This window comes from Crinia signifera, chromosome 4, assembly GCF_055691185.1.
Source record: "Crinia signifera chromosome 4, ASM5569118v1, whole genome shotgun sequence".
NCBI lineage: Eukaryota > Metazoa > Chordata > Amphibia > Anura > Myobatrachidae > Crinia > Crinia signifera.
This window is the reverse complement of record NC_139220.1, coordinates 328,439,196-328,511,284: the sequence shown is the minus strand read 5'-3', so window position 1 is coordinate 328,511,284 and position 72,089 is coordinate 328,439,196. Positions and strand designations below refer to the sequence as shown.

The following is a 72,089-nucleotide window of genomic DNA, read 5'->3' as shown; positions in this document are numbered from 1 at the left end:
CTTGGGATGTGATCCAATCTGGGAGGATAACTTCAGCAAAATCTGTAATAGATGACGGGGAGAGAAACTGCCTATACCCACAGATGACACAAAACAGACTATAAAATCCACTAATGAGCACACATGCTACACCTGTGCAGCCTAACAGAACACTCAAGCTATAGATCCATAGGAGTAGCTGTGCCCACAAATACAAGAACAAGTGAATAAGGCAAAACCCCAAAATTTATCTGGAGAGAACATACAAACTAAACACAAAAAAAAGAAAATTTCTAACGAAATACCCAAAACAGGAATGAGCCACTCTGTGGCTTGTACCAATGTTTCAGTAAAGTATCATTGTTCATATTAGGCTATGAAAGATAACATAGTCACATATGGACAACAATAGGAACCGTGTTTATTTTAGCACTGCATTTTTAACGTAAAACTAAATTTCCAAATAATTTCATAGTAAAGAAGTATAACGTTCCCTTCAAATACTAAGTTCTTATTAAATGCACACATATGTGTTTGAGTATGTGTGTATATATCCACATATTTTCTTTCTTTAAGGAAAAATTCAAGTAGTAATACCCAATGAAAATTAAGAAATATCTGATATGCAAAAAATACACTTAATTGTACTGAAAAGTTTGCTATGATTCTATAAAAAGAGAACAGAAAATAGCAGTCAGCTCGTATCTTTAACTAAGGAGACAAAAAAACAAATGTTACTGTCACATAATTGTTTTTAAAAAACAAAAATTAAACATACAACTTAAATACTGATCAGATTTCTAAAAGAAAAAAGAAAAAAACAATTTTAAAATCAGCGCTTCAAATCCTAAAAAAATGATTCTTTTAGCTAGCTTATTGCAATAGCAGCTGTTGTGACGTCACATGCATTGAACATAAAGAGACATTCACTGTTACACACACTGTGTTAAGCATAGAGCAGCTACGTGATCTTTCATGACCTTTAGCTGTCATGCAGTCAGTTAAAATCCTTAACATGCTCAAATGTTAAATACTGAATGTTTAAATACACTTTAGTATTAAAATTCACCAAATGCAAAGATCATAATTGCATACATATGAATTAGACATGCACATTAAACAATTTCAAATGATTACACACATGTAATGACACAAATGTGATGATTTTAGTTCATCACTTTGAACACAAAACTGTACATTTGATTCTGCTCATTGGTAATATAGGGAAAATTATGATATTTATTTACAGTATTTTCCTGGCCAGGATACATTTTCCAAAATCACCAATTTTGCAGACTTTTCAAACATAAAGCTTTTTTATTTTCTCAGATCAGTTGTTTGATCTGGGCACATATTTATTTATTCCTATGATTTTTAAATAAAAACAAAACTTTAATTTCTTTTTTATAGTTACTTTGGATGTCATTATTTTTATCTGGATTTTTATACTGTCTGTCTTTGTTTAAGATACTTATTTTTATTCTTAATTGCTTGCGTGTCCTAGCCTCAGATAACCCATCTTTGGGTGGACTTTCAAATGACAACTCCTCCTGTTTCTGTTTCTTTTTATCTTCTAATTCCTGTAACACTGTAAGCCATATATTAACTGTAACTATATAACCTTTTTTCTGTAGCCAATGTGCGTTCGTCACTTGGAATTAATTCCATGCGACAGGATCTAAAATTCTATGCTTATGAAAATTAGCCCTTCTTAAAATCGAAACAATCGATTTGATACCTTCCCTTTCTGCTACAACCTCTAGGGGGGGGAGCGCTCCATTAACCTTCCACTGTTCACTCCCATTGGATTAATTACTTCCTGTGGGTGTGGCCATTATCCACGTGCGTAAAGCAGTGTGTAACGTTGTGCAAAAAGGTAAAACAACTGTGCTTCTATTGGCTAAAGTTTAATATAGATGTGGCTTTCAGTTCCTTGTTTTCAATCTAAGTCAAAATATCATAACCACTTATCAGGACAATAATATGATACCACTTTTTATAACCTAGGCAGGCACCCTGTTCTGAGCACTTAAAAAATGTATTACTGCAAGCAATTCTGTTATATGCACCTTAAGCTTGTTGCTGTTTAAATGAAAATTAGACAGACAATCCGCCACTCACACCCCAACATATACGTAAACACTTCTAGTTTTATAAGGGCTGTATCCTAATTGGTTCAAAATGGCTTCCAGGGGCCTTCTTTGTAATAAGGCAGGTCCAGCCTATCACAGCATATTCCAAATGAAAGTCTTTTAAGCTTTTTGAACTTTATTCACACCTTATAACTTATTTGTGTTTACAAGACAAACATCAAAAACGCTTTAGAGCACTTTGTCCGGCGTTAACCAGAAGTAATACCGGACTCAGATCGCTCCACTTACAAGCCTCGTTAAGATGGCCAATTCATACAACATGAAACATGTGCATACAAAATTCTGACAAAACAAACAAAAACTCCAAAAAAAAAAAATAAAAAATAAATAAATAAAAATAAAAAATAAATAATAACTAAATAAATAAATAAAAAATAATAATAAATAAATAAAAACAACACAACTTATGCAGTCATATCCAAAATTGTGCGATATCCAAATGCTCTATATATGGGTTTTTTATATGAAGTTTGCAAGAGAAACGCAAGTGTACATTTATGCTCTGCCTTCCAAAACAGGGATTCTGAGAGAGTAAAATATATACATATATTTATATATATATATTTTTAAAAGAGATTCCACTCACCTCAGATCCCTCTGTAAATAGCAGACACAAATGTACGCATTCCTTCTTGCTTCTTGTCATCCCGGACGAGCCCCCACTGATAACTTGGAATGCGACCTTCCTTTCCAGAGCACGCAGATATCTCAGAGCTTTAGAAATGACTGCAGACGGTCTCTTTCAAACAGGTTTATTCACCGTACCGTACTTTCCATAGCTCGTTGGTCATACTTATACCATGAAACACAAATGATTCCTCCCCCTTATGGGAGGGGATATTACCAAATACATACATGTTCACATGCTACACTCCCCTAGTGTGGTGTTACAAAGTCTATAACTGGTTTGAAGTAACTTTACTATGCCATCTCCGATGACATGGAAGAGTGTATTTCCTCATATGGGTATCATTAGTAACCTTAAGTTATCTACAGAAGCTAAACTCAGAAGGAATATATCTCTTAACCCATTCAGCTTCCTGTACACAAGATAATTATATATAATGCTAGTACATATGGGTCTTTATAATACTTTGTACTCACAAGAATAATGCTATGGTATAAGTAATATAATGTTGAGTAAGATAAACTCTATCACAAGTAAAGCATTTTTCTATATTTTACAAGTTGGCATTGACTGAATTATTTCAGCGTTTGCCATTATATTTAAGGGTCATAAAGTAAGAGAGTATAGGACTGTTTTTTCAGTGGGTAGCTGTTTTTGACCGTGATGTCATTTAAACCTCTGTAGTCGATACACGGTCTGCGACCGCCGTCCTTTTTCTTTATAAAAAAGAAACCTGCGCAAGTAGGAGAGAATGAGGGGTGAATTAATCCCTTCTGGAGATTTTCCTGAATATACAGTAGGAGCCCATCTCATCTATCTTCTTTAGGCCATGGCTCAGCATGGCTAGCCATGGCTATCTTAATGTTCTCAGCTGCAATACAATACATAGAACAATACAGTAGGGGATTAGCAGAGTAATCCAATTACTCACTTAATCCTATTATAGCAATAGATGACAGTGGCTCCATCTGTAGGTCGACATGGCCAGAGTTTCAGGAACAGATAACGGTTAAGCACGACCTTTGGGAGGAGCTTTTCCTGGAAGCAGATCAATGGGACAATCCCACTCACGGTGTGGTGGCAGGGTATCTGCAGCTTGTTCACTAAATAAATCTTCATATTCCCTGTAGGTATCAGGTAGACCAGGCAGCATCTTAGCTGTGGAAGAACGGACTGGAAGAACAGGAGTGATACAATGGTGGTGACAGTACAATGGTGGTGACAGTACGGACTCCACCGCTCCCACTGTAAGGTGGACCAATTCATGCTGGGATTATGTCGGAGCCAGCGTAGTCCTATAACTATGACATAGGATGCCTGAGAATCACTAGGAACTCCATCACCTCTTGGTGCAACATACCGACTTTGAAGGGAATAGGCTTTTTTTTTTTAATATTTTTATTGAGATATTTAGCTTGGTATGCATATAAATATACATTCAAAATATATAATGTACACAAAACATTTACATAACACTTAAATATTGGCAAATAACACTGACTGTAAGTCAAAGTTTTAGAGATTACATACAGCATACCAAAACATATAGTAAAACAAGGGCAAAGATGAATAGATGGTACTTGTTTCCTAGCGCGGCGCCCGTCGTGGTAGATTGCATACCTTAAGTTAAGGTAACTTAAGGTATGCGATGGACACGATTTTCTGTCAATTAAGTGGCTTTATTGCCGGCAATGAGAAAATCGCGTTGATCGCGTCCATCGCATGCCATTATAATGGCATGCGATTCGATCTACGCGATCAACGCGATTTTACATAGGGAACAATGGGAAATGGGCCAAATTTTGGATTGTATATGCACCGTCATGGGTTTTAATTATGTGAAATGTCCCCCCATTGTTAACGCCACTCCACTATTGACGCCAACCCGAAGAGCGGCAAGCGCAGCAAGCCCACGAGGGGCGGCGGTACGCGTCCGCCGACCTTTTCATACCCCCACTATCCACATCGGCGTGGAGTTGATTTTATAAAGTGTGGCGAGCGTAGCGTGCCACCGAGCCCGAAGCATGGCGAGCGCATCGAGCCCCGCGAGGGGATGCGTATACATGTGAGGTTATGCGCTTCTGCTCGCCACGCTTCGGGCACGGTGGCTCGCTGCGCTCGCCACACTTTATAATATCAACTCCACGGCGACGTGGATAGTGGGGGTATGAAAAGGTCGGAGGACGCGTACCGCCATCGCTCGCCACGCTTCGGGTTGGCGTTCATCGTGGGGTGGCGTTAACAATGGGGGGCATTTCACCCATGAGGGGGGTATGCAATTAAAATTGGGGTTTCGGGGGCTTTTTACATTGGGCCCAATGTAAAATTGGGCCCAATATATTTCCATATTGCTGTTTGATTGGCGTCCTCACTTTTCATCCGAGCATCATCGGCTGTGTGATTTACCCTTAGCCATCGTTGCACTGTCAGAGTAGGATTCCGTTCCTTTAGCGGTAGGCCGATTAGACTGATAATCGTTATGTTTGATATATTACAAACAGTAAGGCGACTTCTCTTCTCAGAACATATAACGTTCATCTTTAAAAAAAACCTTTCCACTTCTGCTGAACTTACAGCAATTGTTCTGACAATATTTTTAGCTCTTTGAACACTTTCAGGAATTGAATAGTTCTGGGAATTTTTTAAAACATTTTCCACAAAATCTCGATACTCATTAATATCAATTTTGTAATTGAAAAATGTATTAAACACATGTAATTGTTCTTCAGCTGCTTTCCATGGAACTATTACTTCTTCAATATTCCAGTAATCTGGCTCCAAAAAAGTGAGAAATTGTAAATGTATTACTATCCTCAAAATGGCTACAACTTGCTTTTAAATGTCTACAATCCATTAATCTTTTTTTTTTAATTAGTGACGATGCCTTGTAAAAGTGTTTTCCGAGGAAGGCCAACAAATCGATGATTTTCTCCAAATTCTATATTTTTGTAGCTTTCTGAAGTAATTAGGTCATTTTTTTTTCGTATGGACCCTTTTCTTTTTCAAGCATTTCAAATGCTAAGTTTAATAGATCACAAGTTTTTCAGCCTTTATGATGTCTGTATTTCTTGCTTGCAGTGCATTTGGAAGCAGAGGAATTTTGTTTAAAATATCAATCATCAATGCCAAATCAGTTAAAAAATATATATTTTTCAGCCATACACAAGTACTTTGGATTTGAAGAAAAATAGTGATGTAGCGCTGGATAAGCGCGCCACACAGCTAGGGCTGACCTTAAACTACAGGCAGCCCCTCTTGGTCCCAAAACTCTATCAATGTTTATAATTTCAATTCCAAGTTGTTCGGATATTTTGGTAAATTCAATCTGGTTCTTATTGGATTGATGGAAAATAGAATATATCTTATCAATTAATATTTTGAAATGATTTACTTGCTTTATTTCCTTTACTGAGTCATCTAAAACAAGTTGGAGGTGATGGTATAAACAGTGCCATATTATGATGTTTGGAAAGTCTTTTGCTATCCCAGTGCTCACTCCAGATTTTCTCCCGAGCATAACACTGGCACCATCAGAGCAAAATCCTATTACATTTTTTTGTAGGTAGTTCTTAGTAATAATATCAAAAACTGTGTACACAGAAATTCTTAAAACATAAAAACATAGGTAAAAAAATCTAAATATTTAGGCTGTAGCATACATGGTTAGATATATTGGCTAATGACACCCAGTTGGGCTTTTTGGTATTAACCAGGGGCGTGTTATTCCTTGGTGAAGCTGTGAGTAATATACTCAATGCTGCTATTATAACAGTCCCTATAGTTGGGGACATAACTCCCAAAGTCACCCAAATATGCAGAGTTAGTGCTATTTCAGCTGGCAAGCAAGTTAGTCAGTCACACATTTAACTTGGTTAGATGGAACCAGGTAGCTTGATACTATTAGTAGAGCTGCAACTGCCCAATCATTCAACCAATGTTGTATAAACCAGCTTGCACAATACTTATGCTTCCGTTTGGGTGCAGGCAGATGGATGTATTTTTGTAATCCACTTTGGGTGTATTGGGTATATATTACTCACAGCTTCACCAAGGAATAACAAGCCTCTGGTTAATACCAAAAAGCCCAACTGGGTGTTTACAATAGGCTCATTAGCCAATATGTCTAACCATGCATGCTACAGCCTAAATCTTTAGATTTTTATACGTATGTTTTTATGAGATTTAAGAATTTCTGTGTACACAGTTTTTGATATTGTCCTACTGGCCGGTGGTATTGCGAATTGAATTAATTCTGGTTAAATAAAATATATATATTTTTTGATACTTGTGTTATAGTCCATGAGCGCCGTTTACTTATCTGTCTAAGTGTTTGTTCATTCTAAGGGTTGAGTATCCCTTATAAACAGCAGCTGGGACTATAATTAGTGCCCTGCGCTTGGTTATAGAAAATTTAATTTAGTTCTTAGTAATGCCAACTTTATTTAAACTTTCCATAACTGAAGAACATATTGTCTGTGCATCTTATTTTTCCAATTCAACCAGCTCAACAAAAATAGTTGGAGATGAAACGGAGTCCTCAACTTTTAAGAAAAGTATAATAACCGGTTTGCAAGATATCGTTGAAGCTTCGACAATAATCAAACATATTTTCTGATTATTTTCAGTAATTTTAGTAAATATTTTTTCCTTTGCAATACAATCAACTATTTTCACAGCAGTTTTACGTGAATGCAATCCTTTTCCCATATCTAAGCCATTTTTAATTTGCAGTTCAATCTCACCTTCCATGTCTGAAAATGGTTTACATCTTTTTGACAGGCTGTACACTGTATTAAATACTCTACAAGTAGTACTTAAATATTTTTTATTCATTGTATCTACTACGTTTGTTATAGAATCCTGCTCACATATTTTGAAGTTGTCTTTACAAATGTTATGAGCAATTTGATGAAAAATGGGTACTTATGTAGTATCTGGGCTGCCGATTTCTAAATCGGGTCGGATCGGGAGATCGCATCGCATCGCATGCGACCATGCGATTCGATGCGATGCGATGCGATGCGATGACCCGATTTTTCCATAGGAATCAATGTTAAAATGGACTGAGTCCATTTTAACATGGAATTCAATGGGAAAAATGGGTCCTTTTCATACCCCTACTATCCAAGTGGGCATGGAGTTGGATATAAACCTGTGGCGAGCGTAGCGAGCCACCGAGCCCGAAGCGTGGCGAGCGAAGCGAGCCCCGCGAGGGGACGAATACCGTCCCCTCGCGGGGCTCGCTTCGCTCGCCACGCTTCGGGCTCGGTGGCTCGCTACGCTCGCCACAGGTTTATATCCAACTCCATGCCCACTTGGATAGTAGGGGTATGAAAAGGACCCATTTTTCCATAGGAATCATTTTAACATTGATTCCTATGGAAAAATCGGGTCATCGCATCCGATATCGGATGCGATGCGATGCGATGCGATGCGATATCGCATCGCATCGCATCTGATTGTATGCCTTAACTTAAGGCATACAATCAAAAAATCGGCAGCCCAGATACTACATAAGTACCGAAAAATGTTCTTTCATTTTTTTCCTTAGAGAAGCTTGTTGTACCACTTTTCCCTGATGCCTCAATCTGAAAACCTTTCCACTCTTGACGCATGAACACTTTTCTCTTTTATGAAATCATATTTTGCACAATACTCACAACCTAACTTTTTGTTAGAAATTCCCAGCCCTTCATATTTTGCTTAAAATTTTTTATATTGTTGCCCTGACCAGCATTCAGGAAGACTATTTTCAATATTGGAATTGTTGTGATTTTCTATTTCAATTGTCGTGCTGCCATAGGTGCTGATTTATGTTTTTGGTGGTGGGTGCTCAAGCCAAAAATATAGAGAAGTGGCTTCATGGGGAAGGGGTGTGGCCACAAAATAATACCAATTTATATTACGACAACAGAGTTCCACATCCATAAATGCCCCCACAGTGCAGGTACATAAATGCCCCCACAGTGCAGGTACATAAATGCCCCCACAGTGCAGGTACATAAATGCCCCAACAGTGCAGGTACATAAATGCCCCCACAGTGCAGGTACATGAATGCCCCCACAGTGCAGGTACATGAATGCCCCCACAGTGCAGGTACATGAATGCCCCCACAGTGCAGGTACATGAATGCCCCCACAGTGCAGGTACATGAATGCCCCCACAGTGCAGGTACATGAATGCCCCCACAGTGCAGGTACATGAATGCCCCCACAGTGCAGGTACATGAATGCCCCCACAGTGCAGGTACATGAATGCCCCCACAGTGCAGGTACATAAATGCCCCCACAGTGCAGGTACATGAATGCCCCCACAGTGCAGGTACATAAATGCCCCCACAGTGCAGGTACATAAATGCCCCAACAGTGCAGGTACATAAATGCCCCCACAGTGCAGGTACATAAATGCCCCCACAGTGCAGGTACATGAATGCCCCCACAGTGCAGGTACATGAATGCCCCCACAGTGCAGGTACATGAATGCCCCCACAGTGCAGGTACATGAATGCCCCCACAGTGCAGGTACATAAATGCCCCCACAGTGCAGGTACATAAATGCCCCCACAGTGCAGGTACATAAATGCCCCCACAGTGCAGGTACATGAATGCCCCCACAGTGCAGGTACATGAATGCCCCCACAGTGCAGGTACATGAATGCCCCCACAGTGCAGGTACATGAATGCCCCCACAGTGCAGGTACATGAATGCCCCCACAGTGCAGGTACATAAATGCCCCCACAGTGCAGGTACATAAATGCCCCCACAGTGCAGGTACATAAATGCCCCCACAGTGCAGGTACATAAATGCCCCCACAGTGCAGGTACATGAATGCCCCCACAGTGCAGGTACATGAATGCCCCCACAGTGCAGGTACATAAATGCCCCCACAGTGCAGGTACATAAATGCCCCCACAGTGCAGGTACATAAATGCCCCCACAGTGCAGGTACTCCGCGGACAGAATACTCTTCCCGGCATACTGTTTCCCAGGTGGCGGGTCCGGCAATGTGGATGCTGCAGCAGCAAATTAGCAAGTTAATATGGTGGCCAAGCAGCGGGACTCGGGCCCGTGGGTGCTCATCAATTTCCGTGGGTGCTCAGGCCCTTGAGCACCCACAGTATCGGCACCTATGCATGCTGCTTTCTTCAGGCTGGATTGGTTGTGCTTGTGACTGTGTTGAACCTTCCAAGACCAATTCTGATAAAACAGTATCTGATTTTGTTTTCTTATTGAAAAAATCTGTCAAACTGTGTTGTCTTTTCATCCTTATGCAGCCCACACACGCACCGATTTCAGCGTGCGTTGTGGGCTGAACTAGCACACACAGCATCGCATCGTATGCCTTGTGCATACGATGTGCATGCGATGCGATGCTGTGCTAGAAAAAGCAGGTACAAAAAGTATGTGCAGCACATACTTTTTCTACTGTACGATGAGGTGCCGCGGGAGCGCGCACCCCATCGTACAGCATCGCACCGCCGGCATCGGCGCGTGTGTGGGCTGCACAAGTTTCAAGGGCTACCAAAAAAAAAAAAAACTCTTTTAAAGTACGGATTCTTACCGTTAATACGCTTTCCTCTACTCCACCATGGCAGCTGTACTATGGGTTTTCCCCCTCATTAGGTAGATCTGGAAAGGAAAAAAAAAGACACAACACTGCCCCTATATAAGGACCGCCCCTACTGAGGCTCAGTGTCTTGATTATCAGCAATTATACGCTTTTAACATAACATAACATAATAACTTATATTGCTTCATATATCCCAAGGGAGGGAATAATGCTGCCATGGTGGAGTAGAGGAAAGCGTATTAACGGTAAGAATCCATACTTTCCTCTACCTCCCCATCGCAGCTGTACTATGGGTAATACCATAGCAGTATAAATAATATTCTTTGGGTGGGGCCAATATAGAAAGTAAATAATACCTCTTAGGATGCAGGTTGTCATCACCTACATGTAAGGCTGCTTAAAGAAATTAACGTTCTTCCCTTTTTAAAGGGGGATTTAGTGTAATCCTTAGATTACTGCACTTAGTATCTTCCTGCCCAGTTTTGCATCACTGGAGGACTCGACGTCTAAGCTATAATGTCTGGAGAAGGTGTGTGCTGAGGCCCAACAGGCTGCTTTGCATAATTCTTCAAGGGATGCTGCCCCTTTCCTGGCCCAGGAAGACCCTACTGCTCTAGTGGAGTGAGCCTTTAAGCTTTGCGGAACTTCCTTATTGTTCCTCCTATACGCCTCAGCTATGCATGTCTTGATCCATCTAGTGATGGTTGTTTTTGAGGCTCCGAGACCCTTGTTCTTGCCTTCAGTCACCACGAAGAGCCTTTTTGTCCTCCTCCAGTCCCTTACTCTTTGTAGGTAGATAGTTAGCGCTCTTTTCACATCGAGTTTATGGAGCCTTTGCTCTTTCTCGTTCACTGGTTTTGCGCAAAACGACGGTAGCACTATCTCCTGGTTGATGTGGAAAGAAGTCACCACTTTGGGCAGGAAGTTAGGATTTGTCCTTAGGACGACCTTATTTTCGTAAAAGTTCAGGAATGGCTCTTCTGCCCATAGGGCTTGCAGCTCTGACACTCTCCTTGTGGATGTTACGGCCACCAGGAATGCCACCTTAGTTGTCAGCCACTTGACTGGTACTTCCTCAAGCGGTTCGAAAGGGCTCTCTGTTAGGGCGTTCAGTACCAGATTAAGGTCCCATGGTGTAGTTGGGCTGCGAAACTCTGGTCTTATCCTCTTGGATGCTTGTATGAACCTTTGTACATATTTATCCTCTGCTATTTTCCTGTCTAGTATAGCCCCAAGAGCAGATACTTGGACTTTTAATGTACTGACTGATAGTTTTTTGTCTAAGCCTGATTGCAGGAAGTCCAGCACCGTGGGTATAGCTTTATGACTTTTCCCCTGAGTTTTGCAGAATTGTATATATGTTCTCCAAATTCTGTAATATGTACCTGAGGTTGAACTTTTTCTAGCCTTCAGAAGTGTTCTCACTACTTTCGAAGAGAAACCTTTATTCACCAAAGTTCTGGTTTCAGCAACCATGCCGCTAGGTTCCAGTTCCTGGGCTGTTGTTGCGCATATTTCCCCTGCCCCAGCAGGTCTTCCCGGTCTGGCAGCCTCCAGGGCCCTGCTACTGCCATCCTGACCAGTTTCTGGAACCAGGCTCTTCTTGGCCATGTGGGTACGACGACTAATACCATTGCCTTCTCCCTCTGTATTTTGTTCAGCAATCTGGAGATGACCGGGAATGGCGGAAAGGCATACATTAGACCTTGTTCCCATTGGCACGTTAGCGCGTCTGTCCCCCAGGACTCCTTTTCCCAGTGTCTGGAAATGAACTTCTCCACTTTCCTGTTGTCTCTGGTTGCCATAAGGTCTGTCCTTGGTTTGCCCCACCTCTGGGCTATCTCTTCGAACACTTCTTGGGATAATTCCCACTCCCCTGGTTTTATCGGCCTCCTGCTTAGGGCGTCTGCACACTGTTTTTTTTTGTCCCGCAATGAATACTGCTGAGAGACTTTCTGTCCAGGCTTCTGCCCAGTTCAGTACTTGTGCAGCTGCTGCCATCATAGATCTGCTTTTTGTACCTCCCTGCTTGTTGAGGTATGCCACTACCACCAGGTTGTCTGTTCTGATCACTATGTCTCTCTGGTACAGGTGGGATTGAAAATGCAGACACGCTTCCTTCACTGCGTTCATTTCCCTGATATTTGAGTGAAGCAATCCTTCTTGTCTTGTCCATTCTCCTTGGGCTGCTGCTCCCTGGCATACTGCCCCCCAGCCTGACATGCTGGCATCGGTCGTCACCAGCACTTGTTCCCCTGTGGTGAAGGACTTTCCTTGTCCTAACCTTCCTTTTGTCACCCACCAGAGCAGGTCTTGTTTGGCTCTTTTTGACAAGATAATCCTTTGTGTTGTTTTCTTGCTGTCCCCGTCCCATTGAGACAGAAAACAATTCTGTATGCTTCTTGTATGAAGCCTTGCCCACTTTATGGTGTCCGATGCTGCTGACATAAGGCCCAGTAATCTTAGGCAATCTGCTGACCTGACTGCTCTTCTTGATAAGAAGTAGTTTATTTCCTGCCTTATCTTCGTTATTCTCTCCCGTGTCAGCACCGCTTTCATTGTCCTTGAGTCTATGATGACTCCCAGGTACTTTACTGCTGTTGTGGGTTGAAGCTGACTTTTCTTCAGATTTATAATCCAGCCGTGTTCTTGGAGAAACTCCATCACCCTGTGCGTGTGTCTTAGGGCTTGCTCCTTTGACTGTGCCATTACAAGCAAGTTGTCCAGGTAGGGCCAGACTGTAATGCCTTCCTCCCTGAGTTTTGCCACAAGAACTATCAGGACTTTTGTGAACGTCCTTGGCGATGTTGACAGGCCGAACGGCAGTGCCGTGAATTGATAGGTTATGCCTGAGATTCGAAATCTTAAGAATTTTTGGTGCTCCGAATAGATTGGTATGTGTAGGTAGGCATCTTTGAGGTCTATTGTGGTCAAAAAAGCGTTTCTTTTTATGTCTGGGAGTATCGTCCTGAGGGACTCCATCCTGAATTTTCTGGCTGTTACATATACGTTCAGCCTCCTCAGGTCCAGTATGTTTCTGAACCCTCCTGATTGTTTCTGGACTACGAAGAACCTTGATTGCCATCCTGTCATCTCTTGTCCTTTGGGGACCGTCACCACAACTCCTTGCGTTATCATGTCCTGTAGACTTTGTCTTAAAGCCAGTCTTTCTTCTTTGGTATAGGTGAATCTTCCAGCCATACCCCAGGATCCCTTATGAATTCTATCTGTATGTATGTTGTTAGAGGCAGAAGGGAGCCCATATTAGGAGGAGATGTGGGTCCTGATATGCCACATGGAGTAGTCCGGGGTTGCTCCAAGGTAGGTAGCTCTTAGTTTGGATATATCAAGTAAGGAGCCATTATCATGTGGCTCCTTGCTGGTTAATCGTAGACCCAATTTAGGGTAACGGTGGTGTGGGGTGCGGTGCTCCTGGACTGGATGGGCTGGGTGGCTTTAGTGCGGCATGCCCTTACATTCTATTAACACTTTTCCCTCACTAACACTATTTCTATCCTATTTTAATTACATTCATTTATCTCTCTCTTTTTATATAGTTTCGGCTTCCTATCACTAATTATTAACACTTAGTATATCACTGGCATGCCGCGCTGGGCTTCCCAGCTTATGATGGTTTTTTGGGGTGCCGCACCCTGCACCTAGATATAGCGCTAGGGACCCCCAATATACAGAGAAGCCTTGACGCAGCTTGGGGGCATAGCATACACCTGCGCAGGTATATGTAACCAATATCTCTGAATTCTATTATCATGTAGTGTTCTAGATTGGTTACTAGCATTGCTCAGTGTGTTGAGGGAAAAAATGTCTTGTTTTACTTACCCAGTATTTAACCGCTCCCTCATGCACCTGGGAAATGCTACTGAACTAATTGAGCATCTACCACTATCTGTATGTATGTTGTTAGAGGCAGAAGGGAGCCCATATTAGGAGGAGATGTGGGTCCTGATATGCCACATGGAGTAGTCCGGGGTTGCTCCAAGGTAGGTAGCTCTTAGTTTGGATATATCAAGTAAGGAGCCATTATCATGTGGCTCCTTGCTGGTTAATCGTAGACCCAATTTAGGGTAACGGTGGTGTGGGGTGCGGTGCTCCTGGACTGGATGGGCTGGGTGGCTTTAGTGCGGCATGCCCTTACATTCTATTAACACTTTTCCCTCACTAACACTATTTCTATCCTATTTTAATTACATTCATTTATCTCTCTCTTTTTATATAGCTTCGGCTTCCTATCACTAATTATTAACACTTAGTATATCACTGGCATGCCGCGCTGGGCTTCCCAGCTTATGATGGTTTTTTGGGGTGCCGCACCCTGCACCTAGATATAGCGCTAGGGACCCCCAATATACAGAGAAGCCTTGACGTGGCTTGGGGGCATAGCATACACCTGCGCAGGTATATGTAACCAATATCTCTGAATTCTATTATCATGTAGTGTTCTAGATTGGTTACTAGCATTGCTCAGTGTGTTGAGGGAAAAAATGTCTTGTTTTACTTACCCAGTATTTAACCCCTCCCTCATGCACCTGGGAAATGCTACTGAACTAATTGAGCATCTACCACTATCTGTATGTATGTTGTTAGAGGCAGAAGGGAGCCCATATTAGGAGGAGATGTGGGTCCTGATATGCCACATGGAGTAGTCCGGGGTTGCTCCAAGGTAGGTAGCTCTTAGTTTGGATATATCAAGTAAGGAGCCATTATCATGTGGCTCCTTGCTGGTTAATCGTAGACCCAATTTAGGGTAACGGTGGTGTGGGGTGCGGTGCTCCTGGACTGGATGGGCTGGGTGGCTTTAGTGCGGCATGCCCTTACATTCTATTAACACTTTTCCCTCACTAACACTATTTCTATCCTATTTTAATTACATTCATTTATCTCTCTCTTTTTATATAGCTTCGGCTTCCTATCACTAATTATTAACACTTAGTATATCACTGGCATGCCGCGCTGGGCTTCCCAGCTTATGATGGTTTTTTGGGGTGCCGCACCCTGCACCTAGATATAGCGCTAGGGACCCCCAATATACAGAGAAGCCTTGACGCGGCTTGGGGGCATAGCATACACCTGCGCAGGTATATGTAACCAATATCTCTGAATTCTATTATCATGTAGTTTTCTAGATTGGTTACTAGCATTGCTCAGTGTGTTGAGGGAAAAAATGTATTGTTTTACTTACCCAGTATTTAACCCCTCCCTCATGCACCTGGGAAATGCTACTGAACTAATTGAGCATCTACCACTATCTGTATGAATTCTATTTTGTATCCTGACGATATGACCTCCGTCACCCATCTGTCCTTTGTAGATCGGCCCCAGACTGAATGGAACTTCTTCAGCCTGCCCCCGACCTTCTCCTTGGCGTCATTGTGCTTGTCTATTGTATCCGAACCTTCCGTCTCTGCCTCTTTGGCCACGAAAGGAACTTCTTCCCCCAGACCAGGGCCTCCTGTACCCTCTGCCCGGTCTATATGTCCTTGCCTCCTTGAAATCTTGGGACTGAAATTTTTGAGATCTATTAGGCATTTTCTTAAAGCCTCTGTCCTGGGGGAGCCTGTTCTGGATATGATCTCATCCAGAACAGGTAATCACCCTGGAACGGGAGTGATACCAGCTTATTTTTAGATTGTGCGTCCGCCGACCATGGCTTCAGCCACAATGCTCTCCTGGTAACCGCGGTGCTCGCATTTGTTCTGGCCGCCAGTCTAACCGCATCCAGTGATGCATTGCAGATGAACTCAACGGCAACTTGCACGTTCTGAATTATCTTGAGGAGTTCTGACCTTTTTACCCCGTCCAGTAAGTCGGACTCTAGGTCCTGGCACCAGGACCTCAGTACTCTCGAAGTCACCGCTATTGCAGAGGAAGCTTTTATAGAGGCACCGGACGTGATGTGCTGCTTACGCAGGCTCATCTCCATTTTTCTTTCCATTGCGTCCTTAAACACATTGGCATCTTCTAAGGGCAAAGTAGTTTTTCTTGACAGTCTGGCAATGGCTGAGTCGACTTTAGGAGCCACCTCCCACTTCTTCACCTGTTCTGTGTCGAATGGGTACATCTTGTTGACTCTGAGTGGTACGGCTATTTTTTTATCTGGGTTAGCCCACTCTTCCTCTACTATGTCCTGAAGTGGCTTTGATAGAGGGAATGATTTTGTTTTTTTCTTTTTATCCTTAAAAAGAAGGTCCTGTAACTTTCCTTCTTCCTGTGGATCCTCAAGGCTGAGTGATTTATTTATAAGGATGAGAAGGTTGTTAAGGAGATCTGGCTTAAAGTCCAGCTCCATTTTCTCCTGGGTTACTTCCCCATCTTCCACTTCCTCCAGTAAGTCAGTGGCAGGACCTTCCCCTGGGTCAGAGTCATCAGATGGTGGGTCCCTAGGCCTCTTTGACCCTTTCTTCATATCCTCCTTTGTAACAAAGGTATCAGCTAAGGAAGTTTTAAGCATGGCGACCATGTCCGCCATTGGTCTGGCCTCATTATGGGGGCTTTTTTACAATTCTCACACACAGCACTTTTCCATTTTTCTGGCAGAGGTGCATCACACGCAGAGCATTTAGCCACATGCAGCTTTTTGTGTTTCTGCTTAAATTCCAGCTTTTCTTTACTTGATTCTGACCTGCAAGGAATAATAACCCTGCTCAGAAACTAGAAATACACTATGAACTTTACTAATAATTTCCTCCTGGCTTACCCTGATTTTGCTTGCTGCTTCCTATCATCCTCCATTGCTGCGGAGTCACTGTCAGCACAAATATGCTAGTTAGACATGTACTGGGTAAAATAGTAAATGAATGCACTCCAGCAGCAACGCTGCCCAGTGGAGTCTTACCCGATATCCGTCTGGCTCAGAGATCTCAGCAGCATTTCTGTTCAGCTGCGGCGCCATTTTAAGTCCTGGCGTCCTCCTCTGCTTGTCAGAGGCGGCGCGCCCCGCCTAGCGCCTTCTGATGACGTCAGACGCCATATTCCCGCGCGCCAGTCTGAGACCAGCGCGATGACGTCAGACGCCGCGTCTGACGTCGCCCCCGGCCGCTTGAGGCTGTATCAGCAATTCCTGACCCCGGAGCCCCGCAGGAGGGGGAGAGGTCCGATTAGGATGGGGTGCGACGCCCGGGGGCTAAATGCCAGACACCCATTGCACAGCCGCATTCCGGTATGGCAAGGTACGACTGGGGAGGTTTTTTTTTTTTTAAATCCATAGCCCCACAACTGCACTAGGCAGAGGGGTATCGCCAGACAGGTGTCCCTACTACACTAGGTAGCGGGTAACCTCTAATTGCCTAAACCCCTAGCTGCACTAGGCAGTGGGGAAGGCTGCAGCAGTCTCAGGGTAAGCCTCCTCTACCTGGAAAGGAAAAAAAGACACTGAGCCTCAGTAGGGGCGGTCCTTATATAGGGGCAGTGTTGTGTCTTTTTTTCCTTTCCAGATCTACCTAATGAGGGGGAAAACCCATAGTACAGCTGCCATGGGGAGGTAGAGGAAAATATAATAACAACAATTATTTATGGACCTGCAGAAGCTGATTGATTGGTACAAGCAGCCACTCTTCACCACTCTTAGGAATAATACATCTCAGTCTCACCCTAAGTACAGAAATCATGGATCCATGGCAGCATGGTACAGTACATCCATACAAGGATTAACAGTTGGGGATGGCTGGAGCCGGGGGTTAAGAAGAAATTGTATCAAAGCAGCCTTTGTTAGCAGAGGCGGAACTACCATTGGTGCAGCAGGTGCAGTGCACCAGGGCGCCTAAGGAGGACTGAACTGTCACCCTGTCATGGTCTATAGATTGTAAGCTTGCGAGCAGGACCCTCCTACCTTTGACTGTCTGTAAATACCCAGTTTGTTGTATAACTGTCTCCTTTGTAAAGCGCAGTGGAATATGCTGCTCTATATAATATATATAAGATAAATAAATAAAATAATGGTCATCCACTGGTTTTCCCCTTTCACACTCTGCCTCCCCCTGCTAAGTACAAAAAACACTCATATCTGTGAAGTGGAATTTCAACTCCCCTCTGCTTCTTCTGGGACCTTTCTCTCTTTCCAATCCAAGCCACTCCAGAGATGGTTATTAGACAGGTCTGATAGACTGGTCTGGTCTCGATTTCAGTTCAAAAGTAAAGATGGAAATATAAATACTTATTTCTATGCAAAATAAAAGTGTATCAGCATTCCCATTTACCCTCCTAAACCATAGCAGGTTGCACACTGGAGAGAGCAGGAAGGGGGTCTTGAAAAAGGTCCTGCACTGGACCGAAACGTCGACCTGTACCCACTGTAAAGCACTAATGTACTGGTGAGAATAAAATAAGCTTCAAGCAAGTCTGGTGAGTGTCTCCATTTTGCTCTACATATACATGGAAGTACCTGAACTTTTGGGACTTTCTGGATGATGGCACCCCGGCAGATGTTGATACATTTGGAGAGTGCTATCCCCAATATATGGATATATATATATATATATATATATATATATAACTTGATAAGTAAAAAATATTAGAAATGTGTGCGTTTTCTTATGCAGATTTACCGGCCTTAGCAGCAGCTGCAGTGAGGCAGCCATTTTGATTCAAAACTCATTGCTGGGCTGCCCAGCTCCTCAGTCCCCCCTCGCTGCCCTAGCATCCAGGGGCCCCTACACACTCTGGCAGCTGAGCTCCCATTACCAAAATGCAGCCTCTCTGACCACTGACTCCCCCCGCCCCCCATCTCCACTCAGCACCACAGTCAGGGCAGGCCAGGCAAGCCTCCTCTCCTTCTTCATACTGCGCCATTTTGATGCCCCCTACCTCCCCCACCACTGCAGGCTAATAATGGCTCCTCCAGTCCTCTGGCCAGCCCAGCAAGTGTCCAGCGCCATACAGGCTCCTCATTTTCTCCCCAACAGTTACCGGCTCAGCACTGGCAGGCAGTTAACAGTTAAGCAAACCAGCTGCTACTCATCCAGCGCCATTCTGATGCGGCCGGCGGGCCAGGCCCAGGCACCTCCATTGGCAAATTAAATTCAGCATTCAGTCACAATGTCAGTCCAGCAGAGTGACTGTCAGCCATGGCCTTGCCCTTGCTGCATTGCAATGCTGGATTGAGATAGGGGGTGGGTTGGCACAGGCTTTGGAAGAATTATTTGGTGTAATCTAAGTGGTAATAATTGTTGTAAACCAACATGCGATAAGGCCGTTCAGGTAAAAACCCTGATTGGCAATTACTGGTTGGTGGTGCTCCCAAATAAAGTTCAGTGTATATACTAAGAGGGGGGTAGTCTAAAAGAGAGACTTAAGAAGAACCAAAAGGTTTTTGGGGCACGCTTTGTATACTATTTAATGAAGTTTAATCAATGTAAAGATGGCATAGAATAAAACGTAACTTTTAATATTAAGCTTTCTATTCAAATAAGTTGTTATGTATACTTTAGTCGACACACCTTGTGCACATCTTTTGGAGTTCAACATAGATGAGGAACTCCCACCAATATTGAGGTAAATTCCTAGCGAAAGTTACAACAAGAGCGAAAATGTTTTTTAATTATCGTTTGCCAAGCAATTTTTATATAATATATTTCGGGCAGGCGAAATAAGACACTGGTCACTGCCCACCACCAATACGTTATCCCCTACAGTGTCGACTTGGGTGGGTATAACGTGCTGAACGCAGAGAGGAAAAGATAAGGGAGGGGTCAAAGAGATTGTGGCTACACCCCAACGGTACCGACAGGCGTACTGTTCCAGTAGTTAAATACAGCACTGGATATTCCCTGTAGGTCTCCCATACAGGTACTAATCCAGCCTATCACTGCTTAGCTACTGTGTTCGGATGGGTTACAGGCGGTCCAGTGAAGTATGGCTGTATAGCCCTAACTGGTTAATTCCGATGTCAATAAGGTGGATGAGCCAAAGTAAGCTTCTGCTGTTCAGACAGTTCAGAGCAAAGCGTCCCTGTTACCATTGATGCATTGCAGGGGGTGCTTGCACAGACTGGGTGAATGAGAGAGCCACGAAATAAAATAGTTTAATAGTTAACGGGGGTGCTAACAAACACCATCCTCATCTCTGCTGTCAACCATCATGCTAGCATCGGGTGGCTTGATGAGAGTCAGAGGGTTGTGCGATAGCTACCTCTAAGATGAAAAAGACATGCAGGTGTGGGGATATATATATCAAAAAATATATATGGAGAGAGATTTCTTTGAGAAAATGATAGATGTACCCACGGTCCCTAGATGGGGAGAATGCTGCCTCTCCCCTCTGCTCCATCTCCCCACACAGCACAGCAGCAACATATAATTAACCCCTTCCTGACAGAGCCAGTTTTTGCGTTCCTGACAGAGCCCTTTTTTTCAAATCTGACATGTCTCACTTAAGTGGGGATAACTTTTTTTTGCTTTTACTTATCCCAGTGATTTTGAGATTGTTTTTTCGTGACACATTGTACTTCAAATTAGTGGTAAATTTGGGTCGATACAGTCTGTGTTTTTTTGTGAAAAATACCAAAATGTCGGAAAAAAATGGAAAATTTAGCGATTTGCAAAATGTTAAATTTTCTGCTTGTGAGACAAATAATCTTACCACTCAAAATAGTGAATAACTAACATAGACCATATGTCTACTTTATGTTGACATCATTATTTCAACTTCCTTTTAATTTTTTGGGACACTAGGAGGCTTACAATATGAATAGCAAATTCTCAAATTTTCAAGAAAATTTCAAACACTGATTTTTTTAGGGACCAGTTCAGTTCTGATGTGACTTTGAGGGACTTGTATGTGAGACACCCCCATAAATGATGCCATTTCAAAAACTGCACCCCTCACAGTATTCAAAACAGCATTTTGGAAGTTTGTTAACCCTTTAGGTGTTTCACAGGAATTAAAACAAAGTGTAGGTGAAATTTCAAAATTTCTTTTTTTTTGCAGATTTGCAATTTTAATACATTTTTCTAAGGAACACAGTACATTTTACTAGAGAAATGTGACTAAAAATTGATTCCCCCAATTCTTTTGTTTTCATAAATATCCTATATGTGGCCCTAGTGTGCACGGTGACCAAACCACAGGCTTCATAATAGAAGGAGCACCTACTTGATTTTGGAGCCTCCTTTTTATGAGATTATTTTTTAGGCACCATGTAGGTTTCTAGGCACCATAAGATGCTAAAAGTTAGGAACCCCCCCACAAGTGACCCCATTTTGCAAACTACACCCCTCAGGGAATTCATCTAGGGGTATAGTGTACATTTCAAACCCCCAGGGGTTTCACCAATTGTGGTACAACTGGGCAGTGAAAATGAAAAATTATTTTTTTTACACAAAAATGCAGTTCTGGCTCCAAATTTGTCATTTTCAGAAGGTATGAAGGAGACAAAGCACCCCAAAATCTGTGCCCCAATTTCTCCCGAGTACGGCAATGCCTCACATGTGACCAAAAAATACCAGTTGGGTGCATGGCAGGACTCAGAAGGGAAGGAGTGATTTTTGGATTTTGCAGCTCAGATTCTGGTGGAATTTTGGTGGGTGCTATGTCGCATTAGCAAGATCCCCAAAGCACCAATACAGTGGAAACCCCCACAAGTCACCCCATTTTGCAAACTACACCCCTCAGGGAATTCATCTAGGGGTATAGTGTACATTTCAAACCCCCAGGGGTTTCACCAATTTTGATACAAGTGGGCAGTGAAAATGAAAAATTACATTTTTTTACACAAAAATGCAGTTCTGGCTCAAAATTTTTCATTTTCAGAAGGTATGAAGGAGAAAAAGCACCCCAAAATCTGTGCCCCAATTTCTCCCGAGTACGGCAATGCCTCACATGTGACCAAAAAATACCAGTTGGGTGCATGGCAGGACTCAGAAGGGAAGGAGTGATTTTTGGATTTTGCAGCACAGATTCTGGTGGAATGAATGGTGGGTGCTATGTTGCACCAATACAGTGGAACCCCCCCACAAGTCACCCCATTTTGCAAAGTACACCCCTCAGGGAATTCATCTAGGGGTATAGTGTACATTTCAAACCCCCAGGGGTTTCACCAATTTTGATACAAGTGGGCAGTGAAAATGAAAAATTACATTTTTTTACACAAAAATGCAGTTCTGGCTCAAAATTTTTCATTTTCAGAAGGTATGAAGGAGAAAAAGCACCCCAAAATATGTGCCCCAATTTCTCCCGAGTACGGCAATGCCTCACATGTGACCAAAAAATACCAGTTGGGTGCATGGCAGGACTCAGAACGGAAGGAGTGATTTTTGGATTTTGCGGCTCAGATTCTGGTGGAATTTTGGTGGGTGCTATGTCGCATTAGCAAGACCCCCCAAGCACCAATACAGTGGAACCCCCCCACAAGTCACCCCATTTTGAAAACTACACCCCTCAGGGAATTCATCTAGGGGTATAGTGTACATTTCAAACCCCCAGGGGTTTCACCAATTTTGATACAAGTGGGCAGTGAAAATGAAAAATTAAATTTTTTACACAAAAATGCAGTTCTGGCTCGAAATTTTTCATTTTCAGAAGGTATGAAGGAGAAAAAGCACCCCAAAATCTGTGCCCCAATTTCTCCCGAGTACGGCAATGCCTCACATGTGACCAAAAAATACCAGTTGGGTGCATGGCAGGACTCAGAACGGAAGGAGTGATTTTTGGATTTTGCAGCACAGATTTTGGTGGAATGAATGGTGGGTGCTATGTTGCACCAATACAGTGGAACCCCCCCACAAGTCACCCCATTTTGCAAAGTACACCCCTCAGGGAATTCATCTAGGGGTATAGTGTACATTTCAAACCCCCAGGGGTTTCACCAATTTTGATACAAGTGGGCAGTGAAAATGAAAAATTACATTTTTTTACACAAAAATGCAGTTCTGGCTCAAAATTTGTCATTTTCAGAAGGTATGAAGGAGACAAAGCACCCCAAAATCTGTGCCCCAATTTCTCCCGAGTACGGCAATGCCTCACATGTGACCAAAAAATACCATTTGGGTGCATGGCAGGACTCAGAAGGGAAGGAGTGATTTTTGGATTTTGCAGCTCAGATTCTGGTGGAATTTTGGTGGGTGCTATGTTGCATTAGCAAGACCCAACAAGCACCAATACAGTGGAACCCCCCCACAAGTCACCCCATTTTGCAAACTACACCCCTCAGGGAATTAATCTAGGGGTATAGTGTACATTTAAAACCCCCAGGGGTTTCACCAATTTTGATACAAGTGGGCAGTGAAAATGAAAAATTACATTTTTTACACAAAAATGCAGTTCTGGCTCAAAATTTTTCATTTTCAGAAGGTATGAAGGAGAAAAAGCACCCCAAAATCTGTGCCCCAATTTCTCCCGAGTACGGCAATGCCTCACATGTGACCAAAAAATACCATTTGGGTGCATGGCAGGACTCAGAAGGGAAGGAGTGATTTTTGGATTTTGCAGCTCAGATTCTGGTGGAATTTTGGTGGGTGCTATGTCGCATTAGCAAGACCCCCCAAGCACCAATACAGTGGAACCCCCCCACAAGTGACCCCATTTTGCAAACTACACCCCTCAGGGAATTCATCTAGGGGTATAGTGTACATTTAAAACCCCCAGGGGTTTCACCAATTTTGATACAAGTGGGCAGTGAAAATTAAAAATTACATTTTTTACACAAAAATGCAGTTCTGGCTCAAAATTTTTCATTTTCAGAAGGTATGAAGGAGAAAAAGCACCCCAAAATCTGTGCCCCAATTTCTCCCGAGTACGGCAATGCCTCACATGTGACCAAAAAATACCAGTTGGGTGCATGGCAGGACTCAGAAGGGAAGGAGTGATTTTTGGATTTTGCAGCACAGATTCTGGTGGAATGAATGGTGGGTGCTATGTTGCACCAATACAGTGGAACCCCCCCACAAGTCACCCCATTTTGCAAACTACACCCCTCAGGGAATTCATCTAGGGGTATAGTGTACATTTCAAACCCCCAGGGGTTTCACCAATTTTGATACAAGTGGGCAGTGAAAATGAAAAATTACATTTTTTTACACAAAAATGCAGTTCTGGCTCAAAATTTTTCATTTTTAGAAGGAATGAAGGAGACAAAGCACCCCAAAATCTGTGCCCCAATTTCTCCCGAGTACGGCAATGCCTCATGTGTGACCAAAAAGTGGCAGGACTCAGAAGGGAAGGAGTGATATTTGGAGTTTGCAGCACAAATTCTGGTGGAATGATGGTGGGTGCTATGTCGCATTAGCAAGACCCCCAAAGCACCAATACAGTGGAACCCCCCCCACAAGTGACCCCATTTTGCAAACTACACCCCTCAGGGAATTCATCTAGGGGTATAGTGTACATTTCAAACCCCCAGGGGTTTCACCAATTTTGATAAAACTGGGCAGTGAACATGAAAAATTACATTTTTTTACACAAAAATGCAGTTCTGGCTCAAAATTTTTCATTTTCAAAAGGAATGAAGGAGAAAAAGCACCCCAAAATCTGTGCCCCAATATCTCCCAAGTACGGCAATGCCTCACATGTGACCAAAAAATACCAGTTGGGTGCATGGCAGGACTCAGAAGGGAAGGAGTGATTTTTGGATTTTGCGGCTCAGATTCTGGTGGAATGAATGGTGGGTGCTATGTGGCATTAGCAAGACCCCCGAAGCACGGTGAAATTATGAACCTAATATTCCATAGATGTGTGGTATATTTTAAAACACTCCTTTATACATAGGCCGGGTTTGTCGGGGCAAGTGTCACACTGGAAAATAGTTTGCTTTCTTATTCCCTTTTTATAGCAAACTTTGCACCTTTTTTGTGTCCTGCCCTTTTTTCCAGTGGAGGGGATTTCATCAGGAAAATGCTGCCCTGGTACAATACGGGGGCCAGTACTAGAAGTACTGGGGCCCTCTGCCTGCTGGTTCCCAAATATTAGGCCCTTTATGACTTCCTCTTGAAAGTGCATAAATGTCCCCCTCTGGCCGGTAGAACGGAATAGCACGTAAGCGTTATACAGTGCCATCTGGATGATATACACGGCCACCTTCTTGTACCAGATTTTTGTTTTCCGCAGGGCACTGTACGGCTTCAGTACCTGATCTGAAAGATCCACTCCGCCCATGTACCTATTGTAATCCAGGATACAATTAGGTTTTGAGGTGTGGGTACTGGTACCTCGTACAGGGACGGAGGTGGTACTGTCTCCGTGAATTGTTGTCAGTATAAGGACATCCCTCTTGTCCTTATATTTGACCAACAACATATTTTCGTTGCATATTCCCCTGCTTTCACCCCTTCTCATTACTTGGGCAATGTGCGTTTTTGGGAGGCCTCTTTGGTTCTTGCGCACAGTACCGCAAGCTGCTGTACCTCTTGAACCAAGGGCCTTAAACAGGGGGATGCTAGTGTAAAAGTTATCCACATAGAGGTGATAACCTTTATCCAGGAAGGGGTGCACTAAATCCCAGACAATTTTCCCACTAACACCTACGAGGGAGGGGGGGCATTCTGGCGGTTCAATTCTTGAATCCTTCCCTTCATAAACCCTAAACCTGTGGGTGTACCCTGAGGTGCTTTCACACAGTTTATACATTTTTATGCCATACCTTGCCCTCTTACTGGGAAGGTACTGGCGGAATTTAACCCTTCCTTTAAAATGTATAAGGGACTCGTCGATACAAATACATTTTTCAGGGATGTACACCTCTTCAAATTTGGCACTGAAATGATCAATGACCGGCCTGACTTTGAATAGCCGGTCAAAGGTGGGATCATCTCTGGGTGGGCACTGTGCATTATCGGTGTAATGTATAAATTTAAGAATTGTCTCAAATCGAGTCCGGGTCATGGCCATACGGTAAAATGGAGTACTGTACAGAACATCTGTACTCCAATATTGCCTAATTTCTGGCTTTTTTACTATGCCCATATGAAACACCAGACCCCAAAACGTCATCATCTCTACTGCATCTACAGGGGTCCACCTAGCAAATGATGACGTGGGGTTTTGAGCAATAAACTGCTGGGCATATAAATTAGTTTGGTCCACCATTAAATTTATAAAATCATCAGAGAAAAATAATTTGAAAAAGTCAATTTCTCTGAGACCTGTGGAATCAAATTGGATTCCTGGCATGGCCAAAAACTCAGGAACCTGGGGCTCAAAATTGTCTGGTGGTGGGGTCCATACGAGATCAATTGTTGGGGGGGGGGGTCTCAGCTGCTCTACGGGGGCGTCTTTGAGGGGGTCCCTCATCACCAGAGGAGGAAGAGGAGCTTAAGACGAATCCTTCAAATTCCCCACTTGCATCACTGGCTGTGTCAGAGTCAGAGGCAAGCATGGCATATGCCTCCTCCACTGAATACATTCTCCTGGATGACTGGGAGGACATTTGGGAGGACATTTGGGAGGACATTTGGGATGCCATTTTTATTTTTGTGTTACTGGTAGTGAAATGTTTCAACACGTGTATAGTGTAGGGGGGGGGTACAAACTTTATTTCAACCCGGGGGGTATGTAGTGTGTATGTAGTGCAGAACAAAAAAAATACTTTATACAAAAAAAAAAAATTGAAGGGGTTAAAAAAAAAAAATTGAAGGGGTTAAAAAAACAAAAAAAAAGGTCCTGCGCCAAAAATTGAGCACAGATGTTGGTCAGTAACGTCCGTCACTGAACAGCGCTCAAAGGCAACAGGAATTTGATCAAAAAAAAAAAAAATAGATCAACCCTGTGCCGAAAAAGCTGATCAGTGATGTACGTCACTGATCAGCGCACAGTGGCCACAGGACACCCACAAAATCACAATGTGTGTAAAAAAAAAATTAAAAAAAGACCACACAGTACCCACAAAAAAAAAAAAAAAAGGTGATCAGTGATGCGACACTGATTACCAGTGAGGGGCAGCAGGTGCACAACCTTTGTTGCAACTGGCAGCAACTGACAGGTATATATAAAAAAAAAAAACCTCTGCGCCACCAAAAAGTTGCTGATCACCTCAGATATAGTGATCAGCACAAAAGGCGGGGGTAGCAGACACAAAATATACACTCTCTATCACTCTCTGTCACTATCTCTCTCTATCTCTCACTATCTATCACTATCTATCACTATCTATCACACTGCAGCAGCAGCACTGACAGTTATATGTATAAAAAAAACCTGCACCCCCAAAAAGGGGGGGTAGCAGACACAAAATATACACTCTCTATCACTCTCTGTCACTATCTCTCTCTATCTCTCTATCTCTCACTATCTATCACTATCTATCACTATGACACTGCAGCAGCAGCACTGACAGTTATATATATAAAAAAAAACCTGCACCCCCAAAAAGGGGGGGTAGCAGACACAAATCTCTCTATCTCTCACTATCTATCACTATCTATCACTATCTCTCACTATCTATCACTATGACACTGCAGCAGCAGCGACAGTTATTTATATATAAAAAACCCCTGCACCCCCAAAAAGGGGGGGTAGCAGACACAAAATATAGCTCTCTCTGTCACTATCTCTCTCTATCTCTCTATCTCTCTATCACACTGCAGCAGCAGCAGCAGGAAGTCTCAGGAAGTCAGATCCAGGAAGCGTCCAGCACGCTACAAGCAGTGATCAAGTGATCAGGTAAGGTATTTGCAAGGATCAGGTAAGTATGAGCAAGGATCAGGTCAGTATAACGGCAGATAGGCACGGTGACCGCTCTGCACGCTACTCCAGACCGGAATGGCGTCTGCAGCGCAGTCACCGGTAGTTTAAATGTCGCGCCTTGGCTGTGATTGGTCCGTGGGTCCCACGGACCAATCACAGCCTTGGGGGCAGGTGGGGTGAGGGTGGGGTGAGGTGTCATCGTCACCGATGACCCCCTCATGCCCCCTGACGCCCGGCGGTGATTGACACCTGTGTTACCAAGCGTCTGATTCGCTGGTAACACAGGAAAACGCTGTGAATGGCTGTTCACACTGAACAGCCAATCACAGCGATCGCCGACGGGGGGGCGACATCGCAGCCCCCCCTGGGCATGCAGGGACATGTCTGCTGTCAGGGACAGCAGACATCGTCCCTCTGTCACTGCGTCTCGAGACGCAGTGACAGTTTAAAGTCATGACGTACATTTATGCCATGTGTCGGGAAGTACATCCCGGCCATGACGTAAATGTACGTCAAATGTCGGGAAGGGGTTAATAACTCACCCAGACACGACTGAGATGCTGGTCTCCACTCTGCTCTTCTGGGCACCCACAGCCACCTCAGGCTCAGACCGTCGCTGATGTCAATCTGCCGCAGGGCAGATTTAGTGTAAGAAGCCCAAACTTGTCTTCTGCACACGGCGCACCGTCCGCTGTCGCTCCTCTCCTGCACTGCACAGAAGCTCAGAAGAACACGTGTGCAGGGGGGAAGCAACCAATCCTTGACAACAACAAGGGGGGCAGGGCAGGGCTTATAGACTGACTGCCAGACCAGCCCTGCTGAGCCAAGAAGAGCAGAGCCAGGCAGCAGCGCAGCCATTATATTATTAATCATGGGCAGGCTGCGGCAGACAAAACAACAGGCGCCATGATTGAATGGGATTTATTGGGATCGCGATTGTAAAATTCAGTGGTGGAATTCAGCAGGCCAGCAAACGGTTCTGCAGAACCGATAGAACATTAGATATTAGTTCTGTAGAACCGGTGCGAACTGGCTGAATCCCACCACTGTAAGTAACCATTCTTGCTGTGATTACCTGGTATGCTGTGTACCTGCTACAAAAATAAAGACCACAACTTCATCGGTTCCAGTGTACGTGCTTCCTTGTCGCAATAGGTACACAAAGTGGCCAGAGGTTGTCTGACAGGACGCCAGCGTGTGGGAGTGGGAACCTGACAATTTCTGAGGCCTTATATTAGAGGATCTTTGATGTCTGCGCTGGCATCGTTCTGCCCATCTCAGTCGCAGATTAGTGGAAGCCTCAGACCTACCTCTCATTGTCACAGACAGCAAAGTCCTTTCAATGCATCAGGAATTGCATATGGATTTGTGAGTGGATAGCGATCTGTGATAGTGTTGCAATACATTCGCTAATGGACACAAGGGGTGACATTTACTGGGATGAAGTAATTGGACTTTGGAAAATTTATGTAAAAAAAAAAAATGTGTACGTTTTCCCAAAATCTCCAACTTAATAGGATGCGAATTGCAGTGAAAATTGCACATTCTGACCTGTAGAAATTTTGTCACACTTCAATTCGCACCCAGATGTTTTCCCATTATAAAGTATACTGGGGTGCGAATATTGGAAAACATTACCAAAAATAGCAACAAATAGACCTATTGGAACATGTCGAGTTTGGCAGAACCATGCACAGACCAGTGTGATCTGTGCATGGTAATGTAAAACAATGTGTTGGTTCCACCTCCTGAGCATAACCAGCCCAGGGCTCAAAGATCCGGTCCTGGTTTTAGACATTCAGGGGAGCAAAAACATAGGGGAGCTCCAGGATTTCCAAAACCAGCACCAGGCTCAAGGGCCGGTCCTGGTTCCAAAAATACGGGTGACAAAATGACTAGGGGTCCCCCATATTTTGGCAACCAGCACCGGGCCAAAAAAGCCAACAGGGTAATGCCACACACAGGGAAAACTTTTTACATAAGTTCCCCTGGCCAAAGCATTGATCCCTGTGGCAGGGACCTTGGAGGAGTGGGGCCCCCCAATAAAGGAAGGGTGGTGGGCATCAGGCTGATAAATGTTTGTTTACATTTGCAGCTTCTCCCACATGCCAGGGGTTAGTCCCGCTCACCAGCCAATGGCCGCTCCTTATTCGCTGGTAGGAGGGACATGTGGAAGGAGCCACGAATGTAAACAAACATTTGGACTGATCTCACAGGGGTGCTGACAGCGACCGAGCAGGGAGGCATCTGGTGAGTATATTTTCCCTCTGCAGGTTCTCCTTGGGGATTCTACATGGACAAGCCTACGAGGGAATCCATAGGTGACGTATGTGTAAATGCATGTAGTATGTAATAATGCTATACTGTTCATGTGTTAGTGTGTTTTATGTCACTATTTGTAATGTTGTTGAACTACAAGACCCAGCGGACCCTTTAATGGCTGTTTGGGCCCAGTGCTGGTTGCCAAAATACGGACGGGCCCTAGTCATTTTGTCCCCTGTGTTTTGGGAACCAGGACCGGCTCTTGAGCCTGGTGCTGGTTTTAGAAATCCTGGGGATCCCCTATGTTTTTACTCCCCTGAATTTCAGAAACCAGCACGGGGCTGCTTTGCTCATGCATTTTATTTTACACAAACCACACGTGCATTAATTCGCACATTTTCATGGCTAAAAATCGCACCAGATCACATTTTTTGCCGCAAGTTCACATAGTTGATTTTCTCAAAAAATTCCAAATTCCAAAATGCGATAATGTGCGATTTCAGAACATTACTAAAAAAAAAAAAAACCATTAAATGTCACCCAAGGTGTTTTCGCTTTCTGTCTGAGCGGCAGCTTTCTACTCGCAGTCACCTGCCATTTTCTCAGATTACTGATCATCTCTGAATCAGGCCCAGGGACATAAGACGGCCAAGCTGTTATGTGTCACAGCAACTGATCTAGTCTGAGAGTTCCATCTGGAGGACAGCAGACAAGAAAGGACCACAGCAAGCAGGGAATATAATGCATCTCTCCTTGTACTGAGCAATCCCCGATTGGCAGGTAGACGCTGTGGTTATATGTCAGCACCAGTAATAAAGACATCAATAATCCATTTGCTGAAGGATCATTAGTTTATTTAGGGTGTTCTTATAGTTTACCAGATGGTCATCATTACAGGACCACCTAACTATCTGTAACATGTAGAAGAATGTACAAAGTATTATAGAGAAACAAAGTCTATAGTTATACAATCGGTAACAGAATCCCATTTATCCAGATCAGCTTTTATTCCCCTGTTCTGGGGACAGCTACTAGTAATATAAATATTATAGTAATATAGCCCAGCAGTGTACATACACAGGGAGGGAGGCAGAGCCCAGCAGTGCACGTACACAGGGAGGAAGGCAGAGCCCAGCAGTGCACGTACACAGGGAGGGAGGCAGAGCCCAGCAGTGTATGTACACAGGGAGGGAGGCAGAGCCCAGCAGTGTATGTACACAGGGAGGGAGGCAAAGCCCAGCAGTGTACGTACACAGGGAGGGAGGCAGAGCCCAGCAGTGCACGTACACTGGGAGGGAGGCAGAGCCCAGCAGTGTACGTACACAAGGATCAAGGCTGAGCCCAGCAGTGTACATACACAGGGAGGGAGGCAGAGCCCAGCAGTGTACGTACACAGGGAGGGAGGCAGAGCCCAGCAGTGTACGTACACAAGGATCAAGGCTGAGCCCAGCAGTGTACATACACAGGGAGGGAGGCAGAGCCCAGCAGTGCACATGAACAGGGAGTGAGGCCGGGCCCAGAAGTGTATGTACACAGGAAGGGAGGCACATGAAGAGGGAGGGAGGCAGAACCCAGCAGTGCATGTACACCGGGAGGGAGCCAGAGCCCAGAAGTGTACGTACGGGGAGGGAGGCAGAGCCCAGCAGCGCATGTACACAGGGAGGGAGGCAGAGCCCAGCAGCGCACGTACACAGGGAGGGAGGCAGAGCCCAGCAGTGTACATACACAGGGAGGGAGGCAGAGCCCAGCATTGCATGTACACCGAGGGGGAGCCGGAGCCCAGCAGTGTACGTACAGGGAGGGAGGCAGAGCCCAGCAGTGCACATGAACAGGGAGGGAGGAAGGGCCCAGCAGTGTATGTACACAAGGAGGGAGGCAGATCCCAGAAGTATATGTACACAGGGAGTGAGGCAGAGCCAAGCCGTGCACGTACACAGGGAGGGATCCAGAGCCCAGCAGTGTATGTACACAGGGAGGAAGGAAGGGCCCAGCATTGTATGTACACAGGGAGGGAGGCAGAGCCCAGCAGTGTATGTACACAGGGAGGGAGGCAAAGCCCAGCAGTGCATGTATACAGGCAGGGAGGCAGAGCCCAGCACTGCACGTACACAGGAATGGAGGCAAAGCCCAGCAGTGTATGTACACAGGGAGGGAGGCCAAGCCCAGCATTGTACATACACAGGGAGGGAGGCAGAGCACAGCAGTGTATGTACACTGGGAAGGAGGTAGAGCCCAGCAGTGCACGTACACAGGGCGGGAGGCAAAGCTCAGCAATGAACGTACACAGGGCGGGAGGCTGAGCCCAGCAGTGCACATACACAGGGAAGGAGGCATAGCACAGCAGTGTACATACAAAGGGAGGGAGGCAGAGCCCAGCAGTGCACGCACACAGGGAGGGAGGCAGAGCCCAGCAGTGCACGTACACAGGGAGGGAGGCAGAGCCCAGTAGTGAACATACAGGAGGGGAAGCAGAGCCAAGCAGTCTGCGTACAGGGAGAGAGGCAGAGCCCAGCAGTGTACGTACAGGGAGGGAGGCAGAGATCAGCAGTGTATGTACTGGGAGAGAGGTAGAGCCCATCAGTGTATATACTGGGAAAGAGGTAGAGCCCAGCAGTGTATATACAGGGAGAGAGGTAGAGCCCAGCAGTGTATATACAGGGAGAGAGGTAGAGCCCAGCAGTGTATATACAGGGAGAGAGGTAGAGCCCAGCAGTGTATATACAGGGAGGGAGGCAGAGCCCAGCTGTGTATGTACAGGGAGGGAGAGCCCAGCAGTGTATGTACAGGGAGGGAGGTAGAGCCCAGCAGTATATGTACAGGGATGTAGGTAGAGCCCAGCAGTGTATGTACAGGGAGGGTGGCAGAGCCCAGCAGTATATGTACAGGGATGTAGGTAGAGCCTAGCAGTGTATGTACAGGGAGGGAGGCAGAGCCCAGCAGTGCATGTACAGGGAGGGAGGTAGAGCCCAGCAGTGTATATACAGGGAGGGAGGCAGTGCCCAGCAGTGTATGTACAGGGAGGGAGGCAGAGCCCAGCAGTGTATGTACAGGGAGGGAGGCAGAGCCCAGCTGTGTATGTACACGGAGGGAGGTAGAGCCCAGCAGTGTATGCACACGGAGGGAGGTAGAGCCCAGCAGTGTATGCACACGGAGGGAGGTAGAGCCCAGCAGTGTATGCACACGGAGGGAGGCAGAGCCCAGCAGTGTATGTACAGGGAGGGTGGTAGAACCCAGCAGTGTATGCACACGGAGGGAGGTAGAGCCCAGCAGTGTATGTACAGGGAGGGTGGTAGAGCCCAGCAGTGTATGTACACAGGGAGGGAGGCAGAGCCCAGCAGAGTATGTACAGGAAGGGAGGTAGAGCCCAGCAGTGTACATACAGGGAGGGAGGCAGAGCCCAGCAGAGTATGTACAGGGAGGGAGGCAGAGCCCAGCAGTGCACGTACACAGGGAGGGTGGTAGAGCCCAGCAGAGTATGTACAGGGAGGGAGGTAGAGCCCAGCAGAGTATGTACAGGGAGGGAGGTAGAGCCCAGCAGTGTACATACAGGGAGGGAGGCAGAGCCCAGCAGAGTATGTACAGGGAGGGAGGCAGAGCCCAGCAGTGTATGCACACGGAGGGAGGTAGAGCCCAGCAGTGTATGTACAGGGAGGGAGGCAGAGCTGCTTGTTGTGCAGAATCCGGAAGTATGGCTGTGCCTGCAGTAGTGGTGATGGTACTGTGCAGATGACGGATGTGGCACTGTACAGCACAATTGTGTACAGACACTGTAAAGTAACCTGCCACCTCACTCCCAATAAGTACAATACCAGGCCCCAGACTGGCAGCAGTGATTACACATAAAAAAAAACTAGCGGGTGCAGTGGGATTTCCTTCAGGGCCCCCACAAGCCACCATGTCCCATAACAGCTGCACCCCATACCTGTATAGTTAGAGGGTCCAGCCATGTCTGTATGCCCCTTCCTGGCAAGCTAATCCCCATATGGTGCTTGGTCTGTCCTCCTAGTCACCTGTCCATCCTTCTATACCCCCTTATGGTGTTCTATCCATACATTTGTCTGTATCACACATCCAATCTGTCTATACCTGATGCTCTGTTTGTCTTTACCCCATATAGTGTTATCTGTCCATCTGTCTATCAATACCGCCAACACAACATTTTTCGTTTATCTTGTGTGACTCCTCTGATGTTGGACAAGCTGTGACTCCTGGGAAAAACATTTGCTGCATTCAGAACATTTATATGGCTTCTCTCCTGTGTGACTCCTCTGATGTTGGACAAGATTTGACTTATGGGAAAAACATTTGCTGCATTCAGAACATTTATATGGCTTCTCCCCTGTGTGACTCCTCTGATGTATGACAAGATGTGACTTCTGGGAAAAACATTTGCTGCATTCAGAACATTTATATGGCTTCTCTCCTGTGTGACTCCTCTGATGTAGAACAAGATCTGACTTCTGGGGAAAACATTTGCTGCATTCAGAACATTTATATGGCTTCTCTCCTGTGTGACTCCTCTGATGTTGGACAAGCTGTGACTCCTGGGAAAAACATTTGCTGCATTCAGAACATTTATATGGCTTCTCTCCTGTGTGACTCCTCTGATGTTGGACAAGATTTGACTTATGGGAAAAACATTTGCTGCATTCAGAACATTTATATGGCTTCTCCCCTGTGTGACTCCTCTGATGTATGACAAGATGTGACTTCTGGGAAAAACATTTGCTGCATTCAGAACATTTATATGGCTTCTCTCCTGTGTGACTCCTCTGATGTAGAACAAGATCTGACTTCTGGGGAAAACATTTGCTGCATTCAGAACATTTATATGGCTTCTCTCCTGTGTGACTCATCTGATGTAGGACAAGATGTGACTGCTGGGAAAAACATTTGCTGCATTCAGAACATTTATATGGCTTCTCTCCTGTGTGACTCCTCTGATGTAGGACAAGATGTGACTGCCGGGAAAAACATTTGCTGCATTCAGAACATTTATATGGCTTCTCTCCTGTGTGACTCCTCTGATGTAGGACAAGATATGACCGATAGGAAAAACATTTGCTGCATTCAGAACATTTATATGGTTTCTCTCCTGTGTGACTCCTCTGATGTCGGACAAGAGCTGACTTCTGGGAAAAACATTTGCTGCATTCAGAACAGTTATTTGGCTTCTCTCCTGTGTGACTCCTCTGATGTAGGACAAGATGTGATTTCCGGGGAAAACATTTGCTGCATTCAGAACATTTATATGGCTTCTCTCCTGTGTGACTCCTCTGATGTATGACAAGATCTGACTTATGGGAAAAACATTTGCTGCATTCAGAACATTTATATGGCTTCTCTCCTGTGTGACTCCTCTGATGTATGATAAGCTGTGATTTACATGTAAAGCCTTTGTCACACTCAGAGCACACATGTGGTCTCTCTCCTGTGAGACTCATCATGTATGAGGTGAGAACAAATTAGTTGCTAAATGTTTCTTCTATCCAGAAAATAAAATAGTGTTTGTTCCTCCTCCTGAGGTGTAAGGAGATATGATGTATTTAGTTGGCTTGAGCGGAGAACAATTTCCCTCTTCCACGTCTTAATTTGAATCCTGCTCCTTATAGGTCCTGTAAGAAAGTTAATATGTAAAAGTATAATGGTTACCAGGATAACGCTACTTATATTGTATAAGATGTATATTTATACACAATAGCAAATATCACAGACACTGATCACTGAGGTTACATTTGTGTACAGATGTGTCCACATACATCCAGCCTCCTTGTGTGTTAAACAGTCCTTGTAGTTGCTCCATTCCATAGTGGGACTGTAGCACTGAGCATCTTTTTCATTAAAATGCATCTTATTCGCAGAGCGATGTGACAAGGACGCACAAGCAGCTTCTGATAATTAAAATAAATGCTACTTCAGTGTTTTCCAGTTTTTCCTATGCAGATACAGAATATAGGAATGCCACATATTTTAATAAGCAGAAGCTGCTTGTGTGTCCTATTAGCATCACTTTGTAAATAATATACATTTAACAAAAAAGTCACATGAAAAGACAATTGGCGCTACTGAGATAATCAGTCTGTATAAATACAGAGATCAGTCTGAGCGTATCAGGGCTGTATATGAAACAGTGAGAATATCAGAGTTATATGTAATATACTATGATGGATCTGTCATCTGGTGCCCAGATCTCACGTGTATATGGATATCCCCGTCCGGGGTTGGAGGATTGAAGAACCCGCACTGTCCACACTAGATGTAAAGTCCCAGTATTGGTGGAGTCCGATAAACGGCGATTTGTAATCCTGTAGGCACACCGAGGGAGTGGCTGATGTTATGAGAGCCTACCTTCAACCTCGTCCAGGTTGAGTTATGGTTGAATTGAGCCGTAGACTTCCAGGGGTTGTTTGGGAAAAGTGGTGGTCAGACGATTGAGCAGGTGGGACCTCCAAAATGCTATCCAGGATCTGGCACCAGCACTACCAACGCGTTTCGCTGTCCAAACATCAGCTTTGTCAAGGTGTAATATGTAAGATACTATGATGGAGCTGTCACCTAGATACCCCTTTATATACACTAACCTGATGCACAGAGTAATATGTAAGATACTATGATGGAGCCATCACCTAGATATCCCTTTATATACACTAACCTGATGCACAGAGTAATATGTAAAGCTGGCCATACATCAGAAAGATCGATCTTAAGATCGATTGCGCTCATGATTGTGTACAATTTCCCTTGAGATCCCCGGCAGTCCTTGGTGGTTTTTGGACACACAATCTACACACAATCCATCTTACAATCAGTTGAGATTGTATGATTGGGTACAATATCTTTCTGATGTATGGCCACCTTAAGATACTATGATGGAGCTATCACCTAGATACCCCTTTATATAAACGAACCTGCTGCACAGAGTAATATGTAGGATACTATGATGGATAGGTCACCTAGATACCCCTTTATATAAACGAACCTGCTGCACAGAGTAATATGTAGGATACTATGATGGAGCTGTCACCTAGATACCCCCTTAATATACACTAACCTGATGCACAGAGTAATATGTAAGATACTGTGATGAAGCTGATACCTAGATACCCCTTTATATACACTAACCTGCTGCACATGGTAATATGTAAGATACTATGATGGAGCCGTCACCTAGATACCCCTTTATATACACTAACCTGCAGCACAGAGTAATATGTAAGATACTATAATGGAGCCGTCACCTAGATACCCCTTTATATACACTAACCTGCTGCACAGAGTAATATGTAAGATACTATGATGGAGCTGTCACCTAGATACCCCTTTATATACACTAAACTACTGCACAGAGTAATATGTAACATACTATGATGGAGCGGTCACCTAGATACCCCTTTATATACACTAACCTGCTGCACAGAGTAATATGTAAGATACTATGATGGAGCTGTCACCTAGATATCCCTTTATATACACTAACCTGCTGCACAGAGTAATATGTAAGATACTATGATGGAGCGGTCACCTAGATACCCCTTTATATACACTAACCTGCTGCACAGAGTAATATGTAAGATACTATGATGGAGCTGTCACCTAGATACCCCTTTATATACACTAACCTGCTGCCCAGAGTAATATGTAAGATACTATGATGGAGCTGACACCTAGATACCCCTTTATATACACTAACCTGCTGCCCAGAGTAATATGTAAGATACTATGATGGAGCGGTCACCTAGATACCCCTTTATATACACCAACCTGCTGCACAGAGTAATATGTAGGATACTATGATGGAGCGGTCACCTAGATACCCCTTTATATACACCAACCTGCCGCACAGAGTAATATGTAAGATACTATGATGGAGCGGTCACCTAGATACCCCTTTATATACACCAACCTGCTGCACAGAGTAATATGTAGGATACTATGATGGAGCGGTCACCTAGATACCCCTTTATATACACCAACCTGCCGCACAGCGTAATATGTAAGATACTATGATGGAGCTGTCACCTAGATACCCCTTTATATACACTAAACTACTGCACAGAGTAATATGTAACATACTATGATGGAGCGGTCACCTAGATACCCCTTTATATACACTAACCTGCTGCACAGAGTAATATGTAAGATACTATGATGGAGCTGTCACCTAGATACCTTTTTATATACACTAACCTGCTGCCCAGAGTAATATGTAAGATACTATGATGGAGCGGTCACCTAGATATCCCTTTATATACACTAACCTGCTGCACAGAGTAATATGTAAGATACTATGATGGAGCGGTCACCTAGATACCCCTTTATATACACTAACCTGCTGCACAGAGTAATATGTAATATACTATGATGGAGCCGTCACCTAGATACCCCTTTATATACACTAACCTGATGCACAGAGTAATATGTAGTATACTATGATGGAGCTGTCACCTAGATACCCCTTTATATACACCAACCTGCTGCACAGAGTAATATGTAAGATACTATGATGGAGCCGACACCTAGATATATCAGATTATTACCTGGTAATATGTTTTCCTCTACTCCACCATGGCAGCCATTACTATGGGTTCCTCCCTTCTGGGTAGTCCTTCGGAAAAGAAAAAAAGACACCAGCCCCTATAAGAAGGCTCCACCTCCCTGCTCCGGTGTCTTGTATTCTCCAGCTTTAACACATAAACAGAAATAATTATTCCACATAACACAATACACAACAATTCGTAAGGGATGGGAATATATGCTGCCATGGTGGAGTAGAGGAAAACATATTACCAGGTAATAATCTGATATTTCCTCTACCTTCCCCCATGGCAGCCATTACTATGGGTCATACCCCAGCAGTTATTATTTTCGGGAGGGCATACTCACAACCAGCACCGAATTGTTGCCTCCTCGAAATCATAATAACCGTAAATCATAGTTTCAGAAAAAAACTTCTTCAAACTTTCACAGAGCTGCGCTAAGAACTTTCCTTCCGAACTTAGCGTCTGCTGAAGACATTACATCCAGTCTGTAATGTTTTGTAAATGTATGTATCGACGACCATCCTGCCGCCTTACATAATTCTTCCACTGAAGCGGATCCTTTCTCCGCCCAGGAAGCGGCCATTGCTCTTGTAGAGTGTGCCTTCAAACTCACAGGTGGCTCTCTCTGCCTCACTTGATACGCTTTAAGGATACAGTCCTTAATCCACTGTGCCAATGTCGCATTTGAGGCCATTTGACCCTTCCTAGCACCACTTGTTAAAACAAAAAGATTCTTGACTGTTCGAACTTCTTTTGTTCTCTGAACATAAACTCTTAGCGCTCTCACAACATCCAAGTTATGCAAACGCTTTTCCTTTTCGTTTGTAGGGTTCATACAAAAAGAGGGCAAAACAATCTCTTGATTTATGTGAAACGGTCACAACCTTTGGTAGGAATTGTGGATTAGTTCTTAGAACTACCCTATTCTCAAAAATTTTTAGAAAAGGCTCTTCCGCCCACAACGCTTGCAATTCTGAAAAACTTCTTGCAGACGTAATTGCCACCAAAAATAAAACTTTCCAGGAAAGAAATAATAATGAAATTTCATGTAAGGGCTCAAACGGAGGTTCCATAAGCACCCCAAGCATCAAATTCAAGTCCCAGGGTGCCATGGGAGATCTAAATTTAGGTTTCAGTCTTCTCACTGCCTGAATAAACCTTCGGACATACCTGTCCCCTGCCAAGTCCCAGTCCAACATTGCCGACAGGGCTGAGACCTGTACCTTCAAAGTACTTAAGGACAGTCCCATCTGCAGTCCTACTTGCAGAAAACTTAGTACTGATGTAACTTCCCTCGGCGACTGCATTTTCTCCTTACATCTTGATACGTATTTTTTCCACACCTTGTAATACGCTGCAGAAGTGGACCCTTTCCTAGCCTTGAGCAGGGTTTGGACCACTTCCCCTTCAAAACCCCTTTCAGTCAATGACCTGGTTTCAACCACCAGGCTGTCAACTTCCAGGTCAAAGGTTGCGGCTGACATATTCGCCCCTGAACTAGAAGATCGGGTCTTGACGGAAGCGTCCACGGTTCTTCCACCGCCATCTGGCGTACTGAAGCAAATCACGCCCTCCGTGGCCAATAAGGCAGAACCGCTATCACCTCTGCTTTCTCCCTCTGAATTTTCCTCAACAATCTCGGAATTACCGGAATCGGTGGGAAAACATAGGCGCGCCTCATCCACCATGTGGCCGTCAGCACGTCCCATTGCTCTGCTTGTGGATCCTTGAAGCGAGAAAAATACACTGGTACCTTGTTGTTCTCTGCTGAGGCCATGAGGTCCACTTGAGGTAGACCCCATCTCCTCACTAACATGGTGAAAACTTCGTCGTTGAGCGACCATTCTCCTGGTAGACAGGTCTTCCTGCTTAATTCGTCTGCCATGTAGTTCTCTTTCCCTGCTAGAAAGACCGATGTTATGTTTAGAACATAAGACTCTGCCCAGGCCAACAATCTGTCTGCCACTTCCATCAGACTGCGACTCCTTGTTCCGCCTTGGCGATTTATATAGGCCACTACAGCCCGATTGTCTGATCTGATGATGAGCTCTTTGCCTTGAATCTGCCTCTGGAACTGACGACACGCTCTGACCACTGCCTCCATTTCTCTCACATTGGAGTGTGCCTTTCCCCAGGATGGGGACCATCTTCCTTGTGCAATCTCCGGACCACAAGTTGCCCCCCAACCTGTTTGACTGGCATCTGTAGTCACGACTACTTGTTCCATGGCGGCGAATGACCTTCCCTGCTTTAGCCGATCGTCGTCTGACCACCAGGCCAAATCTAATTTTGCCGCCCTTGTCAAAACTATTCTTTGCATCAGATTTTTGCTGTCCTTGTTCCATTGTATGAGAAAGCAAGCCTGTATTTTCCTCATGTGAAACCTGGACCATTGCACTGTCTCCAAAGCGGCCGCCATGAGACCCAGCACCTTCATACAGTCCTGTGACCTCACTGTTGATCTTATCCGCATCATATTGGCTTGATGTATCAACTTCAACCTCCTGTCGGCGGTTAATGCTACCTTCATTGTATTTTCTGAGTTGGCTCTAAATGACTTTTCTTTCGATTTATAAGCCACCCATGTTGCTCCAAACATTGAATCACTCTTTCTGTGTGACGTAGTACAATGTCTCTGGAGCTTGCCACTATAAGTATGTCGTCCAGGTAAGGCCATAGCTTTATGCCTTCTTGCCTTAGTCTTGCCACTAGTACTATCAGTACCTTTGAGAATGTCCGTGGGGAAGTTGCCAACCCGAATGGGAGGGCCGTGAATTGATAACTCACACCTAGAATTTTGAAGCGTAGAAATTTCCGATGTCCCTCGAATATTGGCACATGAAGATATGCATCTTTGAGATCTATTGAAGTCATAAAATCTCCTGGACCTATCTCTGGAAGTATGGACTTGATTGATTCCATCTTGAATGGCCTGATCCGCACCTTTTTGTTGAGACGTCTGAGATCCAGAATGGTACGGAAACCTCCGGATGCTTTTTTTTATAACAAAAAAATGAGAGTACCACCCTAGAGGTTCTTGTCCTCTTGGTACTATAGTGACCACGCCTTGGGCCATCATCTCTTCCAAACTCAAAAATAAAGCCTCCCTTTCCTCTTTGTCCATGGGAATAGGGGATTCTACTACCAGAGTTCCTGGCCATGTTTTGAACTCTATCTTGTATCCTGACTGAATGATTTCCAAGACCCACCTGTCTGTGGTGGACCTTTGCCAGACCTGATGAAACTTTAACAGCCTGGCACCTACCCTTTGAGGGTCGGCGTCATTGCTGTTACTTTTTGGAAGGGAATCTATTTTCTCTGCCCCTTTGGGCCCGAAAATTCGCCCTGGATATCCAGGATCCCCTTCTATAGGCCCTACCAGGCCTATAACTTCTGGCCTCCCTATAATCCTGTGGCTGGTATCTGTTGAACCTACTAGGCACATTCTTCTTGGCAGTTTTATCCTGAGGCAACCAAACCGACTTGCCCCCAGAAATTTTTGTCACCAGATCATCCAGTTGCTTCCCGAACAGGTAGTCACCCTGAAATGGAAGAGACATTAACTGAACGTCTGCAGCCCACGGCTTCAGCCACAAGGCCCTCCTGATGGCTGCTGTAGTGGCCCCTGCCCTTGCAGCCAGACGCACTGAGTCCAAAGAGGCCTCACACAAGAACTGTACTGCCAGTTGTATGTCCTGAATCATTTTGATTAACTCAGACCTCTTTATGCCATCCAATACATCAGCCTCAAGCTGCTGACACCAGCCTCTGAGAACTCTGGAGGTCACCGCCATTGCTGCAGCAGGCTTTAACGCCGCCCCTGCTACCAAGTGTTGCCTTTTAAGGCCCAATTCGATCCTCCTTTCCATGGGATCCTTAAAAATGTTTGCGTCCTCTAGTGGAAGCGTAGTCTTCCTGGATATCCTAGAGACCGCTGCATCCACCCTAGGGGCCTCATCCCAGGACGAAACTTGCTCCCTCTCAAATGGATACATTTTTGCAATCCTACTTGGTATAGCAATCCTTTTATCTGGGTGTTTCCACTCATCAGCAATCACCCCTTTTAAAGTCTGTGATAATGGAAAAACTTTACTTTTTTCCCTTTTATCTTTAAACAGTAATTCTTGCAAATTAAGATCTTCTGCTGGATCCTCTATGTTTAAAGACTTGTGAATCAGTCCCAATAAGTTATTAATCATGTCTGCACTGAAGTCAGACTCAGACTTATCCTGTAATTGATCCTCATCATCAATGTCAGGATCTTGATCCAGCATATGCACACGGGTTGGGATCGATTGATAGAATGACATTTGGTCGAATGTCATTATGTCGACACCACTAGGTCGAATGGGTCAAAATGTCGACATGGGTTTTTGTCGACCTTCCGACTATGTCGACTGCCATTAGGTCGAATGGGGTTAGGTCGAATTGCTCTTTTTGGGTTTTTTTTGGCCGAAATGTCAACAGTGTCGACATGGACACTGTTGACATAGTGAATCGGACCCTCGCAACGCTCGCTTCGCTCGCAATGCTTCGGGCACGGTGCCTCGCTGCGCTCGGCACACTATTTTATTCTCCCATCACGCCCTAGTGGATGGTAGGGCATGAACCACCGCCTGTCGGCACATGTCGGCACAAAAAAACCCCAAAAAGAGCAATTCGACCTAACCCCATTCGACCTAATGGCAGTCGACATAGTCGGAAGGTCGACATAAACCCATGTCGACATTTTGACCCATTCGACCTAGTGGTGTCGACATAATGACATTCGACCAAATGTCATGTGACAATTCGACCGTATCCCATGCACACTGCCAGCTGCTTCCACTGATTTCTCTGAATCACTTAATACAGCATGTTTCCTTTTAGATCTCATCTTGGAAAAATCCTCCTTAGTCATAAAGGTATCTGACAGTGATTTTCTCAGCATATCTACCAGACTGTTCATCTGAACCATAGGTATTTGCAGCGGGGTCTTACAAGCCTCACACAGGCTGCCCACATGCTTCTCAGGCAAAGATTTGTCACAAGAACTGCATTTAGCTTTATGCGATCTCCTCTGTTTAGCTTCCTTTTCTCTGCTGGTCTCAGACCTACCAACAAAGAATATTACCTAAGTAACAAAACACAGTGGTGCCACAAAAATAAAAAACTAATGACCACCACCATTAAAAACAATTCCTCTTTTAGGGCTTACCCTGACTTCCTAACAGCCTGCCGGTTTTCCTCCTCCATAACTTTAAGGTGGTGCGCTGAATAGAAGCATATACAACTTTAGCTTATGCAGAAAAAAACACAGCACATTCAGTAAGAGAGTACTGCATCCACAATCACCTCTTCAATCCGGCAGGGAAAGAGTTACCGCCTCAGTACTGGCTCCAATACACCTGCTTCCCAGCAGACAAACCTTTCCACAGAATTCTGACAAAAGCAAATACAACAGGCGCTTACTTTTCTCTCTCTCCCCGGCAAGCATTGGTGATGCAGTGGATCAAAAAATATCAGACTCTTACCCGTCCAACCGCGCTCCGTGCAGCAGCCGCAGCAGCGTCCACGCGACCCGGCGTCTTCCGGCTTCTTCCTCCAGCCGGCTACTTGTTATGCACGCGTCATCTGCCCGCGCCGCGCACCGCCTGTTCTCTGCGGAGATTAACACAGGGCAGAAGGTATACTGCAAACGCTATCCCGCACCGCTGATAGTGCACTCCTGAGGATGCCGCCGACTCAGCTTACCCCTTCATGGGTTTGCATGCGGCACAAACTCTGGGACCAGGCCCCACCAGCTGCAACAAAGTCCTCACACCTGAGCAGCGGTATCCAGGCAGTACTTCACAGGGTAAGCCCTTCCAACTACCCGGAAAAGAAAAAAAGACACCGGAGCAGGGAGGTGGACCCTTCTTATAGGGGCTGGTGTCTTTTTTTCTTTTCCGAAGGACTACCCAGAAGGGAGGAACCCATAGTAATGGCTGCCATGGGGGAAGGTAGAGGAAACCCCTTTATATACACTAACCTGATGTACAGAGTAATATGTAAGATACTATGATGGAGCGGTCACCTAGATACCCCTTTATATACACTAACCTGCTGCACAGAGTAATATGTAAGATACTATGATGGAGCGGTCACCTAGATGTCCCTTTATATACACTAACCTGCTGCACAGAGTAATATGTAAGATACTATGATGGAGCCGTCCTAGATACCCCTTTATATACACTAACCTGCTGCACAGAGTAATATGTAAGATACTATAATGGAGCTGTCACCTAGATACCCCTTTATATACACTAACCTGCTGCACAGAGTAATATGTAAGATACTATGATGGAGCGGTCACCTAGATACCCTTTTATATACACACTAGCCTGATTTACAGGAGTTTGGTTTCAAATCTGTGTGAAACCAAACTCCACTTTCTATCCAGCTCATGTGAAAGGCCCACACATAGAGACCTCCAACGACTAATGCAAGAAGAAATCAGACGATTACCAGACCATACGAAACACTTCAATATTACGAAACAATAGAAAGAAGCACTAAAAGGAGACAGTACCATAACAGTAAAACCTGCAGACAAAGGCAGAGGCCTAGTCATCATGAACCAAACAGCGTACAAAGCAGAAAATCCGATATCAGATACCCCCACTTACAAGAAACCTTCAACAGAGCCAACCAACAAATTCCAAGAAACACTTCAAAGACAATTAGAAGGCCTACAAATGAGAATATTTACAAAAAAGAACACAATTACATAAACACTACAACCCCAAGAATCCCCACTTTTACCACCAACCGAAAATCCATAAGGACAGCCATAACCCACCAGATCACCCAATAGTATCTGGAATTGGATCACTCACATCTAACTTATCAAAATACATAGATACTAGTGTTCATTCTAGCACCCGCTATATTTGAAAACCCATGTAGTTCCTCTTCCCTGCCTGGGGTGTCACTGTCTGCTGTGGTGTTGCTAGGGCAGATCTAGTTTGCATATCAGTGCTGATATACAGACCACATTGTGCTAGAAGCACAACAGCAGGCAGCGACACCCCAGGCAGGGAAGTGGAACTGCATGGGTTTTCAAATATGGCGGGTGCTAGAATGAACACTAGATACATTTCTCCAACCACTGGTAAAAAAACAGAAGATTTATCTAAAGGATACGCTACAGGCTTTACAGATATTGAGAGATCTACAATGGGAATCAACATATACACTCTGCACGAGTGACGTGAAATCATTATACACCTGCATTGATCACCGGCTACGATGCCAAAAAACCCGACACCTTCTCTCCACACAAACAGACATTTCAAACACTCAAATCAATTTCATAATGGAGCCGATAGAGTTCATCCTCCACAACAGTTACTTCTGGTATGAGGGTGGATTCTATCTGCAAACCAGGAGAACAGCAATGGGGACCTCGTTCGCCCCCTCATATGCAAACCTATTTGTGGCGCAATGGGAAAACAAACAAATCTGGTCAAACAACCCTTATCAAAGACATATAAAAATCTGGTATAGATATATTGATGACCTTCTTTTCATCTGGGATGGCTCTGAGGAAGGCCTAGAACACTTCAATCAACACCTAAACAACAATACCTACGGCTTAGAATTTACCACCACAACAAGCAAAGAATTCATTGTATTCCTAGACTTGGAAATTCTCATAGAAAATTATACAATAACCACAAGAACACATAAGAAGCAAGTAGATGGGAACAATATCTTACCCTACAACAGCAACCACCACAGAAGATGGATACAAAACATAACAAATGGCAACTTTCGATGCATTAAAAGAAATTGCACAGATACAAAGACCTATGAAGAACAAAGCCTCACATTCAAAAAGGAATTCATTTGAAAGGGATATAAAGATCTATCTTAGAAGAAGAAAGAACAAAAGTAAGCCAAATAAACAGATCAGAAATGCTTGAATACAAACAAAAATCAACTTCAGAACAAGAATCAACCACATCTTCCATTACCCGATTCAGCAGCAACAATAAACAGATCGCAGATCAAAGCATCACTAAAGAAACACTGGCACATTTTACAGTTAGACAAAGAGTTAGAACACATCATTCCAAGAAATCCAAAAATAATATACAGACGAGCAAAAATTTTAAATCAGGAACCAACCAGAAGCTACATACCACTGGACCAAAGAACAGGGGAAAGAAGGAAAATCTGGATTCCACCCCTGTCTAAACTGCATGGGATGTAAAACCACCAATAAAAAAAGGAACCAAACCCACCAAAGAATTAATCTTCAACCAAACAAAGAAGAAATACAAAATAAAACAACAAATCAGCTGTGAAACCACAGGGGTCATATATCTAATGGAGTGCCCCTGCGGACACCAGTATGTGTAGGGCAAACAAAGAGGAAATTAAAAACAAGAATCAGCGAACACATCTATATAATAAGTTGAAGAGTCTGTGTGCGTGTGTGCGTCGCATTGCGGACACACTGTGGCACTCAGAGACACCAAATTCAGCAACAAGATACCTCTGGACCCGGTGGTGTGCACCTCGAGGCCGTTTTTGGGAAATTTCACTTAGAAACTTAAAAAACACCAAGTTGTAATTTTCCTTCATTGATGTTCTGGGGAAAAGATCGATGATCTGGGAAACCGTTTGCGAAGGGACAACTCCACACCTGATTTCATTGCTGTCATTGAGTATGAATGACACATTCTAACATTATGGTGAAGGCTTTAAACAATTAGGAAATAATTGAGGATATACATAGACCACACATAACACACACACACACACACACAGTACACCACATACGCACACATCACACACATTTATACGTAGAGCACCTCACACACTTACACATTGGACAGACACACACAACACACCACATGCAGTACAATACAAATCCATACACACTACAACACACACCCAAAAACAGTACAACAAACACACAGAACACACACACTTAAGCATTGCCAGGATACGCAAAGCACACTACACACACATATATACGTAGCACACATCACAAACTTACACATTCGGCAGATACACACAACACAACACTCACAGTACAACACACACCCACATTCACTACAACACACACCCAAAACAGTACAATACACAAAACACACACTTAAACATTGCATAGATACACACAGCACACTACACACACACAGATTTATACATAGCACACCTTACGCACTTACACATAGGGCAGATACACACAACACACACACACATAACATACCTCTAACAGCACAACACACACCCACATTCACCACACACACCCAAAAAACAGTACGACACACACACAACACACACTTAAACATTGCACAGATACACAAAGACACAACACACACATACTGTATATACGTAGCACACCTCACACACTTACGCATTGGACAGATACATACAATACAACATACACTACAACACACACACACACAAAAACAGTACAACACACACAAACACACAGAACACGTAAAAAATAATTTGCCGTTTATTTAACCGTCTGTACCGGCAAATAAAAACTGTACCTAATGTACCGTTTATACTTTGTTCCCCATATCCGTCTCTCCAGTCCTCCAGCCTGTCACTGCGCTCCCTGGCCAGTTGAACTGAGAAATCTTTGTCCTGGCCAATGCACCCATTGATCAATACAAAGTGGGTACACTGCACTCACCCTGTTAGTCAGTTGGATATCAGGCACTGCTCTGCCTTAAGGGTTTCCCAGACTCTTTTGGTTCATAGATAATGTTTGGTCGATGGCCATGAGCGCTGCATGCATTTGTTTGAATGTTATGAGTGAAAGAAGTTGAAGAAGAAGACTGAGATGAAGATTTGTCACGTTATAGTGTACAATTTACTCAATAAATCGTGAAAAAAATATGTGAACATAGAAGTACAGTACAATCAAGAAATGAAAGTAGGATTAAAAAATAAATTCTGATTCAAACTGATAATTGTTGGGATGGCGGTGGGTTGTGAAACAAATCTATAGGTGGAGGGGGTATGGATATTGTGGGCATAATTGGTGTTTGGTACACCTACAGGGGGTCCCCAGTTGATGAGAAATTCTCACTACAGTGTCACCGTAGGGGGATTTCCAATTGGGGTTCAGGTGGTCTTTTAGGGACCCCTTTACAATCCCGTTGGTCTCTTCTCCTGGAGCCTACGGTCTCCCTCAGTGATTGACTATCATTAAGGGAGACTGTAAGCTCAAGTAAAAGAGACCTACAGGATTGTAAAGGGTCCCTAAAAGACCACCTGGACCCCAATTGGGAATCCCCCTATGGTGACACTGTGACCGTGACACTGTAGTGAAAATTCCATCAATTGAGGGCCCCCTGTAGGTGTAACAAACACCAATTATGCCCACAATATCCATACCCTCACCTATAGATTTGTTTCACAACCCACCCCATCCAAATAATTATCAGTTTGAATCAGAACTTATTTTTTAATCCTACTTTCATTTCTTGATTGTACTTCTATGTACAGATGGGTCAGGTCCCATCTTTGCAGGGGATGGCGCTGGCGTCGCCAGCCGCCATCCCCCGCCAGCGCCATGGCGATGGTGAGAAGGGGACGCGCGCGCACGAGAGGCGCGCGCGTCCCCTTCCGACGGTGCTTCCATCCGTTCCCCGGGTCCCCGCCGGCTTGCCGGCGCTAACCCGGGGTCCCCGCCGCCTGCCCGCACCCCCCCCCAACCCCCCCTAACCCTGTCCGTCTCCCTGAGGCGGAGACGGACAGGGTTTCCGTCGCGCTAGCGACGGAGACTGAGACGCGCGTGAGACGCACGCGCGTCTCAGTCACCTCGCTGGCGTGGCTGCTGGCGGGTCGCCAGCGCGTACGTTCTGGCGACCCGCCAGCAAGGATGAGAATAATAACATACTGTACACTTACATTTTTTTCACGATTTATTGAGTAAATTGTACACTTTGTAACATGGCAATTCTATTTCTCAGTCTTATTCTTCAACTTCTTAAACTCCAAACCTTATCAATGCATCCATTGATGCTTGTGATGGCTGGATCAGTGGATTGGCCGGCGGGTGTAGGGAAGAATTTGGCCCATTGCACCCATTCCCAGTGGTGCATTACAGTGGTGCGGATAGTGTGCGTCGCGTCATGACATCATGTGGCAAAGCCCGCGGACCTGCTCCCACACTCAGGGGCTGCCCCACTGTTTGGTAGAGATGCTCGGTGCATGTGCTTTACAGATCCCCAGACCTCAGAGACTGCTGCAGGCAGGTTCGGTGAGGGGAGTGGCAGTGACAGGGAGCAGTGAATTTTTAATTAATTATGGCACGGTAAGTAACGCCCACCCCGGACCCCACGCACTCAGTGCCTGTAATTACACACCCTAGAAAATGTACCATTGAAAGTATAGAAATGGAGGTGTGGACATGTCCCTTTCTGATTTTGTACCGATTTCTGACCCTCAGATGTTGGAGGATATGTCATACAGTAGGTGCTAAATCTCAGGAGTGGATGTGGAATTCATCAACACATACAAGTTTTCAACTCAGGAGCATTGTGTTTCAAACAACAACACCACACCTGATTTCATTGCCATCATTGAGTATCAATGCAAACACATTCTAACATGGTGGAATTTATAACAAATTACAATCTTAGGTTTAGGGATGCCAATCCCGGGGCATTTTTTCAATCCCGGGATTGAAAAATGCTCAATCCCGGGATTCCCGGGATTGGCATCCCCACCAAAAAAAAAATTTTTTAGCATAGGACCCACCCCGGCCGACCCGCACATCTACTTACATTAGGGTGCGGGCGGGCGGCCGGGAGTGGGTTTGGACGTGCACGGTGCCTCCCGGCAAGTGCACCTCCATAGAAGACAGCGGGCGGAGGCAGGCAGGCGGGCGGCGGAGAAGAGGCGGGCGGAGTCAGGCCGGCGTGCTGGCGGGCGGCGGAGAAGAGGCGGGTAGGCGGTCAGGCGGTCACTGGTGACGTGTGGCCTGCGCAGCGTGACCTCTACTGTCACGCTACGCAGGCCGCACGCCGGGTCAGGTTACGGGAACAGCCGGGCAGCATCTGAGCGAGTGCTCAGGCGCTGCCCGGCATTAGACTGCGCATGCGCAGTCTAATCCCGAAATCCCGTGATTGAATTCTCCAATCCCGGGATTGAAATCCCGGACTTTTTTAGGCCAAATCCCGGGATCCCGCCGATCCCAATCCCGGGATTGGCCACACTACTTAGGTTTTTGGCACAGCATACTGTAAGATGACATTTTTCAGCAATTTTGGAAATAAAGAAACCCCAAGGTTTTCCCGGGCAACGCCGGGCGGGTCAGCTAGTCTACAATATAAAGAAAGGCTTGATGACACATAGTGCATCGGACAAAGTTCACAACAAAAATCCAGCTGAATTGAAATTCATTGCAATACAAAGTGTCTATATACACTGGCGAGGAGGAGATCCTGTAAATGAACTAAAAAGAAACGATACCAAATGGATATATGCACTAAATACCCTGAACCAAGCCGGTTTAAAAATTGAAATAGAATTAAATGCCTTTCTCCAATAATCACCCTACACTTTCCCTACTATACCTTTGCTTGTAGTTTTGTGTGGTGATGCCAGTTCAGCATTACTTCTTCCCAGCCTCAGTTCTGCGTATTCTGTCCGTCTCAGACCGAAAGTTCGGGTAGCGTCTTCCAGGGGTGGTATCAGCGCTCCCGGCTTGCGGTCATCTAGTACCCAACGCGTTTTGAGTGGGTACTCTTTTTCAAGGATGTTTTGGCCACTGCTGGGTATTCTTATTTATACTAGAAAAACTTTATTTAAAATTTGAAAAAAACACATTGTTTTTTCCGGAAGTGGTCATTTTGGTAAAAGGAAGTGCTCATAAAAAAGGCATCAAGCACATGTCTCATCTTTCATATAGAGAAAGTGGTGTTTCTGATGGTTTGTTGATTATTTGCTGATTGATTGTTGATTATTGGAGAAAGGCATTTAATTATACGAAGGCCACGCACCTACGCGTTTCGTCACCCCACTGCCGAAGTCCATGACGAAACGCGTAGGGTCGTGGCCATCTTGATGTGCTCCAAGCCTCCCGGTAGTGTGTAGATGCAGGGCTCTGTGTATGCTGTAATGCCAGTGAGGATGTTTTATATCTTGGTACGAGTCTTTGATACCAAGTGCTTTTATGTTTATGCTTTAAAAAAAAATAAAAAATAAACTTTATTGCACTATTGGGTGCCCTCTCTATCTCTCCATTTCCTCTATTATATATATATATATATATATATATATATATATATATATATATATATATATATATATATATATATATATATATACCGCAAGGGGTGTACTTGTTCGATGTATATCTGATGGCTGTCAAAACAAGTCTTGATAAAGGCCCTAATTCGGGTCGAAACGTTGACCAGAGTGTTGGCAGCGTACTAATGTGATGAAATAAAGCAAGTACTTAAAAACTTCAGTCTGGCGAGTGACCTTCCCTGTACGTACGTACATACATACATACATACACATTATATATATATATATATATATATACACACACACACACACACACACACACACACACACACATACACATACATATATATCTCTCTCTATATATAGATTTTTTTAAGAACTTACCATTCGAATCCCTTTCTCTGATATGGTCCTGGTGACACAGCTCAACATTGGGATGTAGGAGGGTCCGTAGGAGCCAGGCACCTATCCTAAAGCTTTTGGAGGGTAGGCTCCTCCCATCGCATCCCAGAATCCTCAGTTCAACTTTCAAAGCCACTGGAATACATTAACTCAGTACAAACGCCTGCACGTATTATATGCACAAACATTAATTTTAACCATTATACCATGACAACTCATGAAACGGCAATACTTACTGAGCGTAAGGGAGGGATCGCTGTGTCACCAGGACCATATCAGAGAAAGGGATTCGAACGGTAAGTTCTTACAAAACTCCCTTTTTCTCTTTCAATGGTCCTGGTGACAAAGCTTCACATTGGGATGTTTAAGAGCCGGTCCTTTGGGAGGGTACGCTCAGGTCTGCAGTTCTTAGCACTGCCTGCACGAATGATGAATCCTCTGACGCAAACTCATGGAACCTATAGAATTTGGTAAAAGTGTGAACAGATGATGGCAGCCTTGCAAACCTGCTCAGCCGTAGCCCCCATGGCGAACCACCCAAGAGGTAGCAGCTGATCTGGTGGTATGTGCGTATATCCTGGCAGGTACAGGCCTACCAACCTTAGTATATGCAAAAGCAATTACTGATCTAAGCCAGCTAGCATGGTCTGTTTTGAAGTGGACCAGCCAATTTTGTGTACATCGTACCACACCAGCAAAAAATCCGTCTTACGGAATTCCCTAACCCTGTCCACATAAATGCGCAAGGCGCGAACAACATCCAAATTCCTCAATTTGTCCCTTTTCTTGGAAACCTCAGAGGGTTGAAACACAGGAAGAACAATATCCTGATTTAAATAAAATAAAAAAGAAACCACTTTTGGTAAAATAAAATGGGGGGGGGGGGGGGGGGGGCTGTTCCCATGTTCCCATCACAGTCCTATAATCATGAAAAAAAACAAGGAAAGGAGGCTTACAAGACAATGCTCCCCATTACAAAACTCTCTTTGCAGAGGAAGTGGCCAACAACAAAACTAATTTCCAAGTCAGAAATTTCAGGTCAGCCGACCTTAAAAGTTCAAAAGGAGATATTTGAAGAACCTCCAACCCCAAGGACAAATCCCGAGGTGCAACAGGTTGTTGGTATGGAGGTTTTAACCTGGTAAGGTCTGCACTTCCAGAATCATAGCCACTCTTCTCTGAAAGAAAATAGACAAGGCCGAAATCTGAACCTTGTGAGACTGAAGACTCAGTCCTGATGAAAACCGTCTTGTAAGAATTCAAGTAGCTTAGTCAACTTGAATCTGGCAGTGTGAGCCTACTGCCGCTCACACCATCTAATATAGGTCTTCCAGACCCAGTAATAATTTGCTGAATACACCGGCTTCCTAGCCTTAATCATAGTATGAATTACTGCCTCAGAGAAACCTTTATTCTTCAAAATGGCAGTTTCAATAGCCAAGTCGTCAAAGATAGTCAAACTAAATCCTGACAAAGGAATAGATCTAGTCTTAGAAGGTCTGGACGTAGAGGTAGACGCCACGACTCTACTGATAAACTCCGAATGTTGGAATACCAAGCTCTCCTTGGCCAATCCCGAGCTATCAATATGCCAGCAATCCCCTAGGATTTGATTCTATTCAGTACCGTGGCAAGCATCGGAAGGGGAGGGAAGATGTATGTCAGACTCCCTATCCATGGTACTGTCCTAGCATCCACTGCTAACGCCAGTGGATCCCTTGTCTTTGAAGAAATCTGGGTACTTGAGGATTGAACCTGGACGCCATTAAATCCACCTCGGGGAGTCCCCAGCGAGGCACAATCTCTTGAAACACCTGTGGATTCAACGCCCATTCTCATTCGAGAAGTTCCTCTCTGCTCAAAAAGTCAGCTTCCACATTCCTTACTCCTGGAATGAACACTGCAGACAAGGCCGGAACATTCTGTTCTGCCCAACTCAGAATTTGTGACACTTCCTGCATCGCCATCCTGCTGCGATTGCCTCCTTGATTCAAGTATGCTACCGTCGTAGCCTTGTCTGACTGGATTCTTATAGGTAGACCCTTTAACCTGTTCTCCGCTTGAGCTAAGCTTTTCCCAACTGCTTGAAGTTCCAAAATATTGATAGGAAGAGAGGATTCCTCTTTGGTCCACAGACCCTGAAGCCTCAATTCCAGAACAACAGCTCCCTAGCCTTTCAGGCTGGCATCTGTGGTCACCACCAGCCAATCCCCTGTCTGTAGAGACCGACCCTACAGCAGGGTGTCTACGTCTGTCCACCATTTCAGTGAAGACCTGGTTTCCGATGTCAGTTTGACTGTCTCTGATTTCATGGTCTTAGGGTTTCCTGACCAACCAGTTAGAACGTTCCATTGACAAGCTCGAGAATGGAACCTTCTCGAATGTCGCCACCATCTCGTCCAGTAACTTCAGACATCTCCAAACCGATGGATTCTGTAATTCCAATATTGATGTCACCAGTAGACAATTGTCCCTGGCCTTTGACTTTTGGAGAAACAATCAATGTAAAGAGTGTCCATTAGAACTCCCAGGACTGAATCCTTTGTGAGGGTACCAAGTGCGACTTTTGAAAATTCAGCATCCAGCCGTGATTCTGTAAAAACAGAGTGGCCTCTGCTAAATCCTGTCGTAACTTTTTTGCTGACTCTACTTTGAACAGCAAGTCCAAATAGGGAATAACTATCATTCCCGTTTGTCTGAGGGCTTCCGCAATAACAGACATGCTCTTTGTGAACACCCTCGGGGCCGTGGCCAGACCGTAGGGCAAAGCTGGAAACTGGTAATGCAAGTCATCAATTGCAAAACGTAGGAGATACTGACGCTCTCTATAAATGGGCACATGTAGGTATGCGTACTGGATATCCATAGACGCCACAAAATTCTCCTTGGTCCAGGCTCAAAAGCACTGACCTCAGCTACCTAATTTTTAAATGGTCCACCCATAGGTGGAGATTTAACGACTTCAAATTCAGAATGGGTCTGAAAGATCCATCTGGTTTTGGTACTAAGAACAGAAAGGAGTAGAAGCCCTTCTTTCTCTCTTCCCGTTGAACCGGGACCACCACTCCTTTTTTCAGAAGAAACTGGGCCGTCCCTAATAGAGCTGTCCTGAGTAGAGACTCTTTTGGAAGCGGTGTTGGTAGAAACCTATTTGATGGTATTTTGTGTCTTTGAAAGGCAATGTCCAGGACCCAAGGGTCCCTTTTCAGCCAGGCCAAGGAAACTTAAAACTGCAGAAGGCGACCCCCCCCCCCCATATGAGGACAGATACGGGGGAGTCTCCTAGCAGTCATTTTTACTGAGGACTTATCCTCACCCTTGGTACTCTGTTTCTTATTGAACGCACCAAAACGGGACTTTGGGAAATTCAGGGTGAGACCTTCCTCTTACGGTTGTCCTTAAAATTAAGCACCTCCTCTGAGGGAGGGACGAAAGGACGGTCAAAAAACAAACAATCTAGAGGATGGCTTAACTGATGAGGCAGGGAGAAAAATGTACTCCCCCCCCCCCCACCCCCGAGACTTGGAAGCCATTTTAAGTGCTTCTTCCTCAGCTTCTAGGACATATTCAGCTGCTGCTTTTAACTTTTCAGACAGCACTAAGACCCCAGAGCTGGAATGAACCATAATACGTAAGGCATCTGTCCATACAATATGGCTTTCGATACCCATGCAGACGCAATAAGAGGTCGGAGAGTAAACCCTACACCCTCAAAAATTGCTTTTAAAACAGGGCCTTTGAATGCAGCACCCCCTTGAACAGGAAGCACTGTAGCTTTAGATAACCTGGTCACCGGTGCATCCACCAAATGGACCTTTTCCCAGGGAGCCACATGCTCTTCAGGCAAAGGATACAGACTTAAAAACCTTTTAGGTATCTGTAGACTCTTATCAGGCATTTTCCAAACCCCTACCAATAAATCCTGTAAACCTTCATCTGCAGGAAAGGTAATCGCATCTCTGCGCTGCCTTTTAAACATTCCCTCCAAGGGGGTTGTGTCTTCATCAGACAAGCTTAAAGCTTGTTTTACTGCAATGATTAAGTGCTCCACCCCGGGGACCGATATATCATCATCATTGTCACCCTGAACCCAGGGCACATCATGACTGCACTCACCTTCCAAACCTGAATCTACAGGCCTAGAAGTACACGAAAAAGACTGTTTTGGTGATACATCACTATCCAACTTATCCAGCAGTGCATTCATCTGTTGATATTAGCAGTATCCTGCATTATCCGCAGTAAGCCTGGCTCTCTGTCTTTTTTAGTTAAAGGAAAGAGCCAGGGAAATGTTGGGAAGACGATCTAGGTGACTGAGAAGTCACCTAGATCTGGGGTTTGTAAAGCCTGTAAACACATGATAAGGAAAAAAGAGATAATAGACAAATATGAAGTCACACATAAAATCAGAGACTATATCTGCGACTGTGGCATGAAGTATGTCGGAATGACGAGTAGGATGTTTAAGCAACGGGTCTTGGAACATTTAGGGACTATTAGAAATGCCTCAACAGACCTGAGGAGAAATAAACAGCTAACCTCGGTGGCACGGCACTTCTTCTATAAACACAATGGGGATCAGAGTCTCCTTAAGGCCTTTGGATTAGAAATTGTACACCTGGGCATCAGGGGAGGAGACCTTAACAAAGAGCTACTTAAAAGGGAGAGTTACTGGATATTTACATTAGGGACCATGACACCCAAGGGTCTCAATGAAAATATAAATTACAGTTCATTCCTTTGATCTATAACCTAGATCTACACCATGATATCCCCATCCCACTATACATAATCCTAAGCAGTGTTTGATAAACCTTTGGTTTTATATGTTTTACATATTCTTGTCCTGAGTTCCTTTGCTCTCTCTCTACTCTATCACACATCTCCATTAGCCACCTTTAGCGGTATTATGCACCTATCCTTTTACCGCCATAAACAACGCCCCCTCACTTATGTTGTCATACCCCTCCACATCAGTACATGGGATTCTTATACTGTATTTTTGAAGATATGTACATGTGTGAGAATATGTATATATGGATATATATGAATGTATGTATAGGTATGTAGGTGTATATGCCCTTCGATATCTTCATCACATTGCCAGCCAGAGAATTAATATATTGTCTACTTAATTACCTCACGCTACTCAGACGAAGTGATACATGCTTCTCTTATGTATTTAGACTTATACTCTCACTCCTATGAATACTTCTATGGACAAATACACTCTACTCGATTATTTGATATCTCAGGCTTTACCAGCAATATACCGCCATAGTGAAATTTTGAATTAAGCAAATAATATGAATAATGTCATAATGACTACTATGTATATTGCGAGGGAGCCCTATATGATGAACCTACATCCACTCAAAATAAATTCACCAATGTTGCCAACCTTTTTGTGAATTTCCCATCTTGATTAACCTCTCTTGATTTAATTTATTCCCTCAATTAGAGAAATGTTTTTAAGAACAATGAGTCTGAATGCAATTTAATTTATACCACACTATTATAGCCATTGATCCCCATATATATATATATTTTTCAGATCAATATCCTTCCAACCTCTTTACTGGACCAGGAGGCAGCATTAATTTAAGTGATTAATTAAGCTAATTGATTTTCATTTCTGCCGTTTTTCAAAAAATGCGAAGGGCTGCAGGGTTAAATAGAGCAAACCCCAGCACCCCAACGACAGGAAGTGATCAAGCCCTCTACGGGCGAAACGCGTCTTCCCACGCCACCACACAGAGAACTACCCAGAGGCAATCCGCTCCTGCTGACCGGAGCTTGTCTGGCGCTATCACAGGTTACATACGGGACAGTGATTCGACTGTGCACACAGCGCAAAGGGAACTGCAGCCCGCTCAGCGCTCCCCACGGCACCACACTGAGAACTACCCAGGGGCAATCTGCTCCTGCTGATCGGAGCTTGTTTGGCGCTGCCGCAGGTTACATACGGGACAGAGATTCAAGACTTGGCACATAGCACAAACGGTACTGCAGCCCGCTCTACGCTCCCCACGCCACCACACAGGGAACTACCCAGGGGCAATCTGCTCCTGCCTATCTGATGCTACCACAGGTCACGTACGGGACATTGATTCAAAACAGTGCACACAGCGCTAACGGAATTATAGCCTATTGTGCGCTACCCTGGATAGGACTGTGAACCTATACCTGATGCTTATTGCACCAAGCGGCACGGATTTCCCCTTCTTTCCCCTCTCCCTGACAGCCGGAGTTATAGACCTGTCTGCCACGTATGAGATGTCGGGAGAATACTACACCAGATAAGTAAACGGGTGTTTAAACTGTGCTGAACATCGTATATTTATTAGACCCTGCGGGTGTGTACCTTATGGGGATACATACAACTCTACCAATTTATACCTTGAGCTGATATATAGCGCAGCCCACATTTCTTAAAAATACCTAGGCGATTAGAAATATTAAGGTTTAGATATAACACTGTCTAAACATAACTGTAAATCGGCTATCTGGTATTGCTATTAACTCTTCTCACTCTCGGGACCGGTAGTTCAAGTTCTGCTATGCGCAAATAGTATCAGGATTGGTCCTACATGTTAAACGCAGAGTTGCAGAGAGTTTACTTTATCTTTCTTCCAAATTGACAGATATCCTATCAGATCTCTCATCCCTCATCCTCTTATTAAAGATGAGGTGACAGCAGAATCGATATAGGAAATAATATCCTGTTAATCTTTAATCTTAAACCTTTTTCTTTGTACATACCAGGTGGATACATTGTAACAGACTTCTCTTGTGCACACAACTAGTGTGTATCCAATGTATCAACTATACGGCAGATCTCTGTCCACTTGGTGGTAAACCTATGTGCACACAGTAACAGTGTCGTTTTTCTAATTATCTTAAATTCCTGTTCATTCCTCTCTCACTTGACTGGTGGCTGAGCGACGGCACTGCAAGGTTTAATAACATCAGTGTCGCCATACAGTCATTAGCAAGCAGCAGAAGGAAATAAATCTGTCACGTTCTGAGCAGAAAGCTTCTCTGCCTAGTCCCCATCCCACTATCCTCTGAAACATGATAGTGAGAGTAGGAGGATAGGTGGTTTATCTTGCTGATGGCTCTCTGTTAGTCTGTCAATATCTGTCTCCTTTTTGGTTTTTCATAAAAGCAATCACTATACAGTGTACTCAGCAAAAATAACTATACTGTAAAGTTGTACTACCTACAATACTAAACCGTATTTCCGTCACCCACCACACTCGAGCAAATGGGATAAATGGTGATAGCTCTTATTACAGTAGATCTATCCTTTTAAAAAACAAAGGGGATTACCATTTGAATACTGAATGCGTCAGACAGCCTTCTGTTGACTGGAGTATAAGAATTAAGTGTAATATAGGAACTCAGCAAAGTAGCTGAAAATAAGTGTTTGTATTATTAACACCTGTACCTATAATTACTAGCTATTGAGCACAATTTGAAGAAATCTTCGTATCTAATAGTCCTCCTCTAATTATTATTGGGTTTAAACAAAATTCTCTGTGTGGGTTTTATATGTGTAAGTTCGTCTGTATGTTACGTGTAATTGTGGAAATATTGTATTTCCCTCCTAGCACCTACACCCAGTTCAGTATTACAGCTGAAGGGGTACTATAGGGCAATTTTCTAATATAATTAATAAAGGCTAAGTTTTAATATACCTAATACATCCTTTTCTTCAACTTTAGTGCCCCCAACACAAGTCTTCTTTTCTCTAAGTGTATTTTCATGTTATTCTGACTTAGGGGAGCACCTCCTATCCTTTGATATTCCCTAGCTTGTACAAGCTAATAAATTGGGATATAGGAGTCCACACTACCTACTTACTTTAAACCACGTATATTATACACTAGGTAGTTATCCAGTGCGAAATCACCAAAGTTATATCTACGTATGACTGAGAAGTGACCCAACCATCTTTCTGCTTGCCCAACTACTGCACTAATGCAGTAACCGACCTGCCAATGGCTATAACTCTCACAAGTTCTGTCTGCTGTGTCCCTTGAGTTTCAACACCAGCTTCACAAGCAGAGCATAAATCCTCCTGTGTCATTACTGTCAGAGGTTAAGTGTATTGCACAAATACTGCATGCACTGAAAGAGTTAAGGGCTCCCTCCCCCATGAACACAGACTGCTCATCTGTCATGATGATAAATCACGGTATAACATGTCAGGCGAAAGTACCAAAATCAATATAATGTAGTACATATCTGTCTGTGAGTTCCAGAAGCCTTCTCCAGAACGTAGGGGGTAGCGTAGCCCAGGAGAATCAATCACTCGGCCAGATACAGCATTTCAGCTCCACAGCCAGCGTTTCTCCAAAATGGCACCAAGCAGAGTGAGGGAAGGGACCATCTGTCCCTGCCACAGCGAGGTCTGTGGATCTTTGCCAACTACCCCCTGTAGCCACTCCCACTGTAGATTCTCCTATTCCTTGTGCCTTCCCTTCCAATAGGAATCATGCAGTGGCAGTGTGATGATTCTATGAGAATCCTCCACACTGTGTCCTACCTAAATAAGTGTAAAATTAATAAAATAAAAAACACCTATCTATCTCTAATCTTCGGCTGCGCAGCAGCTTCTTCAGTATAGCACCCACTCCGGTGGGCACCTAACACGAAATGAAGAGTCTGGGATGCGATGGGAGGAGCCTACCTCTCTAAAAGCTTTAGGATAGGTGCCTGGCTCCTGCGGACCCTCCTACATCCCAATAGGAAGCTGTGTCACCAGGACCATTGAAAGAGAAATATATATATATATATATATAGCATGGATAGGTTCTGGCAGTTGCTAAACAAACAAACGCTGTGTCCGTTGCCTTCCATGATCCAAGGAGCATGTATACCCTCAATAGCAGGGTAGTTCACGGCGGCACTCAGAGAAATAAATACACTCACCAACTTTGCATGAATTGCCAACGTTTCAATGAGGTTTACTCATTTTCATCAGGGCAAAGATTACAAACATAACTCACCATTTTATGTGATGCCATCACCACGTTGGTTCTCAGAGCCGCGAGGCTGCACTTCCGACGCGGCCCTCCCTGATGAGGTCACCCAGTGCCCGTCACCACTTTAAAAACTTTATGTGACTGTCAAAATAGTAACAATATATAAATGATACAAAATCTCATTATCTCATAATATTGTCTGCACGACATACACAGACTAGTAGAAAATAACAATACGTACAAAGATTACAAAAAACAGCTTAAACCAAGAGTCTCATTTAAGCCCTTAGGCTGGTTTCACACACTCCGGCTCCTGCCGGACGGCTAAAACCCGTACGGCCAGGGAGCCGTGCAGCACACACTAGTTTATCATGGAGGGGATGGCCACAGCCCGGCAGCCGTCTCTTCCAGTGGCTGGGTCCGGCTGCAGCCGTGCGGCCGGGCCGTGGCCGTCCCGTGTGAATGGACACAATAGTGTCCATTCACAACTACTGTGTGCGGCACGGCTCCCTGGCCGTGCGGGATTTCACCGTCCGGCAGGAGCCGGAGTGTGTGAAACCAGCCTTAGGGTTCAACGAATCTAATTTAAAGATCCATTTGTGCCTCTCTCTGCAATAAAATCTGGGGCCTATTGCCACCTCTATCAAGGGGAGGTATATGGTCTATAATCTTGTGTTTCAATGAGGTTGGTGAATGACCCATTAAAGCATAATGACGGGCAACAGGCTGTTCGCTGCTGCCCACGAGCACAGCTGCACGTACGGCTTGCCTGTGCTGTGCCATCCGTATATTGAATTGGCAGTCGGTTTTACCGACGTAATATTTGCCGTATGGGCAAACCAAAACATATATTACATATTTAGTAGAACATGCGAGTCTGTGCCTAATGGGAAACATTGTATTATCAAAAGGATGTTTAATGCTGTCACCAGTCCACATGCGACACATCCAGTACATGTTACACAGCCTAACTTGGCCGTACCAAAGAAAGTCTTGGCTGGTTGTTTATCAAAATTAGTGATGTCGCTGTGGACTAGAAAGTCTCAGAGATTGCGTCGCCGTGAGTAACTGGTGACCGGTATTTTACCCAACAGACCAGGTAAATCTCGATCAGAGGAGACAATCGGCAAATATGACTTCACAGCCCTATGTGCCAGACCACTCCTGGTATTAAATCTATTGGCCCAAAAGATTTTGTTATCATTCCTTTTTCTATTTTTGTTCTTAATCGTCAGTGTTTTAGCTCGAGGTAAACTTAAAACCCTGTTTTTGGTGGCCACAAGTTGTTTATAATCGCACCCTCTGTCTAGGAATTTTTTAATCATCCCATCAAGTTGCATGATGAGACCTTCCTCATTGCTACAGATCCTGCGGACCCGCAGCATCTGTGAGTAAGGTTACCCTTTGGTTACTGAGGCTGGGTGAAAGCTTGCTGGAGATAAAAGCATGTTTCTATCTGTTGGTTTCACAAATAGCGAAGTGTATCTATCTATCTATCTATATATATACACACACACACACACACACACTGGTCCCCATATAGAGGGCAGTCAGTGTGGTTAGTGCAATGCTATATATATATATATATATATATATATATATATATATATATCTCCATACCTCCCAACATGACCCTCTCCAGGAGGGACACATTGCTCTGTTTCTGGACTTCTCCCTTAATTAATGATTGCCAGCACCTGTGCTGAAGCATCTTTCTTATCAATTAACCTGTGTGAAACAGGTGATGGAAATCATACATTGTGAGGGAAGTCCAGAAACAGAGCAATGTGTCCCTCCTGGAGAGGGTCATGTTGGGAGGTATGTATGTATGTATGTAATATATATATATATATATATATATATTTATATACACACACACATACAGGTTCCCATATAGAGAGCAATCAGTGTGGTTAGTGCAGTGCTATATACATACACTGGTTCCCATACAGAGGGCAGTCAGTGTGGTTAGTGCTGTTAGTAGAACAGACATATATAACACAATACTCGGCATGGTCAGACTGATCACATACCTTGCTGGGTATTACAGACCCCTCAGGACCACAGTAATCCGGGTCTCCCAGCTGCTGGTACCAGTGTGTAAGTACAGGAGGAGTCAGTGCTGCTTCTGTCCCCTACTTCCGGGTCAGTGTGCGCACTATTTGCTGGTCCTCCACTTCCGGGTCAGGCCGGGTGCGTCCCTCCTATCATTGCACTTCCTGTTTGTGTCAGTCCCCACCCCCTTTCTATTCCTAGAGAGGTGTGTATACGGCGATGCTCCGGTGGCCATTTTATGTAAGGGCAAATCCCAGCTGGCTATATACTTTTTGCCCATAGTTCAGTCTCATACTTCGGAAGGTAATGATAGGTTGCAGCTTAATAGTTAACTCCTTATGTACTACAAATACACTTTAATATACGCACATTACATAATATATTCATACCTCCCAACACGACCCATGCCAGGAGGGACAAACTACTCTGCTGCTGGACTTTCTCTTAATGTATGATTACCATCACCTGGTTAACTAATAAGAAAGGTGTTTTACCACAGGTGCATACCTCCCAACTGTCCCGATTCCCGCGGGAACGTCCCGATATACGGGGACGTTCCCGCTTCCCGCCCGGGGCCGCCATTGTCCCGCGGTGGGGGGGACAGTTGGGAGCCCCCCCAGCTTCCCGAGAATAGACGCTGTGCGCATGCGCACAGCGTCTATTCAGCGACGACGAGCGGCGAAAACGGGGGCGTGGCCGAATTTCGCGTCACCCCGCGAGGCCACGCCCCCTTTTCTCGAGGCCACGCCCCCTTTTCTCGAGGCCACGCCCGCGCGAACGTCCCAACCTCCCAACTTTGAAAGTTGGGAGGTATGCAGGTGATGACAATAAAAAATGAAGAAGAAGCCCAGGAACAGAGCAATGTGTCCCTCCTGGAGAGGGTCATGTTGGGAGGTATGTATATTGCTAGGTCTAAAGGTGCGTACACACGGGGGCGATTTTGTACACTATCGCAGGAAATATGGTCGCTAAGCGACCATATTGCCCACGATGGGAGTGTGCACCGGCGATATATCGCAGTGTGCGCGCTCCCGTTTTTATCCCTGTAGTGATCGCTGGTCGCAGGAACATGCTCCTGTGACCAGCTGATTACCTCTGCGGCTCCCCCGGCAGTTTCTTTTTCATCAGCGACCATCTCTGGTCGCTGACGAAAAGGAGAAACTGAGCAATTTATCTCCCCCGTGTGTAAGGGGCTTTAGATGCATTTATTACATTCATTTTACAGATTAATCAATTGTCCGCAGGTTAATATAATGTATTATATACATACTTGCCTACTTTTGAAAAGCAGTTTGAGGGAGATTTTAGATGGAAGCAAAATGCAGGTTCGCGCACCATTGAAGGGGCGTGTCATGTGTCGCCTATGGGCGTATCTATTTTCACACACACATATATATGGATTCAGTATTGAATCCCGGCGGTCGGGATCCCGGCGTTCAGAATCCCGACGCCGGAATCCCGACAGCCGAAATGCCGACAAGGGGGGGACGTGGATCGCCCCCCCTTGCGGGCTCGCTGCGCTCGCCACGCAGCGGGCCCGGTGCCTCGATACGCTCGGCACGCTAATTTATTCTCCCTCCAGGGGTGTCGTGGACACCCCAGGAGGGTGAATGTGTCGGTATTTCGGCGTTCGGGATTCCGGCGTCGGGATTCTGAAAGCCGGGATCCCGACCGCCGGGATTTTAACTGCATCCCCATATATATATATATATATATATATATATATATATACACACACACACACACTGCGTGTGTCCCTCTACACCCCACGCTGCGTGTGCCGCTCTACACACCGCGCTGCGTGCGGCCCTCTACACTCCCCGCTGCGTGTGTCCCTCTACACTCCGCTCTGTGTGTGTCCCTCTACACTCCCCGCTGCGTGTGTTCCTCTACACTCCCCATGTGGTGGTCCAGCTCCACTTACCTGCACAGTATACATCACTACATCAGACTGTAGTAAGCCTAGTGGTGGCTCTGCTCCACTTACTGTGAGGGTACGAGTTCCTCAATCACTCAGACACCGAGCAGATGAAACCAGAAGAATGGTTTATTTTCCACAGCACGCACAAATAGACAATAAACAGTGGCAAAGGTAAATTGCAGAGTAGAAAGATATTCAGGTAGCAGGCCCAAACAGACAGTCCTTGTATAGTCACAGTCCCAGATCAGTTCCACAGGGCAAACTATCACTTGTCCACACAGCTGTGATAGCAGAAAACTGTATAAGTCCACAAAACACTGGCAACTCCACAGAAGCGAGGATGAGGCGTTCCACAAGACACAGGTAGAGCATACCTCTGAACCTTAAGACTGCGACTAACCTCCTTCCTCCTCTCTTCTCCTTCAGCTCTCCCTGGTCTGACCAAAAAACACTTTTTAAAACATTTCAAATTCCCACGGTGATCGCATCATCTGTGGGGTTGCCCAAGTTCCTGATTGGTGGATTCAAGCATAAGGTATATCCCACCTTCAATCCACAGTTGTCCAACTGCTGCTCCCAACCCCTGCTGTGTCTGGTTCCACAAAGTCTGCTAGAGCCCAGAGGTTTACAAAGAATTGTAAACCCCCCTGTGGAGATGGTTCCTCTGCTATCTCTTTCCTGTAAATAGCAGCAAAATAGCAGGGTAATTGGATCACCCCCTGTGGAGATTGCCTTTTGGGAGGACAGTTTATGATAACCCTTTTCCTGTCAGGGCACGGGCAAATGGTATCAATGGTATAATGCTTACATGAATAAAGTCCTGGGAAATACAGACATACATAGGGAACAATAGGGCTAAAATGTACATTAATTACTGTGGAGTAGAGGATGTCACAATTCACTTATCGCCAATGCAATTCCTTCACATTTCCTCCCCCACATTTTAGTCCATGTTCCTGGTGTCCTGGGTAATGGCAAGGGCTGGTCTCCTGGTGTTAGGTGGCACTGGGTCTGGTTCCTGCTGACGGGATAGGCCATCCGCGTTTCCATGATCTTTACCCTTTTTGTGAGAAATAGAGAAGTTGTACAGTTGTAGGGCTAAGCTCCACCTCAGTAACCGTCCATTGTCTCCAGCTGTACGTTGTAGAAAACTAAGGGGGTTATGATCTGTTACCACTGAAAACTCACGCCCATACACATAGGGCTGCAACTTCTTTAGTGCCCAGACGATGGCGAGGCACTCCTTTTCAATGGTGGCGTAGGCTATCTCGCGGGCAACTAGTTTTCGGGAAATAAAGGCAACTGGGTGCTCACACCCATCCTCCCCTATTTGACTTAGCACAGCTCCTATTCCACAAGCTGAAGCATCTGTTTGCACAATGAACCGCCGGCGGAAGTCAGGGGCGGCTAACACTGGGGACCGGGACAAGATGTCCTTAAGCTGGGAGAAAGCCTGCTCGCAGTCAGGGGTCCAGTCAATGTTTCGGGTGTACTTTTTGGTCGTTAGGTCAGTCAGTGGTTTGGCAATGGTGCTGTACTGAGGAACAAATTTACGATAGTACCCCGCTGTGCCCAGGAAGGCACGTACCTGTTTTTGGTTAGTGGGGTGAGGCCACTTCAGAATGGCCTCAATTTTTGCTGGTTCTGGACGAATACGGCCTCCCCCAACCCTGTGGCCAAGGTACAGCACCTCTGCCATCCCCATCTGACACTTATCCGGTCTGATTGTCAACCCTGCCTGGCTAATCTCTGCTAAAACCTGGGCTACATGCTGCAGATGATCCTCCCAGGTCTCACTAAAAATTGCTATATCATCCAGGTAGGCCTGGGCAAACTCCTGACACCCTGTCAGTATGCGATCTACTGTACGCTGGAAGGTGGCAGGGGCATTCTTCATCCCGAAGGGCATGTCAGTAAATTCAAAAAGCCCAAATGGGGTATTGAACGCTGACCTCTCCTGTGCCTCTCTGGTAAGGGGTATCTGCCAGTACCCCTTGCTAAGGTCCAGGGTGGACACATAGCGAGCCATCCCCAACCTGTCTAACAGCTCATCTACCCGGGGCATGGGGTATGCGTCTGTCACTGTCACCTCATTCAGCTTCCTATAGTCCACGCAGAAGCGTGTACTCCCATCCTTCTTGGGCACTAAGACCACGCTGGAGGCCCAGGGACTATTTGATGGCACAATGACCCCAAGCGCCAGCATTTCGTCTACCTCTTTTTTTATCATATTGAGCACCTCGGGATTCAGCCGATATGCTGCTTGCCTAATGGGCCGAGTTGCTCCGGTGTCGACATGATGGGCTGCTACATGAGTGCGTCCTGGCCTGCTAGTGAACTGAGGCCCCACTAGCTCCAAAACCTCCCTCATTTGTCGGGTCTGGGTTTCAGTTAACTGTGTGCCTATGGGCACGGCCTCCACCCCCACATCCTTCTTGGTTGCTGCCAGAATGTCAGGGATGGGGTCAGTCTCTGGGTCATCCATTGGTGGGCAGCAGATTGCCACAGCCCCTATTTCCCTGGTGACATATTTTTTTAATCTATTTATGTGGTAGGTGCCCACCCGCTTCCCGGTTTGATCTAGGGCAATGATATAATCTACCTGCCCCTGTCGGTCCACTACAGTATATGGCCCTGCCCAGGTCGCCTGTAACTTGTGCTTTCGTACAGGTACCAGTACCATCACTTTCTGACCCACTTCCAACTCCCGTTCACGTGCATGCTGGTTGTAATACTTGCACTGCCTTCCCTGTGCCTCCAGCATATGGTCATGCGCAAGCTGCATTAGCCTTTGCAGTCTCTCCCTCATTTGGGCCACATATTCTAAGACCGGAACCTCCGGTTCCTGGAATGATCCTTCCCAGCTTTCCCTGACTAAGTCGAGAGGACCCCGGACCCTTCTGGCATATAGTAACTCAAAAGGGGAGAACCCAGTAGAATCTTGCCTTACTTCGCGGTATGCGAATAGAAGCTGTTGCAAGGATTTCTCCCAGTCTCCCCCCTCTGATTCAGCATATGCCCGTAGCAACTGCTTAAGGGTCGCATTAAATCGCTCACACAATCCGTTTGTTTGGGGGTGATAGGCAGTAGTGCGAAAGGGATGGACCCCAAATTTGGCCCATATGGTCTGCAGTAAGTCCCCTTGAAATTGCGCACCTTGGTCGGTGACCACTTCTTCGGGAAATCCCACACGACTAAAGATATCCATGAGAGCCTGGGCAATATGCTCAGCATCTATGGATGCCAGCGCCACCGCCTCTGGGTACCTAGTCGCATAGTCAACCACAGTCAGTATGTATTTCTTTCCTGTTCTGCTCGGTTTCTTAAAAGGCCCAACAATGTCCATGGCCACTCTCTTGAATGGCTCACTGATCACAGGCATGGGTTGTAGGGGGACACGACGTGGGGGTCCCCCGAGGCGTTGACAGACCCCACATGACTCTCTATACTGTCTTACCTCCTGGTTTATTCCTGGCCAGAAGAAGTGCCGCAGCAGTCGGGCCCGGGTTTTACGAATCCCTAAATGGCCTGCTGAGGGGATGTCATGGGCAAGTGCTAGCAATCGCGCACGGTACTGCTGGGGAACAATTAACTGTTTCCTAGGGACTTCGGGCTCTAATGGGTCTGCTTTTGCTGGCACCCTGTACAGTCTCCCCTCCTCCCACTGAATGCGATCCTCCTGAGTTCCCCAATCACTCCGTCCTGCTGCCCTGCGGAGGCTAGCTAGGGACGGATCTGTTTGTTGGGCTTCCCTAAATTCCACTCTATCTACCTCCCCCAGATTCACGTCACAGTCAAGCAAGTCTGGTACCATGTTACTCACCGGCGGTGGCTCAGGGGCTGTAGCAGTAATTCCTGGTGCTGGCGGGAGAGGGCCCTCAGGTGCTATCTCTCCAGCCTGTGACTGGCTCCGGGTGATAGCTCCCACGAAACAACTGGCCAATCCACCACCCAAATCATTTCCTAGAATAACATGGGTGGGGAGCCCTTCCAGAAGTCCCACGTTCACTTCCCCAGAGTCCTGACCCCAATCCAAGTGTACCCGGGCCATGGGGATGACAGTGATCTGCCCCCCTGCCATGGAGATCTTAATTTTCCGTTGCTTCAGTAGTTGGCAGGGGGGGATTAATTCTGGGCGGATAAGGGTGATGGAGGCACCCGAATCTCTTAACCCCTGCAGTTCCTTCCCATTAACTTTTACAGGCTGTAGATGTGGCTTCATGTTATCCGGGGTGGCTTTTCCAATAGCTGCTACCACCTCCACCTGGTATACTACTTCCTCCGCCTCTGGCGCATCAGGACAGTACTCCCCTCCCCCTCCCCCAAATGATGGTTCCTGGCACACAGCTACTCGAGGCAAGGCATGTCGGGCACCTGGAAATGGTCCTCTTCCCCGGGGGCAATCTCGGCGGACATGACCCACCTTGTCACAGTTGTAGCAGCGACGGGCTCCTGGTAGCTCGGGTCCCCAAGGCCGGGGGTTGGGGGGCTGTGGAGCTGGGCGTTGGGGGGCCGCCGGTAGATCCCGATCTGGCTGGGCCCGTCGGAGATTAGTCTTTTCCTCGATGTTGGCCCCTCTCCACCGAGGCCTGTTAGCTGTGAACTCGTCCGCTAGTTGTGCCGCTTTCTCGGGGGTGGTAGGGGTCCGATCTGCTACCCATTCTCTGATCTCAAGAGGCATCTTGTTCAGCAGCTGCTCCAAGATAAAAGCATTTTTAATATCTTTTACAGTAAGGGCCTGCTTCACGGACAGCCATGTGAGGGTACGAGTTCCTCAATCACTCAGACACCGAGCAGATGAAACCAGAAGAATGGTTTATTTTCCACAGCACGCACAAATAGACAATAAACAGTGGCAAAGGTAAATTGCAGAGTAGAAAGATATTCAGGTAGCAGGCCCAAACAGACAGTCCTTGTATAGTCACAGTCCCAGATCAGTTCCACAGGGCAAACTATCACTTAGCCCACACAGCAGTGATAGCATATAAGTCCACACGATACCTAGACAGAGCATAACCTCTTAGTCCAGGACAGTCCATCAATTCTCTCCTCCTGGCTAGTCTGCAAGTCATTTTAAAAACTTCTCAAATTCCCACGGTGATCGCATCATCTGTGGGGTTGCCCAAGTTCCTGATTGGTGGATTCAAGCATAAGGTATATCCCACCTTCAATCCACAGTTGTCCAACTGCTGCTCTCAACCCCTGCTGGGTCGGTTCCAGTAAGTCTGGAAGTGGCCAGGTATATGCAGAGCAAGATACGATACAACACAAGATTACGTTATGGGCTGATCACCCCCTGTGGTGCCGGGTTCCACTAAGTCTGGTATTGACACAAAGGAGCTGAAGGTAGAGACACAATCATAGTCTGATTACATTATGTCCTGATTACCCCCTGTGAACATTTCCTGTTGGTAGCAGGGGAATAGGATCACCCCCTGTGAAGATTGTCCCTCAGCTAACACCCTCCTGTGATAGCAGGAACAAAAGTATGGTAATGGGACATAACCTTTTGGTGAATTATTTCCTGGGTATTTCCTGGCAGACCATATTAGGGCAAGAGCGATCTGATCTGGAAATACACACAGATTTGGGGGATAGAAACATCTATGGAGAATAAGAGGGTACCGACGGACTAAAATAGTACATTAATTACTACACCTAATAAAATATAGTAATTACAGATTTACAGTGAGTATGATAACCTCACATTCCTTCCCCTACTATTGTAGTCCCGGTACCAAGCTGTTCTGGAACCAATAACAACCTGGAATAGCGGGATGCAGAGCAGAGAATCTGGGGTTTGGATTTACCACCTGAGTCCCACAGGGTGACATCATACCAAACCCATCTTGTAAAAGGCGGCTGGTTTGCAGAACCAGCAAGGGCATGATTACAGTCTAAGTCATACATTGGAACTAACAAGGGATGTAGCGATTCCTCTTCTTCGGATTCTGGGTACCCCCCCTCTGCAACATTGTAACCTACTAATACTTTTGCCTCGGGCACAATGGGGCAGGGACCACTTTCCACCTCCCCCTCTTGCCCAAGGAACAGGGGCCAAACAGCAGGCCAATATAGGGGCTCTGGCCCTGGCACTTCCACCACCCCGTCCTGTCCTTCCTCCCCCAAACCCAAACTAGGGGCATGGCAAATTTCAGTCCAGCATTTGGTCTCAATGTCCAGGGCTGAGGAGGGACCCTCCATCACAAACAATTCCGCTGGTGGCTGCAGGACAGGCTGTGTCAGCTCTGTCCCCTTAAAAGCCAGATGCTCACCTGCAGCTACTTCTGCGCACACCTCCTTCTCCGCGATAGCCTCCTTCCCCAGCTGAGTATGCTGGGCAGCCCGAAACACGACATCATCTGCGACTGGTATGCTTGTGGCCTGGATGTTGTTGGATACTCCTCTAACCACGGTGATCTCCTCCTGGGCGCAGTCCTCATAGATCCCCTGGCAGCAGGTTAATAATTCTGCATCTCCCACCTCAGCAAAAGGGAAGCAGTAGTGCAGCTCCTCCCGGGGTGCCTGGCTCAGAGGCCTCACTTCCTTCACGTTGGGGATAACCTCCCCCTGCAGAGAACACTGAGCAGCTTCCTCCCTAGGATGGGGGAGAAGCAGTTGCAAACGGTGCCTTTCATCACGCCCCCTGCGACACTGATCTTGCCATGCTGGGGTATCCAGGAGCCCGCGATCAATCGCCTCTTCCTCTGC

The 72,089-nt window shown here is 45.2% G+C and overlaps 1 protein-coding gene and 2 pseudogenes across 1 annotated transcript; all 3 read right to left on the bottom strand.

The window, feature by feature from the left end:
• Nucleotides 1-5,627: 5,627 nt before the first annotated feature.
• LOC146073486 (E3 SUMO-protein ligase KIAA1586-like) lies at nt 5,628-7,593 on the bottom strand (annotated as a pseudogene).
• A 12,499-nt stretch (nt 7,594-20,092) lies between these two features.
• Nucleotides 20,093-20,211, bottom strand: LOC146076109 (5S ribosomal RNA; annotated as a pseudogene).
• A 13,567-nt stretch (nt 20,212-33,778) lies between these two features.
• On the bottom strand, nt 33,779-61,545 carry LOC146072873 (uncharacterized). Its single transcript, XM_083180055.1, has 2 exons — nt 61,427-61,545; nt 33,779-35,837 (listed from the first exon to the last, which is right to left on the bottom strand). Exon 2 carries the CDS (start codon nt 35,667-35,669, stop codon nt 34,389-34,391), a length of 1,281 nt encoding a protein of 426 aa, XP_083036181.1. The 5' UTR covers nt 35,670-35,837; nt 61,427-61,545; the 3' UTR covers nt 33,779-34,388.
• Between the last annotated feature and the right edge of the window lie 10,544 nt (nt 61,546-72,089).

What these genes read in the sequence shown, in the direction of transcription:
- LOC146072873 (XM_083180055.1), bottom strand. Translation starts at nt 35,669, where the DNA reads ATGATGAGTCTCACAGGAGAGAGACCACATGTGTGCTCTGAGTGTGAC.